General features: G+C 40.0%; 6 protein-coding genes across 11 annotated transcripts; 3 read left to right on the top strand and 3 right to left on the bottom strand.

Annotated features, from left to right (window-relative positions):
• Positions 1 to 3,321: 3,321 nt before the first annotated feature.
• On the top strand, positions 3,322 to 13,494 carry caprin1b (cell cycle associated protein 1b). 2 transcript variants are annotated; one of them, XM_031755652.2, is made up of 18 exons: positions 3,322 to 3,476; positions 4,846 to 5,010; positions 5,133 to 5,195; positions 5,271 to 5,357; positions 5,458 to 5,696; positions 5,801 to 5,883; positions 8,431 to 8,604; positions 8,708 to 8,760; positions 8,848 to 8,931; positions 10,066 to 10,257; positions 10,332 to 10,440; positions 10,524 to 10,585; positions 10,663 to 10,755; positions 10,914 to 11,057; positions 11,990 to 12,143; positions 12,347 to 12,523; positions 12,707 to 12,813; positions 12,910 to 13,494. In XM_031755652.2, the coding sequence occupies exons 2-18, from the start codon at positions 4,846 to 4,848 to the stop codon at positions 12,994 to 12,996; spliced, it is 2,073 nt and encodes a 690-aa protein (XP_031611512.1). In that variant the 5' UTR covers positions 3,322 to 3,476; the 3' UTR covers positions 12,997 to 13,494. The 2 variants fall into 2 exon arrangements, with proteins under 2 accessions (XP_031611512.1, XP_031611511.1); XM_031755651.2 differs by having other exon boundaries at positions 12,344 to 12,523.
• A 2,242-nt stretch (positions 13,495 to 15,736) lies between these two features.
• nat10 (N-acetyltransferase 10) lies at positions 15,737 to 27,338 on the top strand. 2 transcript variants are annotated; one of them, XM_031755694.2, is made up of 29 exons: positions 15,737 to 15,852; positions 16,069 to 16,195; positions 16,333 to 16,424; positions 16,539 to 16,710; positions 17,382 to 17,504; positions 17,604 to 17,665; positions 17,772 to 17,886; positions 18,368 to 18,475; positions 18,615 to 18,748; positions 18,848 to 18,941; positions 19,027 to 19,125; positions 19,221 to 19,357; positions 20,287 to 20,411; positions 20,499 to 20,649; positions 20,986 to 21,082; positions 21,217 to 21,333; positions 22,762 to 22,863; positions 22,947 to 23,021; positions 24,148 to 24,264; positions 24,355 to 24,488; positions 24,573 to 24,621; positions 24,716 to 24,812; positions 24,899 to 25,006; positions 25,092 to 25,264; positions 25,362 to 25,481; positions 25,605 to 25,703; positions 26,614 to 26,687; positions 26,765 to 26,845; positions 26,933 to 27,338. In XM_031755694.2, the coding sequence occupies exons 2-29, from the start codon at positions 16,082 to 16,084 to the stop codon at positions 27,069 to 27,071; spliced, it is 3,108 nt and encodes a 1,035-aa protein (XP_031611554.1). In that variant the 5' UTR covers positions 15,737 to 15,852; positions 16,069 to 16,081; the 3' UTR covers positions 27,072 to 27,338. The 2 variants fall into 2 exon arrangements, with proteins under 2 accessions (XP_031611554.1, XP_031611553.1); XM_031755693.2 differs by having other exon boundaries at positions 16,053 to 16,195.
• Positions 27,310 to 33,322, bottom strand: adal (adenosine deaminase-like). The gene is made up of 10 exons (XM_031755696.2): positions 33,161 to 33,322; positions 32,891 to 33,021; positions 32,633 to 32,693; positions 32,456 to 32,543; positions 30,427 to 30,508; positions 30,196 to 30,322; positions 29,393 to 29,473; positions 29,133 to 29,271; positions 28,380 to 28,480; positions 27,310 to 27,659 (listed from the first exon to the last, which is right to left on the bottom strand). Exons 1-10 carry the CDS (start codon positions 33,200 to 33,202, stop codon positions 27,468 to 27,470), a joined length of 1,044 nt encoding a protein of 347 aa, XP_031611556.1. The 5' UTR covers positions 33,203 to 33,322; the 3' UTR covers positions 27,310 to 27,467.
• A 613-nt stretch (positions 33,323 to 33,935) lies between these two features.
• On the bottom strand, positions 33,936 to 48,882 carry LOC116332659 (tyrosine-protein kinase CSK-like). Of its 2 annotated transcripts, none has more exons than XM_031755695.2 (13): positions 48,395 to 48,882; positions 40,588 to 40,689; positions 40,382 to 40,495; positions 40,175 to 40,287; positions 37,873 to 38,092; positions 36,988 to 37,081; positions 36,774 to 36,839; positions 36,249 to 36,348; positions 36,074 to 36,164; positions 35,919 to 35,992; positions 35,264 to 35,459; positions 35,065 to 35,151; positions 33,936 to 34,947 (listed from the first exon to the last, which is right to left on the bottom strand). In XM_031755695.2, exons 2-13 carry the CDS (start codon positions 40,600 to 40,602, stop codon positions 34,762 to 34,764), a joined length of 1,356 nt encoding a protein of 451 aa, XP_031611555.1. In that variant the 5' UTR covers positions 40,603 to 40,689; positions 48,395 to 48,882; the 3' UTR covers positions 33,936 to 34,761. The 2 variants fall into 2 exon arrangements, with proteins under 2 accessions (XP_031611555.1, XP_039470520.1); XM_039614586.1 differs by lacking the exon at positions 48,395 to 48,882 and adding an exon at positions 44,860 to 44,918.
• A 586-nt stretch (positions 48,883 to 49,468) lies between these two features.
• Positions 49,469 to 54,972, bottom strand: edc3 (enhancer of mRNA decapping 3 homolog (S. cerevisiae)). Its single transcript, XM_031755730.2, has 7 exons — positions 54,744 to 54,972; positions 54,348 to 54,513; positions 54,029 to 54,255; positions 53,601 to 53,939; positions 53,362 to 53,515; positions 52,642 to 52,859; positions 49,469 to 52,509 (listed from the first exon to the last, which is right to left on the bottom strand). The coding sequence occupies exons 2-7, from the start codon at positions 54,509 to 54,511 to the stop codon at positions 52,175 to 52,177; spliced, it is 1,437 nt and encodes a 478-aa protein (XP_031611590.1). The 5' UTR covers positions 54,512 to 54,513; positions 54,744 to 54,972; the 3' UTR covers positions 49,469 to 52,174.
• Positions 54,973 to 55,471: 499 nt separating this feature from the next.
• Positions 55,472 to 64,562, top strand: LOC120441004 (myosin-6-like). 3 transcript variants are annotated; one of them, XM_039614589.1, is made up of 25 exons: positions 55,472 to 56,104; positions 56,179 to 56,314; positions 56,657 to 56,767; positions 56,856 to 56,920; positions 57,003 to 57,252; positions 57,425 to 57,519; positions 57,600 to 57,708; positions 57,842 to 57,967; positions 58,720 to 58,845; positions 59,161 to 59,265; positions 59,359 to 59,466; positions 59,560 to 59,777; positions 59,890 to 60,139; positions 60,705 to 60,804; positions 60,907 to 60,946; positions 61,051 to 61,108; positions 61,222 to 61,295; positions 61,389 to 61,473; positions 61,562 to 61,637; positions 61,714 to 61,781; positions 61,859 to 61,957; positions 62,456 to 62,560; positions 62,635 to 62,793; positions 63,407 to 63,467; positions 63,773 to 64,562. In XM_039614589.1, the coding sequence occupies exons 3-25, from the start codon at positions 56,693 to 56,695 to the stop codon at positions 63,958 to 63,960; spliced, it is 2,640 nt and encodes an 879-aa protein (XP_039470523.1). In that variant the 5' UTR covers positions 55,472 to 56,104; positions 56,179 to 56,314; positions 56,657 to 56,692; the 3' UTR covers positions 63,961 to 64,562. The 3 variants fall into 3 exon arrangements, with proteins under 3 accessions (XP_039470523.1, XP_039470521.1, XP_039470522.1); XM_039614587.1 differs by having other exon boundaries at positions 56,628 to 56,767; XM_039614588.1 differs by having other exon boundaries at positions 56,571 to 56,767.
• Positions 64,563 to 68,216: the final 3,654 nt, after the last annotated feature.

The raw sequence follows: 68,216 nt of genomic DNA, 5'->3' as shown, positions 1-68,216 counted from the left end.
TCACACTTCATGCTTTGAACTTTATAGCATTTAAAATAAGGGCAATAGTGACCTTTTATGTGAAATGTGGTTTGCTATTTTCAGCTTTTATTCCTCTCTGGGGTACAAGTTGGGGAGCAAACAGTTAAGAGTGTAGACAACCTTTAGGGAAGTGCATGTCCAACTTCCTGTTTTGCCTGTTTTGTACTGAGAGCATTATGGAGTTGAAAGCAGTGTGGAATGTCGGGGGGGAAAAAAACATTGCTGCTAAGCAAACAGTAAAATCATACAGAAGCTAATCATTTCAGCAAAGAATGGGAATTTATTTCCCAAGAAACAAAATATTGAAAGTTCTTGCAGGCAAATTTCCCAAAGTAAAAGACTATGGACATGGTGTTGACTCTACGATTGTGCAAACTCTGGAACAGCATCAGTAAAAACAACTACTTCCTGTCCAATCTAAAGTGAAATGATAGCTAGCTCCGGTTTAGCACACCCCTCCTAAACAGCAAAAGGTCTAGAAATGTTTTATTGTTTACCGGCACCACAAAGGTCCAAACTGAGTTGTGCTTTTAACCTAAAAAGCTTTGTTGTAAAGGTCAGAGGTCAGATGAGGACCCACCCTAGAATTCTACTAGAAAACGGCTGGTCAGTCGTTGTTCAATTGAAATATAGCAGGCTGCGGAAATGAGTCACTGAAAGGGAGCTTCATTTACCCTTGGGATCCTCCCATAATCACTATTATCCTAAAAGAAAACACTTTTAGTGGAACATTGCAATCAAAAAGCTGTGCAGACATGTTAACTGCTTCCTGTATTTGGCAAAACAACAGAAAGCTGGCTACACATTCTTTTCAATAGTCTCCTGGTAAGTTTGACTGTCAAGCTGGTAAGTAACTTACATGGAAACTGTGTTTTAATGTAAAAATAAAATCCAGAAGCAGTTTTTTTTTTTTTAAATTCTGCTAATCAAGTCAATTTGTTTGTTAGCGTGAGTCCTTTATCCTCATTTATAAATAAAAACTACATTTTTAAAGATTTGAAGTCTGAGTAATTACATTTATTAAAAACTGGTCAACATATTTCCATGTAAGGGAAGAGTGAAATTTTCACTTCAGTCCCGCATCAATATTTGTTGATCATATACTGACCTTTACTGCCACCTGGTGATAAGTAACTAAAATTATCTTTGATTGAACATGTCAGCACTATAAGATCATTGTTGCCGTTGTTAGAATCTATTTGTTTAGGTGCTTGTAGAACTAGACACTATTATTCTAAAATGGATAAAAGTAAAATAGAGATATTAACTTAAATTCTTTTTTTTCATATAAAAAATGCATTGCAGGTTTTAGACCTTGGAATCATGACAAAAGAGGTGCAGGATATTCCATCTGTCCATTTTCATCCACTTATCCAATCTAGGGTCACAGAGGACAGAAGCCTATCCCAGCTTTGGCAGGGTACACCCTGGACAGGTCACCATTCCATCACAATGAGACTGTAAATGTTCTCAAATAATTCCTCAGGATTGTTTTTTAAGATGATTTCTAATTTTAAGTTCTTGAAAATATAACACAAACATATCATTCCTGTTGTTATAGCCATCATAGCTCTCTAGCTAGCTGCCAGCTTTTAAGTTTAAGTCTCCAAAGCATGCTGCTGGGCAACACTTTTATTTGGACATTGGCTAGTTTTTCACTTATGTTCAGTCCAGTCCTTGTACCGCACCATTTTCAGAGGATTTTTTTTATGTTTTGTTTTGGGCTTTTTTTGTTAGTTTTTTGTTAAGCCATTTGTTACTGAACCATGAATCATCCAAGCATAAAAAGGCACCTAACTCAAGGGATGAACCATTGTTGTGTATACATATAACAAACACCTAGCACATTAATTTTTTCCCCATTTGTTTGGTTAAATCTATAAAAAATACCAAAAATAACACACAGGTGTAAGGTAGTATTTTTGCACTAACCCAAAGAGACCTGGTATATCTTGGTGTGACCTTAAAAAAAATCTGACGAAAACTGAACAAGTGGAGGATAAATAAGTGGCAGGCCAAAAGAATTGTTCACAGCATATGAAAACTATTGAAAACTTATGTGCTTGGAAATGAAAGGGTAGCTGTCAAGAAGCTATTCCCAAGGAAGGGGAACAAGAAGAAAAGGTATGCCAAATTACACAAGAATTGGACTGAAAATCAGTGGTAACAGGTCGTATGGAGTCATGAATCTAAATTTTAAATTTCTGGTTCAAATCGTTATTGGTTTGTACAAATGAAGTCAGGATAGAGGTACAACAGTGAGTGTCTACAGTCATCTGTAAAACACAGTGTAGATGACATGGCTCTTCAGCCAGTGAAGTTGAAGATACTGTCAAAATTGATGAAATTTGCAAAGCAGAAAAGTGCAGACAAATTTTAAGACACCATGTAATACCATCTGGCAAGTGTCTGATTGTCAGTGGCTTCAGTTTTAAGCATGGCAATAATTCCATACACATGCCAATACAGTAAAAGCATACCTGGATAAAAAAAACACACAAGTAAAGAGTATCAGTTATGGATTGGCCTCCAAGGGACCAGTCAGTATAAAGTCACCCAGTCAGTTTAAAGTCAGTATATACAAATGTTGATTTTCAGGGTTGTTGAAGCTTTCCTAGGGATGGTCCAAGACTTTTGTATACTACTGACCTTAAAACATGCAATTAAGGAAAGTAGTATGTTACTTTTTTAATTTGCATATTTTGTCCTTTATTGTTTGTTTGTTTTTTGGCAAAATTAATTATATGCAAAGCTTGAGTATAGAGAGAAAGTATAAACACACACACACACACACACACACACACACACACACACACACACACACAAATATATACATATATATATGAACTCAAGTGAAACTTCTGAACTCTTAGGAGTCTTACAGGCCTCATCGCCATCTTACATATTTTAAATGTACACTTACATCATCGATATAACTTTAACCTGCTGCTATAAAGGATTGTACAGCAGGTGTGAGGTAGTGCTCAGAGTAGCAGTGGATAAACTGTACGAGGCACAGGGAAAGATACGATAGCCTAATCAAAGCTAATGATTGTGCAGATTTTCTGTCTGGAGGTTGGAGACAATTATGCCTGATCACAAATAGAAACTTCAAAAGTTTAATTGGCTCATAACTTTCCATTTATTTAAGTGATCAATTACTAATTTCTTAATGGCAAAGTCTGACATTTTTAATTGTTTGCGTTAATTAAAACATATTTTTTTCGTGATTTTTCCGCGTATATATATTCAGGCATATCTTAGATAGCTAAAAACGGACCTTCGCCTTTATAAAGAGTTTCTTCTTCTTTCGAACCGTCTCAGTTGTCGGTGAGGCCGGCGGGGCGGATCCCACACAAGAGTGCAAGAGAAAATAAAGCAACACAACAATAATAACAACTTGGCCTTTTCGTACTTTTCGCTGCCGAGCTCCCCTGTGGATATAAAACAGCAAGGTGGGTCATTCGGGAGCCGCTGTATCGAGGCAACGGGTCTCCCGGCGGCCGGCTGGTGGCTAGCACGCGCTGCTGTAGCTATCAGATGCTAAGTCGGTGGTGTGTGCTAACGGTAGTGCGGCCAAGGCCATTTTACCAAATCGAAGAGATGAGACCTGCAAGCTGGCCGTACTGCCGAGGAGGCTCAGACTTGCTAGCGAGTGGTATAGATTTACAGCCCGAGGTCTGAGGAAGCTATATTGACGGGGAGAAAGTGCGGGGTTAGAAAAATGATATCTCTCAAGGCTGCGCAGTTTGGATTAAAGTTAGCCAGTTGCTATTAGAGAATAGTTTTAGGGCCTAGGGTTTTTGTCTTGAACACTTACTGTGTTACGAAACTATAGCTAACTTCACTCTCACTTAAATTACAGCTATAATACATCATCATTTTTTAAATGTATTAGATCTGCCGTGTTATTTGGGCCAGTTGCTCTAGTTATGTTATTCACCAGTGACCATATTTATTTTCGTGTATAGTATAGTTGACTGTTTTATGTATGCAACTTAAGTGTCAAGAATATACATCAGAAGCTTTACATTCTAAGCAGAATAGTTCGCTGTCTCTCCAGAGTACGTACAAGGAAAACTTAAAGCTTTCAGTTAACCTCTCATATATACCCATCCAGCAGTTAGTACATCCAGACCCACCTTAGCATGCACCTGACGGTATCTCATGTAGTATAGGGACTGACAGCAACAGTCTTCTCAAAGAATTCAGTCGAAATTGTGAAGCACACTGCAAAAAGAAATCGAAATCTGCAGCTTCTCTACTCGTCATATTCTGATACTTTGTTGCCAGTTTTTTTTTTTTATCAGTTATTAATATATTAACCCTGGATATCTACTTATACAACTTCCAGTCAAGTCATCATGTTTATATTGTAAAAAAAAAAAAAACAATCTACCACTTAAAATCTGTGCATTTTGCTGCTTGAAATTCATTGGAATAATTTATATGTTGTTATTTTTAAGGTAACATGAAGCCTAGATCTGCTGTGGCACTAAATGCTGAGTCAGGGGCCTGCTGTGGCTGAATCTATGTAATTCTTATTGGTGTAGGAAATTATCTGCAGTGATCCTGCTTAAGAGGATCTATTTGATGTGTCTTTTCAAAGGTTTTGAGCCAAATTAATAATTTAACCTAAGATGATTGTCAGGTTAATCATTAATAAAAGTGATCTTTAGCTGAAGCAAAACAATGACATGGTTCCCTGTGGTCCACAGATAGTTTTGAGTATTTTCCACTAGACCCTTTTTTCTTTTCTGTTTTTTGAGTACATGAAAACATTTTTGTCACCAAAAGCTGAACTGTAATACTTTCAATTCCTAGATGCCCTCAGCAATGAATGCAAACAGGACGGTGCAGTCTGCCAGCCCAGATGTGGGATCCGCTCCAGGGTCAATGGGCAATCTTGCACTTGGTGGACAGTCTGAAGTTTTGAAGCAAGTTCTTGTTGTTATTGAAAAGAAGGTGCGCAACATGGAGAAGAAAAAGGTGAGGACTATTGACCGGTTTGTTCCAGGTCTGCTTGACTAAACTGCATTTCTGACAATAACCAGTTCTCTACATTGTGGTCAAATTTTAAACTGTTTGTTGCATTTTGCATCTTGTTACAGAGCAAATTGGATGATTATGAAGTCAGGAAGAATAAAGGGGAGGGTCTCAATCAGGACCAGCTGGTGGGTACTTGGAAACAAAATCATTTTTAAAAGGAATGTAAAACTTGTGAAACATCTGTTCCTTCATCTTTTTAGGAAGCCCTCTCCAAGTACCAGGAAGTCATGAATAACTTGGAATTTGCCCGAGAGTTGCAAAAGACATTTGTCACATTGGGACAAGATGTAAGGTTGAGTTTTAGTTTTCTAGAAATGTTCATCAAAGATGTGTACAGCCTGGATTGTAATAACTTGATCTTTTGTGGGTCATACGCATTATCCTCAGATCCAGAAAGTAGTGAAGAAGTCTGCAAGGAGGGAGCAGCTGCAGCGGGAGGAAGCTGAGCAAAGGAGGCTGAAGACGGTTCTGGAGCTGCAGTTCATCCTCGATCGGCTGGGTGATGAAACTGTGCGGCAGGACTTGAAGCAGGGAGTTGGTGGCTCACCACTGCTGACAGATGCAGACCTCGCAGCTTTTGATGAGTTCTACAAGCTAGTGGGGCCAGAACGTGACCAAAACATCAGGTTTGTCTAAGGCGATGATACAGAAAACTTGTGCCTAGTTTTGGGTTTTGTTTTCTTTTTCCCCATAACAAGCTGATTTTAAGCACTTATTTTTATCTGTGCAGGCTCGCTGATCAGTATGAAGATGCATCTGTTCACCTCTGGGACCTGCTGGAAGGGAAGGAGAAGGCTGTGGTTGGAACAACATGTAAGTCAAATTTTAACTCTGATTCATTTCCGTAGTAATCAACCATGGTGTATTATTTGGTCCCTTGGTTTCTGTATTGCTTTAGCCAATTAGCTGAAGCTTTTTATTTCTTCTTTTAGCCCTTTATAGAAAAGCAGTTCAGCTGATCACAGATGATATCCAGTAAATTAATACTTGAAATAATATAATTGCCTCCTTGCTAAAATTTATTGCAGAATTAAGGGGCGTCATTATTCAAGACAAACTGACTTTATTTAGATGCCCAGCTGGCACTGAAAATTGTTGGCAGGACATTTTATCAGATGGATGGTGACACAACAGTCATCTGTAAGCTTTTTGTCACACTGAAGCTGGTCATAAGTAATCTGTCGCATACTTTGGGGGTAGTTGTCCGAATCTGGAGATCGCAAATCAATGCCGCCTGGTCAGAAGTTACTTAATACATTAATGACACGTGTGTGTAGTGTTTTTGTTAATGCAGCAATGTGAATAATCAAGGCTTGGGGCTATTGGCATTACTGCATTCTCAGCGGTCTGACCTGAGGCTTCGCACTACTGCATTCAGCTTGGGGGGCTGAGAGCTGTGGGCTTATCCTGACTCAGCAGTAGGGCAGGGTGCCAGCAGCCCTGTCGCCTGTGGTTCCACTAGTCAGATTTTTGGAGCCACATTAGGATACTGGTGACCCAGTTCATGGTGACACCTTTCAACCCTTTCCTGTCAGTCAGAGGTCTCCTTCAGAGAGTTGGGGTGAGATTGACCAAAGTGACAGCAGACTTTTTCACCTAAAGCATAAGGCAGAGAAAGAAGAGATACTGGACTGCTTTGGCTGAAGATCCAAAAGCATAAATGCATGAGTCATCTTGAAGTATGTTTTCTACCATTTTCAAGAAAATTATAGATCATGATTGGATTTATAATCTGATCAGTAAGCTCTTACCAAAATTGTTTCCAATGTATGGGCTTAGATTATTTTTAAACTTACATCAGTCTTCACATTGCCTTATTTTTCAGTTCATAGATTTAAAGTAACTTAAGACTGTAAGTTCCCTCATATGTGTGTATATATGTATGTATATGTGCAAAAAAAAAAAAAAAAAAATTCCATTTGGAGGCTGTTTTACAACAGTACCAGGGATACTTATATTGGCCTTTCTGTGCAGCATTTGTTTGTTCTCTGTGAGCTTATCTAGGTTCTCAGAGTCCTCTGGCATTCTTCCAGAGTCCAAAGACATGTCTGTTAAATAAATTAGTATATTATAAATTGGCCAGAGGTGTGAATGTGAGTATGAATGGTTGTCTTTCTGTGTTAGCCCTGCAGTGGGCTGGTGACCATGCCACAGTGTACCCTGCTTCTCATCTGACATCTGGGAGAGACTCCAGCCCACCACATGACCCAGAATTGGATAACTGGTTAAACATGTAAATGAATAGATACATATTTATAGGAATATTATGCTATTTTTGTTACTGTTGTACCTGAAGAATATGACTGTATATGTATACAGCCAATGGGGTTGCATTTTTTTTTTTTTTTTTTTTTTTTTTTTCATAGTGAAGTAGGGTAGGGGGAGGCTAAAACCTACTACTTTCATAAAAACCTGTTTACAACATGGCTCAGCAAAGTGTGGTTTATGGTGGTGTTAATTAATGTGGTTCTGGTACTAAAACCTTAGCTGCAGGGAATCATCTTTGTTTGGGGGTTTTTTGTGAAATTCTTTTTATTGCAAATGTTTGTAGGCTTAGTCTGTATATGGTGTTGTAGAGACTAAAGGTGGAGTAGCACTGAATTCAACAGTTTTGAAAGTTGGACTTGGAAAATTACCAGAGCCCTACTGTGTCCAACTGAGGAAAGCTGGAGTACTAATGCCATTTTCTACCACATGGATCAACCTTTTTAAAGGGATTCACATTTAGAAATGATTAGATTGTGTTCTAGTCTTTGTAGAAAAGTTTGAATTTTGTACAGAATCTGAATTGTTTTTAAAATATAGCTTCTTATACACCTAGGGTACAAAGCAGATGTATCAGTTGCATCTACATCGTGATTAAAAACATTGTTTATTTTGTAAAGCCATTTTAACCTTTAGATAGACAACAATGTCTCATACAGGAGCAGTTCTGAAAGTAATAATAAAAACACTGATCTTTGGCTTTGATTCCTGTGGAAGATGCAGGACGAAAAACATTTTGAGGCTGCAGTCACTAAATTTGTGGCCTCTTTTTACTGATGAAATTCTTCAAATTTGCACATTTATTTGAAGAAAAAAAAAAAAGCACAAGTTTAGTGTAGGATGTAAAGCTAACATCACTGCTTAGTTTTTATTTATTGAAACTCAGTATTGTTACATCTGTTGGGAGTTTAGCTTGTTAAGCTTTCCTCAGTGTTTCAGAAACGCTTCTTCACAGTAAGTCGTCTATTGGTCCAAAGGTTCTAATACTGACACTTTGTTATTCGCGTGACTGCTCAATGTATGCTTTGATGGTTTGAGTTTCTGTTGAAATGCTGAATTTTATTTTATTTTATTTTTTGTCTCCCCCTCTGCTAGACAAGGCACTGAAGGAGACTTTGGACCAGGTTCTGCTGAGTGGGTACTTTGACCGGATTCCATCTCACCAAAATGGAGTGTGTGAGGAGGAAGAAGAAGAAGAGCCAGCTGCCGCCGCAGCACCTGCAGCAGTAGCTGAATCGTCAGAAGCAGAAGAGCAGACTGCCGATCCAGGTCTTAACCACTTTGTGATGTCTTGCCACTTAAAACGTCCTAACATAATTCAGCAATGAAGAAGTCATCACAGCATTCACTGAATAGTTTTTCCTTTTTACAGACACTGAAATAATTGAGGAATTCACAGAGCCCATTGCAGTTGAAACAACAGAGGTGAGAGCAAGTTTTTCTTCTCCATTAAAATCTGGGGAGTTTATTATATTTTCATCTTTGTGCTGATGTTTGCTTTATTACTTCCAGTTTGTAAACAGACAGTTCATTCCAGACGGCACATACAGCAGCAGTGAGAAGGAACAGGGAGATGAGTGGACCCGAGAAACAGAGGTATGATGTAATTATGAAGTGATTTGAAAATTAATGAGCTGACTCAAAGCTAGTGATAGTAATTGAATGTTTGGAAAGAAAATGCATCTTCTGCTTGTACTTAAATCCCCACGAGTTAGATTTTTATAGTGTCTTCATTAAGTGTGTATGCGTGGGGGGGGGTTGTTTTTGTAAATTCTGGCTTCTGAAGCTGTTTCAAAACATCAGCAACATGACCATGAAACAGAATTTTTTTTTTTTTTTTTTTTTTTTTTTTTTTTTAGAGAAGAAAAACAAAACTAGCTGCTGCTATCGCAGAAACTAACATTTTCATTCTCTCATAAGAGAGGAATCTTTCTGTACTTTATTTCAAAAACCTGGAAATTTGGGGATACATATTGAAGAAGATTTAGGCAACCCTTGAAGTTTTATTTTATTTTTTTTAAATCCAGTCTATCGCATGTTTTGCTAAACTCCAAGAGTGGTGGTTGTGATGACAGCAGCCACACTTTTCTTCCAGTGCAGCTGAAGAAATGTTGTGCAACCTGTTTTGTAAATGGTTCAGTATACAGTTACCTATACAGCTGTGTGGCGCTTTTGATTCCAATATAGGCAGTACATGATTAACAGTTTAACTCCTTTTTTTTTACTCATTTGAGTTTGTGTGCTAATCCTGAAGCCAGTTATATTTTTTTTTTCTCCCCCCCCCCCCATTAAAGACTTGATTAACCATCTATGATTCAGAATGGTGCAACTAGAAGTCGTTATCATTTCCAGGCTTTTTTCCCTTTTTTCCCTGCTCAGTGTATTGGCATTCATTGGCACCTGCTGACAAAACTTTCTAAGAACTGGTTCTCAAGTGGGACAGTTTCTCTGTACTCATCTGAAAACGAAACTAACAGATTAGTAAGGTGGTGGGGGGGGGGGGATGAGGATATCCCATGACCCGGCTGCTTGATAAGAAAGTAGTTGTCGAGTCAGTGAAGTAATTGCAATGCTGGAAAGCTCAGATTACATTTTTGGTCTTAATCTTGGTTTACAAATCCTGTTGTGAATACAAATGCATACAACTTTTAATGAGCATTAAACCACTTTTCAGTTGTTCTCCTTCAGTGCATTTCTCACTCACTTGTCCTGTCCTCCTTCCACTATCAGGCAGTTGCTGCCTTACAACAGCAGCAGCAGCAACCGCAGCAGCAGCCTGTGCAGCCTGCAGCGCCCCCTGTTGCCCTGGAGACCCACCCAATGAACTTGACGTCTCCTGCGCCTCCTACTGACCCCATGGCCAGGAAGCAGGTGGTGCAAGACTTAATGGCGCAGATGCAGGGAACGTACAACTTCATGCAGGTGTGGATTTAGTTGAAGGCACTGCTGTTTGTGTTTGGATGTTGTAACTTGGTACTAATTACCTCTATTCTCAGGACTCCATGTTGGAGTTCGATGGACAGCCCATCGACCCAGCCATTGTATCGGCGCAGCCCATGAAACCTGCCCAAAACATGGAGGTGCCACAGATGGGGTGTCCTCCAGGTATATTGTACCAAAGAGAAACACGGTCTTTATTTTATTTGTTTTAAGTTATGACGGGTCTGACAATGTTTTAATTGTCTTAGTTCATCCTGAGACCCGGCTATCACAACCCAACTCTGTTCCTGTTCAACCTGAGCCCACACAAGTAAGTATTTGAATACAAGCAAACATCCTGTAAGAAATTGTATGGAGAATGGGCTTAATTTCTACTCCTGTTTACAGGTTCCAATCGTATCTCCAACACCACCACCTATGTATCAGACCTCACACACACCAGATCCTCGACCCTCAGCAGAATCCATTGACCCCATCCAGGTAAATCGTGGTGGGACTTCAGTAAAACTTTAATTTTTAAACTCTTGATATATGGAGTAGTTTTCCCATTGAAAGGTGGGGAAGTGCTCATTGCAGTCAGGTGAAATTTTTCTGACCGTTTTTAATGTGATGTGTATTATGCCTCCCTTCCTCAACAGCCCTCCATGTCCTTGTCGGAGCAGCCTCCACCCTCCACAGTTCTCCCTCAGGCCTCACAGACGCCGGTGTTCCAGCCTGTTTCCAAAGCTCCTCACAGCAGTGGCATCAATGTCAACGCAGCACCATTCCAGTCCATGCAGACAGTAAGGCTTTGCTTCCTTTTGATTGTTTTTTGTTTGTTTTTGGAGGTATAAATATGAACTGCTCCTCATGTCATAAAATAGCCTGTGTTAAAACAATGTTGTTCTTTATGGCAATTTCATGGTTTACTCCATGTGGGGTTCTGCTTTGTTTCATGTATTCTACACATGTGCTATTTTCCATATCTTTGGTCCACTAGTTTTGTTAAACATTCACACATTTGTCAACTTTTCATGCTGTTCAGCCAAATACAACAAACAAGCTGCTTTTTAGCATGCATGTGTGGAACGTGGTTGGATACCCTCAGTTGTGGTGTTGTAGCATTCGCAGTTGTTGTGCATCATGCAGCTGTTCCCCTTCCATGCTTGGAGTGTGATTAAAGCTAAATTTGACTGAAATCTGGAGCATCAAGCCCATCATGTGGAAAAACCAGCTGTTTGGAGCACAAAGGGCTCTTCACCACTGGAGTCACAACAGAAGTTCAGTAATGACTTACTGTTGAGAGAGAGAGAGAGAGAGAGAGAGAGATAGAGATATAGATATATCTATATAAATAGAGAGATATAGAGAGATATATAGAGAGATATAGATAGATATAGATATATAGAGATATAGATAGATATAGATATCTATATAATATCTATATATAGAGATATCTATATAGAGAGAGAGATATCTATATAGAGAGAGAGAGAGAGATATCTATGTATGTATCTCTATGTATGTGTATGTATATGTGTATATGGTTTTTTTTTTTTTTTTTTTTTTTTTGGTTGAGTCCTGAAGTGACCTTATCACATTGCGTTTAAAATAAGTTTATAGCAGAACAGTTGGAATCAGCAAATGGGTAGGAGTGGACTTTACTCCTAATAACCATGTGACCTTTCCTCTGATTTTGGCTTCATAACAATGTGGGCTTTTGTTCGTCCCTCAGGTGTTCAACCTTAATGCCCCAGTCCCACCAGCTAATGAGGCTGAGGCTTTGAACCAGGCCAGCCAGTATCAAAACTACAATAACCAGGCCTTCAGCAGCCAGCCACAGCATCCAGTGGAGCAGACAGAGATGCAGCCAGAACAACTGCAATCTGGTGGGCAGACTTTAAATTTTGAGTTTTCCAGTCTTTGGGGGTTTTTTGTTGTGGTGTTGGTTTTTTTTTTTTTTTTTGCCTCCTAGAGGCTTCATTGCAGTTAAACTTTATTTAAATGGATGTTCTTGTTCAACTACAGACTGGCTTATTATGTTTTTGACCCCTTGCTATCTTGATTTATTTTTATTTATTTTTTTTAGTAGTTGGTGCCTTCCATTCCCAGGACCAACCTGGAGGCCATCAACAGCCTTCCCAGCAGGGTCCAGGCTTTGGCAGGCAGGCTCAGTCCTTCTATAACAGCAGAGGCATGTCTCGTGGTGGACCTCGCAACGCCCGGGGCATGATCAATGGATACAGAGGCTCATCAAATGGTTTCCGAGGTATGATAACACTCTCAGCTGTAAGTTAGTTGTTTCACTTTGAAACAAGACTAAATATTTAATTATTTATTTTTTTTAAGTTTAACAATACAGGTCTTTTATTACACATCTGTCTATAGAATTTGTGTATTTGGTAGCATGAGTTTCTCATGCATGAATTCTAATTTGTCTTTGTGTTTCCAGGTGGCTACGATGGTTATCGTGCTCCTTTCACCAACACTCCAAACTCGGGATATGGACAAACTCAGTACAGCACACCTCGGGATTACTCAAATGGGAATTATCAGAGGGTATGAAAGAGATGTTCAAACTGTATGTGATCTTTGTTGCTGTTTTGTTGTTACATTTCTAAAACATCCCTCTCCTTTTTGTTTTTTCTTTGTTAGGACGGTTACCAGCAGAACTACAAACGTGGAGCTGGCCAGGGACCCAGAGGAGTGTCAAGAGGCAGCACTCAAGCAATGCGATCCTGAAAAGGCCTTTTCATAATGACTGTGACTGATTAACTTGCACCACACTGAAAATCCAGAATTCGAGAATGCATTTGCCCCATCTCACTCATGCCCATTGTTTTTGTTTTTTTTCTTCTTCCCCTCTCGTCCATCTCTTAAATCAAAGTAATGCCTGCTTTGATATTTGGAAGTCATTTAAAGTTTCAAACGCAAGCTAAACTGTAAATCAATGATTTACATATGCCCTTATGCCCTGTGTCTCAATCTTCCTGTAAACTTGAACGATTTCATAAGTTATGGTTTTTTTAATTATATTAATTTTTTTTGTATTTAAAAATACACCTGCCACTGGTCCAATCCCTGGGAGTTTTTTTTTTTTTTTTTTTTTTTTTTCTTTCCCTGTTCTTTTCTGTAATTTTGGCTCCAAAAAAAGGCACTTACGTTCAACAAGCTCCCATTTCCTTGTTTGTAAATGGATGTTGCTTCAAGAGTTTCAATAAAGTTGTGTTGCATACCTGTGCTTCAGCCTTGAGTTTCTTGCTGTAGGGTAAATCTCATTTTACTTATGTTATTACTCCAAAGAGGTTGTTTCCAAAGGTAACACTAATGTAGTTGCAGGCATCTTTCTCAGTAATTGTTTTAACCCAAAAAACACTGCACCAAAAATTGGTCCACCCCAAGGATCATGTCCCCCGACACGGAGTAATATAGTGTACGGTGTTAAGTGCAAGTCCTGCTCAGTGTATTGGCATTCCTTGGCACCTGCTGAAAAAACTTTCTAAGAACTGGTTCTGAACTGGGACAGTTTCTCTATGCTCATCTGAAAACGAAACGATAACCGATTAGTAAGGGGGAAAAAATCCCTCAGGGAGCAGAAAATCTTTTCACATCCGAGCTATTTCTATATAGATACTCTGGCTTTGTCTACTTAAAGGTGGTCTCATCCATGTTTGAGCACCACCCTGAGATGGTATGAATGCTTGTGACAAGTGTGCAACACACAGGGTTTTGTTTTTAACTGAGGATATCCCATGACTCGGTCTGCCTGACAAGAAAGAAGTTGTCAAGTCAGTGAAGTAATTGCAATGCTGGAAAGTTCAGATTACATTTTTGGTCTTAATCTGCGGTGTAGGATTGCAATGAAGAAGAAAAAGTAAAGTGAAAATATGTCACAACTTTAACAAAAGTGCTTCTGTATACAGTGAAAATGTTGTCATTCAGATCGGGGAAACCAAAAAACCTCTGGCGAAGTGGATGGGACAACACAACAGAAGAGCTAACTTGTCAGGGCAAGACTCCGCAGTCTATTTACACCTAGAGGCCAATGGACACTCTTTCAATGATGAGGATGTGCACATCCTGGATGGGGAGTCAAGGAGGCCAGTTAGGTGAAAAGGGAAAGACCATCTCTGAATCGAGGAGGGAGCCTATGGTTGCATCTTTTGCCATCTTACAATGCTGTGATTGCAGTCATTCCCCAACTCTCTGTGAATGGTACTTATGGGCCTTGATCAGTGGTTGTTGATCAATGGTCATGACAATTTGCATATTAATGATCAAGGAAATGACCTCACAGCCCATTGTTCATTCAGTGGCCTGGTTTCAGTTATTCTGCAAATATGTAGTGTTTATAAGATTGGGGAAACCTGCAGTCAGCTGAAACTGAAGAAGTCACTTGGATGAGTGATGAAACGTTTCTCCCATTGAAAACGCTACGTCCAGTTGAACAGAATCAATCTTTTGGGATTTACTTACCTGGTTGATTGAGCATGCGTCAAGACATCTTTTTCTCAGTACAGACTTCTTATTTTAAAGATGACTGTAGTGAAAATTCAGTTTCATTGGCTCCCGTGACTCTTAACTTCACTTTTTATTGCTACCAAAATATCTTGTCTGTACTGTTATCAGTCTAAGCATCTCTCCTAAAAAGGAAAAACTGAAAACATCTAGCTGGTTGCTCAGTGTGGGATGCAGCATCACCCTGTGGCCAGAGAGTAGACGCACTGTAGTGCCGTCCTGACATGGGGCAAAGCAAAACGAATTTTACACTATAAATTGCTGCTCTGTCTCACCAAGCTATTTTAAAACCCGTTTTGTCCATACTGAGTTCAATTGGTGACTTTGTAATAGACTTGGAAAAAAGGCGCTGTGTGATAGCCATCAGTCAAATATTTTCTCAAACTATTGAAAGGAAAAACTCCCCAAACTAAACACTTTACTTTAACGTGTTATAACAGTAGCTGTAGGTAATTTTTTAATCTTAATTTTTAAATTTATTTTTAATTTCATTGATTCTCTCCCCGTATGATATGCTTTTGTTTGTGTATTCAATAAATATGTCAAAAAAACAAAAACAAAGCCTCACTTGCAAGTACATGTAGAGATTTAACCAAAATTATTACTAGAAGGCGAAGCTATTCAATAGAAAATATAAGAGGCCATCTTTTCGTTTTTATTTAATTTACATTTATTTGTCTTTTTAAATATAATACAAAGCATTTTGCTAAAAAAAAAAAGTTGACAGGGATTTAAAGGTAACGGAAATTAGCAAAAATAAAAAATAATAATGAACAAATAAGTATTAAATATCCAATATCCTTGTCTTTACCATTGCTTTCAGAATAGACTAAAATGTGTGAGGCTTTTTATGAATGCTGACACACACACACTTTGTTGAACTTTGCTCCAGTTGTAAATGTTGTACGCTCAAACTTTTCAAACAAAGTCGCACAATTTTGACGTCACACAGGGGTCCTCCATGAAGCGCAGTCTCCACGTGAGTGTATCAACAGCGTGATGGCTGGCGTGTAAACTTAGCCTGCAACTTGCTGTGTTTTTACAAAAGCTAAAGGCCTGACAGTTCATCTGTAACATCAGGTAACCGGAAACGGGTCCATCCTACAGTGTTTCGTGTGTTTTGCTAGTTTGATCCTTAAATATTTTTGTTTTAGCTGTAAGTTAGCTCCACTGAGTTCTTCCTCCTGTTTCAGTTGCCAGCTCTTTGCGGCTCTGGCTCCACCGCTTTTGTCACACTGTTTAACTAGTATCTGCTTCTGTGTGATTTTGCTATCGGACAGTTATTCTCTCTCTCAGGAACAATTAGACGATGGCAACCGTCCGTAAGAAGGTAGACAACCGGATCCGGGTCCAGATAGAGAATGGGGTCGCTTTGCAGCACAGGACCTTGTTTGTTGTGGTGGGGGATCGTGGCAGAGATCAGGTAATCCCATCACTCCCCGCGCATTCAAGACACATTAGCCTGCATCAGAAGCAGTGGGCTTATTTTACCTGCAGGATTGTGAATTTACATGTGTGTAACTGAGCATTAAAACACAGTTGCCCCTCTCTGTTGTCCAGGTTGTCATCCTACATCACATGCTGTCTAAAGCTGCTGTGAGAGCCCGACCCTCAGTGCTCTGGTGCTATAAAAAAGACTTGGGATTCAGCAGGTGTGTGTGAGCTCACAGGAGAGAGTGTGTAATCTGTCAAATATTTAAAGAGTTTCCCAAATCTGGGATTAAAAAAAGTGTTTCTCATCATGCATCATCTCATTTGCGAAACAGCAATAGGAAGAAGCGCATGAAACAGCTGCAGAAGAAGATTAAAACTGGCACGTTGAACCTGAATCAGGACGACCCATTTGAACTCTTTGTTGCCGCAACCAACATCCGCTACTGTTACTACAACGAGACGCACAAGATCCTGGGAAACACCTACGGCATGTGTGTCTTACAGGTGAGTCTCTGCTTTGGTTTAAAAAATGATTTTAGAGTAAAATAAACCACTAGGCTTCTGGTACAATAGTGGGACATCTGCCTGCAAATGAATAGTTACAGGTTTTGAAATGAGTCAATCTTTATTTGCTTTTACCTGTTACTTGTCATATTGCTCATACTAAGCTTGGCCAAAGCTTCAAATAATGAAGTTAGCTGAGCCAAAAGCTGCACACTGCTCTAAACACAGTTTTGTGTGCTCATGGATCAATACAATGAACGTCAGTGAGACTAAATATGCTTAATATGGTCGTTTCTGACAATGAAGCTCCACCCACCTGCTGTTCGAACCTTCTGTTTGGAAAGTACAGGAAATTAAAAAAAGGCTGGTTTAAAGAGAAGGGCTTCTAGATGCCTTCTTTCTCACACTGGATGAACTGAGAGGTTACCAGAGGCCCAGCATGACATTAAGCATCATTTTGAGCATCTTCTAAACATCCCTGTTCATTTTTCTAAATGCTCTTTAAATTTGACCTTGTTTTTGTTTTGTTTGTTTTTTTCCTGTTGATGAACTTATGTTCTTGTTCCCTACAAACAAGAACATAAGTGCATTTGATCAGATCACATTTGAGGACGGGTGGGGTGGGGAGGTGCATCAGGTGTTTGATTTCTATTGTTTCTCTTGTCACACAGGACTTTGAAGCTCTCACTCCTAACCTCTTAGCAAGAACTGTCGAGACTGTAGAAGGTGGCGGTATAGTGGTCATACTGCTCAGGACCATGAAGTCTCTGAAACAGCTGTATACAATGACTATGGTAAGGATTTCATTTATTATCAGATTCAGTTTGCTCTTCTGATGACGTGGAACCCACTGTGACCGACTCCCACCCACCCACCCCTTCTTCTTCCTCCAGGACGTGCACTCTCGATACAGGACCGAGGCTCATCAGGATGTGGTTGGAAGGTTTAATGAGAGGTAGGCGCTTTGCCAAGAGTTCATGGAGTTTGAAGTGTATTTGCTCAGAGGAATGAAAATTGAACCGTCATATTAAAAATGTGGTTTTATTTTTGTGTTTTTTAAGGTTCATTCTATCTTTGGCGTCCTGCAAAAACTGTGTCGTCATTGATGACCAACTTAACATCCTGCCAGTCTCCACCCACATGGCAAACATTAAGCCAGTCCCGCCAAAGACTCAGGTACCTTTTTTAATTATATAGTATAAAAGGTTTTTTAATCGGTTAGTTATTCAGCAGACAGTTTGCTGACAGCAAGCTTTACAGTGGTTATCCTGCACATGGGAGGATTATTTAATGGTTTAGACGTTGTTCTGCTTTTGTGTGTTTATGATTTCAGACTATTAACTTGCATAAAACAGGCACCCAGGATTTATTGTCTGTACAATATGTAGGTTGCACTGCGTTCTTTCCCTTTTTAAATAAGTTTAAAAATGTTTCATACATTATAAAAACCAGTCGGGCCTCTTTAAGAAAGAGTTGGAGGGTTTTAAGGACAGGCATTTCTGGCTGCTCTGAGAAGAAGCAATGATAATGTTTTTCCTGCTGTTGCTCAGGATACTGTGCTGAAAGTCTTTGAAAAACCAATAAGTGCACATTTAGGGAGAAAAAAAGACTCCATACAGTATGCTCCCCTCTGACTGGCTTTCTCATTCCCCTTCAGGAGGACGGGTTGCCTCCTCGAGAACAGGAGCTGAAGGATCTGAAGGAGTCCCTTCAGGACACTCAGCCAGTCGGTGTATTGGTGGATGCATGCAGGACTATGGACCAGGTCAGGGCCTTTTAAATGCTACAGACACATTCAACTTCTATAACTGATTTCAAGTTGACTGCAGTGTTATAGTTTAACAGTAAGTGGCAGATGTGCAGGTGTCCCAGTTGTTATTTTGAAGGTTTGTGCTCTTCTATAGGCAAAGGCGGTGTTGAAGTTTATTGAAGCAATATCAGAGAAGACGCTGAGGAGCACTGTGGCTCTGACTGCTGCCCGTGGTCGAGGCAAGTCTGCAGCTTTGGGGCTGGCTGTTGCTGGAGCTGTGGCTTTTGGGTATAAATGACTTTTATCAATGCCATTTTAAAATATCAGTTTTGTCTGTTTTTATTCTTCTCGCTCGTCACCTGTTATTGTAACTTTTTTTTTTTAAAGCTACTCTAATATCTTTGTAACGTCGCCGAGCCCGGACAACCTTCACACCATGTTTGAATTCATCTTCAAAGGCTTCGATGCACTGCAGTATCAGGTAGGCTCTGACTCTTCTCTGCACCACTGATGTAATGTCCACATGGTGAGCGCGTACTGCTTCTTACTCCCATTTTAATTTGCAGGAGCATCTCGACTATGAAATCATCCAGTCTTTGAATCCAGAGTTCAATAAAGCAGTGGTCCGGGTGAACATCTTCAAAGAGCATCGGCAGACAATTCAGGTAAACAAGACTAATTAAAAAAAAAAGTGTCTTCTTTTACAATAAAAAGTGAAATTTACACCTGACCTGATCGCACCATTACTGTGGCCCAACAGTATATCCACCCAGGTGATGCGGTGAAGCTGGGCCAGGCTGAACTGCTCGTCATCGACGAGGCCGCAGCAATCCCTCTTCCTCTTGTTAAGAAGCTGCTCGGGCCTTATCTGGTTTTCATGGCCTCCACCATCAACGGGTCAGTTTAAAACCTGAGTCATATTTATACACCACAAGATGTTGGTTAGTTTTGCCTGAATATATTACCGTGAAGACTTTTTGAGTAAAATGATCAATGAGAGAAATGAGGTACTTAAATATGGAACTCCTGAACAGAAGTCAGGGCTTTAACACACAAAAATGTGCATTAACATGCTTATTTAGTCCCAGTTTAGTCACACTTATCCACTGTCAGCACATTAGACAGGCGACTTTCCTGGCTAACGTTAGGTTCAAGTGTGCCACCATAGCTATGTGCAGTCTACTGACATCTAGTGATGCGATGTTGCACACTGCACCTTAAGTCTTAAGGCACTGCCTTTCAAATCATCACACAGATCAAGTTTTGTGGCTGGGATGCTCAGAGCAGTTGCACAGTCTGCTGCCCAGCACTGACACAAGGAAATGCAAACTGGCTGTTGAGCTAAGCCTTTTCAACATGACTGAATCCAAAACCAAGCAACTTATGCAGCACACAGTGTGTTTTTGTGCAGTCAGTGTTTAAAACTGATCATATTTGGAATTAAGGGAGTGAAATCCATCATAATGTTCACAGTTCCAGCAGCACAGGCATGAGATCCTGGGACTTAATGTCCTTCTGTCTTTATCTTCAGTACTTGTTATTAAGTTTGTTTAAAATTTAATTTTGATTGCTGTAAATAAGTTTATGCAATTGTACATTTCAGCTTTAAGCTGTAGGAATATTGAATGAAGGGCTAAAATAAGCAGACAAGTCACTGTTTTCAGTTGTTTGTTTGTTTTCTTTTTTAAAAATCAGAACAAAAATTTTGCTGAATTAGTTGAAGACCAGTTGAGAAGTGCACACACCTGAGCTACTCGGGCATGAGAAGCTGCAACCAGTGAATTTTCAAATCTCCATTTCCGTGCTAATTATTTGTATTTCTGCAGCTATGAAGGCACCGGGCGCTCTCTTTCCCTCAAGCTGATTCAGCAGCTGAGGCAGCAGAGCGCAGACAGCCAGCAGAGCATGTCTGCAGAGAACAGAACCACCAACACAGCCAGACTAGCAGCAGGTGAGGATCTCCGTCGCTCACCGTGTTTATATGTTCAGTGCATCTGTACCGTGTGACTCACTGCTGTTTACCCATTTCCGTCCACAGCTCGTTCTCTCCACGAGGTTTCTCTGCACGAGTCCATTCGGTACTCTCCGGGAGATCCTGTAGAGAAGTGGCTGAATGAGCTGCTCTGTCTAGACTGCCTCAACATTCCCAGGCTCATTTCCGGCTGCCCGCTTCCACAAACATGTGAACTGTATCCTTTATGTTTCCCTAATAATTCCACCTGAGGCAAATTTACATGTGGTTTTTTTTTTTTTTTTTTTTGCTGGGTGAGCATTAAGTAGGCACAGTGTGGCATTTTGTGCATAGATCAAACATTTAAAGTCAGGCTGCAGAAAATGCCCTTGACAGTTATTGATGGGATTGATGTATTATTTAAAATACTGAATTTGATCTCAGTATTGAACTCTGTGCAATAGAAACGGAAAAAAAATTTCGCCAGATTTATAATCTGTGGTGTACATCTGTCTGACATCTCGCCTACATTCACTATGCAAGTTTGCATTTGTCCTTATCTAATGCTGTGCAGATACTATGTGAACAGAGACACACTGTTCTGTTACCACAAAGCATCTGAAGCTTTCCTGCAGAGGTTGATGGCTCTCTATGTGGCATCGCACTACAAGGTGATTGTAGATTGCAGTCCCTTGACTATTATTTATTTTTTTATTTCATTTTTTTTTTTCATTAAATCTACCAGCAGTGCAGTGCCTTGCACAGTGTTGTCATTTTTGTGACTCATATTTTTCTTTGTCTCCAGAATTCCCCAAACGACCTGCAGATGTTGTCTGACGCTCCGGCTCATCACCTCTTCTGCCTCCTGCCACCTGTTCCTCCCACGCAAAACTCACTACCCGAGGTCCTCGCTGTGGTGCAGGTACTGTAAAACACTCACAGACCCACTGTTTTAAATCATAGGGTGGGAAATGAGTAGTCAATGAAATTCTACTTATTAGTTATTTATTACAAACCAACAAAATTATGATATTTGCAAAAAGATTCATAACTGCTTATATGGGCATCTCAAATCTTTGTAAGTGGTAAAGAGTGTGTAACACCTCTATAAACATTATGTAGGTGTTGTAATTGATTTGTGTAGACTCTATTTTAAAGAGTGTATAGCTGGTCAGGTCGGGTGGCACAGGTATAAAGTAAGACTGTGAACCTTTAGTCCATATTTTGGATCTTGCTTCACTCTGTTTAGTTTTCTTTGTAACTCACTTTTTTGTTGTCACTTTCTTTCGTGGTTTGGTTTTGGTTTTTATGAACCATAACTTCTTGTGTAGGTTAGGAAATAGATTGTGGTTTAGGTTAAGCTATTTTGAGCTGGGACTGAGACTGCCCACACTATTGCTGCTGCACATGGCCTCAGAGGACTACTACAGCCATAGGGCAGGGGTGTCAGACACTGAGGGCTGGCGGTCCAGAATCGGCCTGGCAAAGATTCCAGTCCGGCCCACTGGATGGCTTTGGAAAATGTGAAGAACAGAAATTTGGACTTTTAATTGTATTTTCATACATTTTTTACAGCTTTTCCTAATGATAAAGAGCCTTTCTCCAGTCATTCAATCTGCACCAAAGTTATTAATATACAGGGGTGCACATAAGTGGTCCGCAGGTGCGCATTCGCTGTCAAAATAAAAGACGCGCACCAGATAAGAAGTTGCAACGTGCGTTTGTGTACATAAGATTTTCTGGAGGAGGACAGACATTTGTTTAGAACTCTTAAAGCTGTCGAAGAAGCAAGCTCCTTTAAGCAATTACTTTGGTGTTCCTCCACCTCCAAAGAAATGTCAGAAGGAGTCCGAACCGCAAAAGAAGGGCGTATTCTCGGAAAAGTGGTTGCAGGAGGTGAGCTGGCTTCAAACAAGTGAGGAACGCACAGAGATGTGGTGCAGAATATGCCGTGAAACTCCCACTCTAGCGGACAAAAACAGTGCCTTTTATATGTACACAAACGCGCGTTGCAACTTCTTATCTGGTGCGCGTCTTTTATTTTGACAGCGAATGCACACCTGCGGACCACTTATGTGCACCCCTGTTAATATATATATGTATAATTTAATATTTATTTTACACGTTTAACAAAGAGTTGTTGCGGCACATTTCTTTCATTTCTGGCCCAAATAAGGTCAACAGTGAACTCTGTGTGGCCCGTGATGTAAAATGATTTTGACATCCCTGGCTTAGGGTTTTTTTTAATAGTGATTTATTGTCGCTAGTATGCATGAGTTCTATGAACATCACTGATAGGCGACCTTTTTGATTCCACTCACACATGCATTTGCACCCTTGTGTTCCCCAGGTATGTCTGGAGGGGGAAATATCAAGACAGTCCATCCTCAACGGCCTGTCCAGAGGGAAAAAGGCCTCAGGCGACCTCATTCCCTGGACTGTCTCAGAGCAGGTACAAAACCACTACAGATCATTCTTCTACAGTCCAGTGAAGGCATTTTTAAACTAATACTGAATCCTCTACTGTTGTCACAGTTTCAAGACCCAGAGTTTGGCACCCTCTCAGGAGGTAGAGTGGTGCGCATTGCTGTTAATCCAGACTACCAAGGGGTAAGAATCTGTCATGCTTTTCTTGATATACACTGTACTGAAATACTGCAGTTGCTTTCCTCAGGGAGTAATAGTAGTGAGGAATTTTCTAAAGGGCATTTTTCTCTGCAGGAACTATCATGCATTTATTTTTTTTTCGTTTTGTTTTGGGTGGCCCAAAGCTTCATGTGCATTCCCACTAAAGCATGAAGCAAACTCCCCATGATGAAATTCTTTCAGGGCTGTTTTTGGAAAGAAAGAAGCGCCTATTCTGGGGTACGTCAGAGCGGCCCTGAATTACTCCTAGGTTACTCAGAGAAAACAATAACAGCCAAAAATGCAATTTTTAAAAACCGTGAAACCCATCAGCAGTTATGTGAAGAACAGTAGAATAAATAAAAAGAGATGATGTGATGAAGAATACATGTTAGAAATTGATCTGTGGGGTGGTGCCTGTTACATCACTGACATGTCCAGAGAGATTTCTGAGAGATAAGTGCAACGCTATAAAATAACGAATGGCAGCGGCATTAATTTATTCAAAACAGAACTGGAACTGCTTGGACAGGTTGACGGATGAGGTGATGCAGGAGTGCCTGGGGACTATGATAGAAGAGAGACTGAGAAAGATGTAACCTGGTCCCTATGTTTTGGGGTTTTTTTTTGGTTTTTGTCTCAAATGTAGATGCAGCTGACCAATTAGCTTAATCTCAGAGGGTCTTCTCTGCATGTGAAACTCAGACAAACAATGTCCTGAAAGAATCTTTTAGCTCCCTGAAAAGGTTTTAGTAGTTAAAAACAAACAAAAATAAAGAAACGTCTGTCCACTAGACCATGCATCTAATTAAGTTTAGGGGAGATAATATTACACCCCTCAGGTGAGTACAGACTTCAGTGCTTGGTTGCAGCATTTTTTTTTTTTTTAACCTATCAGTGCATGAATGACATGATTCAGAGGGAAAAGCCGTTTATTGTTTTCTTTAGTATTTTTTTAAGGCTTCGGCCTTACTGTGTAAACCAAAGAAATCTCAACATGACAGAGGAATGCTTGCCCTCGGGAGGTTTGTGAACTTTGGGAAATTAAAGTTCCCGGAGCTTTTGTTGGCATAGTAACACAATTAATTTGAATAATCGACCTGTCCACCAGATGGGCTACGGCTCCAGAGCTCTCCAGCTGCTGCAGATGTACTACGAGGGCAAGTTTCCCACGATGGATGAGAGCACACAATCAAACCACAATGAAATCACCTCCGTCAGCAGTGAGGTAAGACGGTGTTTTCAGCAACATCTGATAGACATTATTTGCGCACTTGAAGTGTAACCGGAGTGAACCTTGCTACGGTTTGTTGTGCAGGCTGTGAGTTTGCTGGAGGAGGTGATCACTCCACGCAAGGAGCTCCCTCCTCTTCTGCTGAAGTTGAGTGAGAGGAGGGCAGAGAAACTGGACTACTTAGGAGTTTCCTATGGCCTTACTGCACAACTGCTTAAGTGAGTTGGCTTAACATGAAGTAAAGGGGTAGGGTTGAATCTTTTGGAAGTATTTAAAAATAAATCTGTTTTCAACCACAACAGGTTCTGGAAGAAGGCAGGATATATTCCAGTTTACTTGAGACAAACCCCAGTAAGTACCACTCAGTCACTTTTTCATGTTTTTGTTGTTGTTGCTTTCTGTCTGTTGCACTGCTGTAATTATTGGCCTGTGCGGTTGTGTCTAGAATGACCTTACAGGAGAGCACTCCTGCGTGATGCTGAAGGAGCTAAATACAGATGAAAACCCGGAGCAGAGCCAGTGGCTTTCTGCCTTCTCGAAAGGTGAACATGCTTACACTGCCTCAGGAGAACTGGTGTGCTCAAGCTTGTCAGGCTCCTTAAGAACAATTCTTCTTCCCCTTTCTCAGATTTTCGTCGGCGCTTCCTGTCTCTGCTCTCCTACCAGTTCAGCAACTTTCATCCGAGTCTAGCACTGAGCATTTTGCAGAATAAGAAGTCCAAGGAGAATACCAGCAGTAAGAGTCCTCTGTTTAAAACACCCTGATCTGATTTCTCCAGCGTAGACCTCACCCCGATCTGACTTGTCTCTCATCATAACAGTTCTCAGCAGCTCAGAGTTGGCGGCTCACTTCAGCCCTTACGACCTCAAACGTCTGGAGCTGTATTCGAGGAGCATGGTGGATTACCACCTCATTATGGACCTGGTCCCAACGGTGGCACGCGTGTTCTTCCTCAAGCAGCTCGGTGATATGTCTCTCTCAGCAGCGCAGTGTGTACGTTTCCATCAACATTTTGTATGACAGGTATCCTTCCAATGCAGCCGATTCTTCTGTTTAAGACGTTAACTGGCTGATGTCCGCTGTGCTCTAGGCGTTGCTGCTGGGAATCGGACTGCAGCATAAGTCTGTGGATCAGCTGGAAAAGGAAATTGAGCTTCCAAGCTCACAGCTCATGGGCCTCTTCAACCGCCTCATCCGTAAATTTGTGCAAGTGAGTTGCCAATTATTAAGTCATACAGAAAAACCTCACTTATGGATGATGTACAACTCGCTGTTAATTGAAGCAGCTGCAGTAAGGCTGTCACATCATATTGTTTCATTATTACTGCACTAGATCTTCACCGGCATCCAAGAAAAAGCAGTTGAAGCACAGATGGCAGCCACTAAAGACGTTGCAATGGAGCCAACTGTCAGAAGCCTCAGTGAAGATCTGGTATGTGTGCTAAATTATTTCTGATGATTAGCTAATGCTGGAATAATTTACAGGTGATTACCATTAAAATAAAGATTTAAATTCTTATTAAAATGAAAAAAGGTTTATATTAATATTTTGGTTATTACATAAACATGTAATATGATGCTGTCATGGCTATTTTATAGCATTATTTGTGGGTGTAGTGGTTAACACATTTGCATTACATGCAAAATATCATTGGTTTGACAGCAGGAGAGACTAATCCAGCTTCAGGGGTCATAAATTGGTGCTAATCCATCACAAGGGAGCAGCAGAAAGTTCCTCCTTCATTTTATGCTTTTGTTTAAGGGTTTAATGACTCGCCACATCCACGGTCATGTCATGTTTCAAATTTCGGGCAACAGTTTTTGCCACAATATTTTATTTTTTCATTTACTCGAGGAGAAACGAAAAAGAAAAGTAAAAGTTTGGGGTTTTTTTCCTAAACCACAGCCATAAACATGACCTGATCATGAACTGAGAGTAAACTCATTATTCTCATGCATTTCTAATTAGCTTTCAGTTCTCGTTGGCCTTTTATGCTCATTTATGGCTTCACGTTTTTATTCATGAACTCTTCTAGAAGCAGCTTTGCATGCTCTGCAGCTTTAGCGCCCTTCCTCCGCTGTATGGCAGCTCACTTCTGATTGGCTGAGAGTTTGAAGAGCAGGTGGATGGGGCTGCTGTGCCTGTAAAGCGGTTTCTCTGTATTACAAAACACAAAGATGGAACCACAAAAAACCCCACAGTGTTTATATGTCAACTTTGGTCTCGGTTTCAGAAGTGTTACACCCCTACATTTTATAGATACAAGAAGGAATTATGTTGGAGCTTTACACCTAATACTGTATCAGATTCAAACACATTTTTTTTCCCTCTCTGTTCATAGAATGAAGCAGCAAAGGAGTTTGAGGAAAGACACAAACAAGATGTGGAAAAAGTCAAGGAAATGGACCTGGAACAGTGAGTATCGGGTTTGAAGGGCAGCCTTGGCCATTAAATTTTTTAGACCAATATTTACTGTCTTTTTGTATTTTTAGGTACAAGATTCGTGGGGACGATGAGGAGTGGGACCAGGTGCTGAAGAAAGCAGGGAGCACAGCTATCGTCAGCATAAAAAGGTAGAGTGTTAGTTACAATGTTAGGTGAGAAATCTAGTCTTCAGTTGTCGGGAAAGCTTGTTTGTAATGAAGACCTTCTTCCAACAGTGACAAGAAGAGGAAATGGGAAGGAGGAACCCCCATAGCGAGCAATGGAGCTCCCCAACACGGAAAATTAAAAAAGAAGGAAACGCAACACGGAAAATTCAAGAAGAACAAGCATGGAAAATTTGGAAAGAAGGCGTGACAGTGAAGTGGACACAGTATTGACAAGACTATATGTGTGATCTAGAGAATTTGGGATATCTTGGGCTGAATTGTAAGCCTATGAGTGTAACTGTAAGACTGGATAGTCTCTTTTTATTGTTTTGTTTTGAATTCTGCTCTTTGAATGCTGTCACTCGCTGTAAGAACAATTTTGCTCCTCGACTGTGTAACACTGCACAGATACTGTCAACAGAACAAAGCATCACACTTCAGCCTGATTAAATAAAAAGTTATGATTTACTTTCCACTTACATTAACCATTTTACAGTATTTTTCGATTTGATGTAAGGGTTTCTGTAAATCCTTGTTAAATAGTCACTTTTTAAAAAAATTAAAACTTGAGGTATGTAGTTGGCTTTTGGCTCCGATGAACCGATCACTTGAAAAGCTGAAGATGTAAGTCATTCCACTTCTCTTTAAGCTGCTGCTTCACAGTCTCTGGTCCAAAGATACAGTCTATGGCCTGCTGAGAGAGCTTCCACACGGCTTCATGACTGAGACCGAATGTGGAAGCTGCCAGCTGATATTCCTGAGACAAGTCCGTACAGAAGACTCCTTTATCGTCGGTCTGCAATGTAAAAAAGGAACACCACCCATTCATCGTTTAGTTGTGATTTTTTTTTTTTCCTTTCCTCTCACAGGTCTCTGATCTTTTTTTGTTCAAGTAGAAAGTTCTTTCTACTGTGTTAGTCTAAAAAAACAAACAAAACTACATCTACCCACACCTGTGACAAGATATTAATGCTGTGCCCCACCATTTTGCGGTTGTGGCAACAGACAGTAGAAAAGAAATGGTAATAACTTCAGCATCAGTATGTTACTTGCTTTAAAATGCCAATATTTTAAAGCCTACACAGCCCCAATTCAAATAGGACCTATGTGTTTCCTTCTTCTCTGTTATGTGTATACACACTGCTATAAAAGGTGGCTGGTTATTTTAAACATGGCAAAAATAATATGTGCAGGCAACGCCTCTAAGCTCAGACTTCAGGCTGCTCTGAAAAGTACGGTTCACAGTTTTTTTTCCCCTAGTTGGCTACCACAGAAGCTCCACCCACCTGCTGTCTAAACCCTGTCTTTGAGAGGAGCAGCCAATCAGAATAAAAGATGGCTTAAAAAGGAGACGAGCTAAAACTGCTTGTTTCAGTCGATTAATTCAGCTGTTGCTGAAGGCTCAGTGTAAGATAAAGACTATTTTGTATATCACCGTATGCAAGAATTTAGCCTAATGAGGTTAAAAACCCCCCCACACACACACATTAAAAAGAAGTATAGAGTGGAAACTTACGCAAAGTACAGTTGGGTGTCCCAGCTCGTACCAGTACTTGAAATGATGTTTGGCGTAACACGGCACAGTGTTGCCTTTCACATTTGATGTCAGGCACAGCTCTACAGAGAAAAAAAAAAATCAACATGAAAAGTTCTGATCGTACGTCAAACAAGACGCACTGCAAGCTCAAACCTCCACCACAACGCAGCTCACGATCAGGGGACAATTTACTTTTAAATACTGAGTATTATATGTTGTTAACATTCACTTTGTTTTCTTTAATTTGGAAGTGCAGTAAAGATCGCAAAGCATGACAGATGTTCACTTTGATTACACAAACACGCAGGAGCAGGTAATGAATAATATATATTGATTTGTAAATAACTGAACATGAATAACTTGAAAGGGTGAAACATAAACATGAGGTCAGAGGTCAAATGTGACATGATATTTGGATTCAGACTATAATGTAATATTTAGAATCCTCGTAGTATTACCTATAGGCCTATATGTTGTCAATACAACATACTTGCTATATTTTTATTTTGTCAGTATCACTGATAAGATGTGGACAGATGTGGATGTGTCTGCATCACTTTTTTCACCCTCAAACTTTAAATTTTGGCTTTTCAGACTGAAACTGCATCGGTAGCGAAAAGCCTCAGTCACTGTGATCCTGCAGCACAGGAGCAGTGTGCATGTGAGGCATAAATGCGATTAAAAGTTCACACATTTTAAAATGAAAACATCTTAGCGTGGATGCTGTGTCACCTATTGGTATCTTTTTCTGAACCACTTTGTCAACGAGGCTTTGAGATCCACCCACTTCAGGATGCAAGAAGGTGCCGTGACCGATTCTGTCAGGAGGAAGACTCAACAGCAAATCTGATTCATCCAGCTGTGATGGAATCTGCAACAATATTTGATGACATCACTCTTATACAAAATATCACTAAAGTCAAATTATACCTCAATATATATATATATATACATTTTTTTTTTATTTTTTTTTTTAAGCGTGCTATTCATACTTCTGAGAGGTGCAGTGACAACTTCAGTCCAGAGTTTTTGGCCTTCTGTAGGGCAGGAAGCAGATCTTTGCCATGGCCCACCTTAAAATGAAAGCTACATTAGCATGTGAAATGATGAGACGTGGTCCTATAAATAACATTACAATACAGTTTCCCAACATAGTTTAAAGTCAATTTAACAAGCTACCTCTTATTTTCTTTCATATAAATACTGTTACAGCGTGGATTCTGGTATTTAACAGGTTTTAAAAGTTTTTAATAATGAGATCAGCATATGTGCAATTAATCCCTGTGAGCCAAAAGCTCAGTATTAACATCTTCAGTTTGCAAGAAGATGCCAACTGGAAGAAAGTCTGGTAAAAGCAATACTGGCCTTGAAGGAAGATTATTTAGAATGGTTTGTTTCAGATAAAGGATGAATTGAAGAGCTTCATCAAGGCCCAGTTTAAGATAAATAAGGATTACTTTAAAACTGTGAATCATGCAAAGCTGCTCTAGTTGAGTCCAAGAATAAAAATAGGGAATTAAGGATGAGATTTAATGACATACAGTTTACATAATTTTCAAAAATTAAACTCTTGTGCTCAACAGAAGTTATTTGAGATGACCAGTTTAACAACTTTTCTTTGTCACCCTGGAAAAGTCCACTCCCACCAGAACAGACATATTTCATCACAAAACTAGATGGTGACCATTCCTATTGTGGGTCAAATAGACCCAAACAATGCCAGTAAAACACAGAGAGTAACTGGATCTGTAGCTATTAGTACAAAGCCACCATAGTACCAAACTGTCTGACAAACCGTTGGATCTCCACTGAGGTCAATTCCCACCACTAAACCATCAGATGACAGCATGAACTCCTCAGCCAAATTCACCGTCTCCAAGGCAACTTCAGTCCCATTCCTGCGGTCAATGGCTACCAGAAACCTTCAAGATGAATAATATTGAGAATCATGCACCGCTGTGGTCAGTGACACAGCCACAACTCATAAGACAAATGTGTGGACTTGCACACAGCTGGGTAAACCTACCTGACATCAATGTCCACCCCCTCCTCCTTACACTTCTGGATGGCTTTGATGACCGTTTCAATGTAACTCCTCTTTGTCAGCCCTACCAACACAAACATACCAAATCAGTGCATGGTGAAAAAAATCCCAAGTAATTTCATGTTCAGTTTGTTCCCTCGCTCTTCCACTGCAAAAAACCCCAATACAAAAAAGCAAATAAAAGATCTGGAGGTGAAGTGCTGAACTCACACTTGGTAGCAGTTCACTGAATCGCCCATTATGAGAAGGTGGTGGTGTACAGAAGCACATTTACAGAATTTGTGTTATTTTCCAAAAACCTATGGACTTAATTGCATTATTTTTCTGTATTACTATTTTTTCAGTTATATATTAGTTGAGTAAAATATATTTTAAGTAACACTTTTTAATCCAGAACACTCACTATATATTTTTTCATAGATTGCTGGATTCAGCACAGTCAGGCCTTAACAGCAAACCCAGGTTAGTGTTTCTGGAATGGTCCCAATCAGAACTGTCTGAACTCAGTACTTTAGATTAGTTTTCTGCCTATTATACCTTTGTGTTTACAGCACTGCACTGTTTTTTGTTTTGTTTTTTTCAGTTTTTGTATTGTTTTTTGTTTTCCTAAACTATTCATCTGATTTGTTTCAGTTTCAGTGAATTCAACTTCTCAGAATTTGATGTTGAACTTTTAGAAATTCTATATTCCTGAACTCACAATGCTCAATTTTTATTAAAAAAAATAAAAATGGAGCAATTCTTAAGCGATTCTCTACATGTAGCTATCTGAAAATGTCCCAGAGAGAAACGCCGCTCAGAGAAGGTTTGAAAATGCGCTCAACTTCATCATAAAAAGTAATATTATTAGAAAACTAATAACAGTAAATAGATTATCGGTTTTCCTATTCACCTGGAATTTTCAAGCACTACATTATAAAAAGTACACATGATTTTAGAAGTCTAGGGTTCATACACATTTTTCAGGGTCAAAATCAAGCACTTTCAAGGTCCATTTTCAAGCTTTTCCAGCACATTACCAAAAAAAAAAAAAAAAAGAATGCATGTTTCACTTTGCATCACCTAACCCTTAAATGTCCTTTGTTCCCCTTTTGTTAAAACATAGAAAACCACAGACAAATATTGAAAAAGGAAATGGTGCAATATGCATATGGTGTACAAACTCAAAAAACACATTTCTCTTAAAAATTAAGATTTGCAAATGTGAACAAATCAACTTGTTAGAGATATTCATCTCCACTTGGAAAAAAAAACAACAACCCCACAAAACAAGAAACTGCACCAAACACCACAATAATACAAAGCAAGGCCAAATTAATAAGTCTTCTCATCAGATATTGATGCTTCTTCCTGTGTGACACAAAACAATAGGGGACAGATGTTTGTTTTTTTAACTAGTTAAGCACCCACGCCCCCAAAAATGAGGGCAAAAGGGAGGAGATCACGTTTAATCGGTTATAACACGAGGTCAGAAATACAAGTGCCGACATGAGTAGTGTCCATAGAAACCTCTGAATTTCAGCTAAAATCTCATATAAACCATTTCTACAAACACCAAACAAAGCAAAGACACCAAACAGTTAAAAGAGCAGTTACGTCACCATGAATCTGTGGACAGATAATATCCATTACCCGTACGAACCCTGGAAGTCACTCCCAAACAGTCTGGCTAATTTTTCACATAAGAAGTCAAAATGTTCTTCCCATTTAAAGAATTTCTCCATACAGATGCCCAAACACTTATATGTATTAACCTGTTGTATTGTGCATCCATCAACTACAACTGGTTCCTATGCACATATACCCCTAGGATTGAATATAATTTCTTTAGTTTTATCAGTACTGAAAATAAGACAATGACTGTTATATTACAGTTTGAATAATTAAAATGAATTTATTATTGAATTTAATAACCAAATCATTAGTCTTCTTGCCTCTATAATCATAGAGGCTGAAAAGAACAGGAGAACTCACTGTCCCCTGTACTGTGTGTCATTCACCTTCGCCTTACCTGTATCTCTCTCTTCACGTGGTGTGCTTCTTAACTCTAAATATTTGACACCATCAGCTGCAAACTCTTTGATAACATCTGTAGCCACCTGGCAGGAAAACAAAAACATCAGTTACTTATAAATATCCTCAGAAACACTTTGACTAAAAGAAGCTCGACACTGTTTTGAGTCCTTACCATCAGGATATCCTCCTCAGTGTCCACCAACTTGTGGATGACCCTAAAGACTTCAAAGCACCTGCAGAAACCCAAGGACATGGTGTTTTAATCCTAACCCGTTTATCAACGTCTCCCAGACAGCTCATTCTGTCCACTTAAATTTAGCTCAACACATGTTTTTTTTTTGTCTTTTCTTTTTTTTTTTAAATCAAATAAAAAGTAGGGTTTAAACCCTGCTGGGTTTCATATGAAATTGTCAATGAATTACAGACGCACTCATCCAGAGTCCTCCGCTGTCCTTTGCCGATGGCAGTCATGCTGTGTTCAATGTTGAGATGTGGCTTTCGGCTGATGAGCTTCTCGATGGTTTGCGCGCTGACAGAACCATTGAGGTGAGCGTGAAGCTCCTGGTAACAGTCAAAACGCTGACGTTAGCATTTAGTTAGCTAACACGTTTCTCCATACATTAACCGTACTTACTCTCTATAAACACCTTCAAATTGCTCACTTTATACGCCTGTTATTCACATTAGGCGGTTGACTTACCACTTTTGGCAGCTCCCGATAAAAGACAGCATCATTGTCCATCACAAAGTAAAGACAATCCGCGAGCAAGTCTCTGAGCACCGAACTGTTTGCCGCTTTTACAAACCTTTGTTTTCAGTCTACATTTGCCCGGAACACCATCAGTGCAACCAAGAAATAATTCCCCGGCTGCTGCTGCAGCGGTCAGGGTTCCGCTAAAGACTTACTTTCTACATCAGATAAATGACTTGTATTTCCTCCTTTCTTTATTTCCTTTTATGGTAAGAATTTAGAGCCGCAAACGTCAATCTGACAGCAAAACATTGTTTTCTAATTTAAGAGGATTTTCAAATGATTTTAACCATTATCTTGCCCTCCTTAAGTGTATCAGTTGTCAGTACATTGTTATAGCTAATTGTATTCTCTTTCATCACTTGATGGCAATGTTTCATTATTCAAGAAAGTGGCAATATCAAACAAATTTATGGTCATTAAAATATACTCAGAGGATCACGTGCCCATTTCTGAATGAGAAATTGAAGACATAACCGGTGCTGTATATATGCATTTAAAACATGTAGCTTCTGTGGAGCAAATTTCTTTTTTGTATGGGATGTAGATTTTTTTTTCAAAAGTAATGGATAGTAGTTTATTATTGCTGCATAGATAATGAGTATCTTCAAAAAGTCTTCAAATACATCCAGTGAAATAGAAAATGGCAATTTACAATTTAAAAACTGTTAAACTTTTAATATAATTTCAAAAGAATGTTTCAAAAAAAATTCTTCAGAAAATATTTTCAAAAAGGTTTTTGTTTTTTTATTGTTGAAAACGACAGTACAGTACAAGTATTAACATTCTCTGTTTCTCTTTCTCACAAAATCCTGATAGTTTGCTCAAATCCAAAAAATTTGTCTGATAAAACATTTTAGGATGTCAGATGAAAAACCTTTTCCTTTTCGACTCACGGGAGGATGAAAACGTAGTCATAAAACATTTAATATCATACAAGAGAAAAAAGATAAAGTTGGATAATTATTATTCTTTCTTTGAAATTTTGTCCTTTAAGCAAAAGAATCCAACATTCATGCAAAAATGGTGTACCTGATATCATTAGGAGAAACCCCCCCCCAAAAAGACAACGACGTATCAAAATTGCAATTCTACTATTGAAGCATCTTTCAGTTTTAAACAGATTCAGTCGGCTGAGTCAAATTAAGTTAGTTTTTTACAGGTTCGTGAAATTAAAAGGACACTACCGTTACGTTAAGGATATTGATGTAAAGGACAAAAAAAGACGTGGAGGCACGTCAAGGCACTGGTTCTGAGGCAGCACTGTGTTCTAAGGACAGACTTGTTGATGACAGTTAATTATTCACTCTGGATAACAAAGTGCAAGAAGGCGAGACGAGACAAACCTGATGGCGCCACTCGAATGGGAAAGTCACTGCAGTCTGAACAACCTGATGTTTGCTAAAAAAGCACAATGAAAACAGTATTTGTTGTGAATTTTGCCAAATTGTACAGTCCTTGTGAGATTTTTTTTTTTTTTTCATAATTCCAGAGTTATGGTCTCAGTGGTCAAAAAGAGGATCTATGTTGTGTCTGTTTTGTCAGATCCCTCATTGTCTTTTTCCCATCCCTTGGGTGATATGCTGAAGCCACTCTTTCAACATCTGAAAACTTGGTCGGGCGGCGGGATCCAGGTTCCAGCACTGTTTCATGATGTTATACACGACTTCAGGACAGCCGTCAGGACAGTCCATTTTGTAGCCTTTCTCCACTCGAGGCACTACATCCTTTAATGGCTACGGAAAAGACCAGATTTGTTTGTTGAACATTTTGGTCCTTTAAACCTAAGGCTATACTCATAACACATATATGGATGTTCGAGAGCGATCACAAAGTACTATCAGTATACTTACAATTCTCGGATAAGGAACTCGGCCAAAAGAGTAAATCTCCCACAGCAAAATACCGTAGCTCCAAACATCTGATTTGGTGGAAAATTTCTAATGACAAATAGGAAAAAAAAGGATATTAAGAGTTTATTTCACTGTGTTTTGGATACACAAACTATGCACAGCAAAGCACACAGCTCAGAACAGCTCTAAAGCAGCGCACCTTTTCTCTCAGTGCTTCAGGTGACGTCCACTTCACGGGGAGCTTAGCGGTATCCTGAGTGGAAGAGGCCTCCTTGGTCAAGCCAAAATCACTGACTTTAGCCATGTTGTCCTCTGACACGAGAACGTTTCGTGCGGCTAAGTCTCGGTGAACAAAGTTATTGGTCTCCAGATACGCCATGGCTTCACAGACGTCTCTGTGAAAGTAAAAGAAAAAGTAACAAACGCCGGGCTCAGGCGTGTGCCGAATCAAACTTTTGTCACGGCACAAAAATAAAAAAGTTTAAAAAAATTAAATAAATGAAACTACTATAACAGATTTCTACCATTCAGTGGGAAGATAAAAGGGCCTTTTAAGATAATAAAATAACCCTTTTATCTGCTAACTGTGTTGTCTTTAAATATATGGGTGGTCCTTTAAAGAATACCTGATAAAGATTTAAATTCGAATAAACATCAACCACAACTTTAACCTCTTATCTATAGATTCATGAGATACAATCTGCTCTTTGTGCTGCAAAATATGCCCCTCTTCACAGCTAAATTTCCTCCCTCTCTTATCACTAGCTATTGCAACACCGCTCTTCTAATAATAATATAGCATAAAACACAACAGAATAACTGCCGAAATTGTGGTTCGCTGCAGAAATACTCACAATGCAAAATGTAGGAGAGCTTCTCCACCAAGTACTGTCCGGCCTCTGGAACGTAAATAGTCAACCAAACAGCCCTAACAACAACAAAAGCATGTTATATGTTTTATACAGAGTATTCACCAGGTCGGGAGATTATCAGACAGTCAGCCACCTACCTTTGCCATATACTCAGTAACTATAAAAAGACTTCCATTCTCCTCCACAATCACTCCAAGCAGCTGTACCAGGTTATCGTGCCGTAGTTGCCTGATGAAGGGGACAAGCAGAGCAGTCAGTACGTGTCCATTTATGTTTCTAAAACGCGCCAGAACAAATGTTTAATTTCCTTACGTCATGACAGAAGCCTCTGCAATAAAGGCCTGAGCTGTGGCGTCGTTTTTGATGCACTTCACAGCTACTTTGGTCCCTCTGTAGTCTCCCACCATCACATCTGAATAATCACAAGCAATGAACTGATCAGTGAAGCCGCCCTTATACGACCCCAAACCAACAGTAAGACGGCAATGCGGCACATGAGATGTTCACAGCAGTTAAAATGGAACAGTTTTCTAACTTTTATGTCGATTACAAGGAGAAGAACAGTCCATATATGAACCTCATGGCACCATCTGATGGTTTTTACAGTAATGAAATGAAATTTAGTGGTTCTGTGATGAGGAAGATTCAATATTTGGGGCTTAAATGTCTTTTTAGGCAAAATCCTTTACACCCAAATGCAGCATATAATGCGTGCAATGATGCATCACAGCTTTATGTTGCTCTGATTTCTCTTTCATGCAAGAAATTAAGACTGGGCTTAAACCCACCATGGAGTTTAAGCTCATCTTAAGTAAACATGAACCCTAATCTACTTACCTCCAAATTCTCCTTTTCCAATAACCTGCTGCAGCTTGAGGTCTTTTCTGCTCAATGACCAGCCGCCTGTTCATCATTGAAAGTAGAAACAGAATTCAGCTGAGACGCAAACAAGCTTTTGATCATCAATAACAATAAATAAAAGAAAATGAAAATAATAATAAAAATCCACAATGTCCCTGCTGCACGAGTTACAAAGAACTGGCAAGCTTACTCCTGGAAAATTCATCCTGCGCAGCCACCGTCCCTTCCTCCAGCTTTGGCTTGATTAGTTTGGTGCAGAGGCCATCAGCATCTTTGGTGTAGTGCTACATAGAATAAGAGATAAAATACAGTGCACGTGGCCTCGTAAGAGCAAAGGAACTTTTACCATGACAGAAACTATCAGAACCACATTCCGAGCTTCAAAGCAGCTTTAGTATTTTGGAAAAAAAATTCCCCCTTCATTTATTTGCAGAAAAAAGCTCAAACCAATTTGAATAACAACTTTCACTCTGCATCATCTTTTAGAGGATTGGTTTAGAGCATCTAATGAGTACAGCTATGGGTTTCGCTACTTATCTTTGTCCTTCTTATATTGCTTGTGGGTGCTGTAGCTGTATTTTAAAAGAAACTGAAGCTTGAAGTTCAAACCTTTGTGAACTTCTGTAAAAAAAACATGAGTAAAACTCAATGAGTAGTGTATCCCTGTGACCAATAGAGGGCTGCCTGGTCAAATAAGGTCAAAACCACATGCAATAGGGGACTGAAATACTTCAGTTGGCCAGAACTTATACATACACATCTACTTTACTGTGCAGAATAAATAGTATGTTGCTGTTCAAAATAAGCATTTCACACAGGAAAAGCAGTCATTTTGAGAGTAAAGGCCTAGTATCTGTTTGAGGTTAGAACTCTGAACCTCAGCATACTGTTCACTTCCTCTTTGATACTTCCTGTTCATTATATGTTCCAGGAACTGCACAGACTCTCTGAAGTAGCACGGTAACATGGGGAGGCTAAAACATGCTTACAGTAGACTGATGCTCAATATAGCCCCCTAGAAAATATCAGAAACACTTTGTTTTATTTATGAATCAAAGCCCAATTTCCGCCTTACCTCTACAAGCTGCATGAGGTTTTCAAAATAGACCTCTTCATCGATGGTGAGCTTGCCGTTGTGGTAGATGATGCGATAGTGCTCCACCTTACCGTCGCAGCTCACACACAGAGTGTAGTCGCCAGGGAAGTTAGTGCTCTCCCGCACCAAGAACAGGCCTGTCTCAGGGGGGTTCAGCAACCGCTCCGCCTGATCCCGAGTTATCTTGCCATGAAACCATCTGGTGGAAGAGGTAGCCAGAAATCAGTACACCAACAAAACCAACAGATCAGCCCAGCAACTTTAAATTCACATCAGCTGTATGTACACGTGACATATCCGATAACAACATATAGACTGTGCCTGCATCCATTCTACTGTCTGCATCAATCATTAAAAAACATTATTATTTAAATAACTTCCTCCTATTTTACCCACTTGGATCCAGTCATTCTTAAACTGGGTCTTTTAAAGCCTTACATGGTTCAATTGTGCATTTCATTTTACACTTGTCTTTTTTTTAAGTTGTTACACTGTCACTTTCCTTCTTTTTACAAACATATATATTGTAAGTAAATATATATATTTTGTGCATTTGGGAGAAAACAACCGTAACCTTGATGTTCCACGTTCTATTACTGTTCATATGCTCTGTTTTCCATTTAAAGCCACGGCACCAGTGTCTGCTGAACAGATTACACTTATTATTTAAACATTTTTTTTGAATTTGGGTATCGTGGTTTTCAGTGTAGCCTCTATATTAAGAGTCGGGATTATAAATAACCACATTCAGTAATTTAACTGGTTCTCTCAGCGCGTTCTTACACGCTAAAAACTGCCTCAAAGTTTGGCTGGTTCATCAAAGGGAAGTTATACTAGCAGGCCTTAATATCAAAGTTTCTTTCTCTCATGCTGACAGGTGTGTTTTGCTCATAGGTTTGTAGCTTCCTGGTACTGGCTGAGTGTTCTGTGGTCTGTGTACGCATGTATGCATTTGCCAGATGAAGGTCAAAACAAAAGTATTCATTCTAAGAGTGCTGAAGCGAATTTTTTATTTCAACAACTGAAGTTGAAAGTAATTTTTTTTATAGCTACTGTACATATTTATCCATTTTCCCACGTTCCTCACTATTAGAAATAATACTTAGAGCTGTTAATCAGACAACATGTGCAAAGGCAGGAAAAGCTAAATCGGCCTTCCTAACACAAAATAAGGGGATATTTGTGGCTGATTATTTCTTTAGTCTTTGAAAAATTTTCATCTTTCCGTGTTTAATCAACCTCACAATGTTATCACAAACCTTAAATAGGGCTTTAATGCAAATTAAACAACTACTGCCTTCATCATCCAGATATATAGATAGGGATTTGCATATCCACTGCAACCAGTTATACAACAGAGGCTGTCACATATTTAAATGTGGTTTTTGGAATGTACAGCGTATGCATTTGCACTTGGCTCCATACGAAAGTTACATTTAAATATCACACAATAAAGCTTGTTGGAAAGCTTTTCTTTACAGACACAGAAGCAGTTTCCCTACGAGCTGAAAGGAAAGTATCGTTATAAACAGTTTTCCTTTCAGTTCTGTATTACGGGATCTCATCTTAGCTCATAATACAGAACTTTTTGAGGTCAAGATCCCCTTTTATCAGTTTAAGCTCATATTCATTACTGGTTATATTTACTGAGAACTGCAGATTACGTGAGAGTTGGTTTTCTTTTACTCATTTCCATTTCCATTCATTTCGAAGCAAGAGAAAGCATTTTTTTAAAGCATCTATGAATGAGATATCACATGTCTGAAAGCATACATATATACATAGCAACTGATGATTTATGCTCAATCCTAGGCACCTTATGCTAAAGAAACATTTCCATTATCTTGTTTGGTTTCTGGTACAGTTCAATTTGCCTTGAAGTTTATCAGCAAGTGCGCTCTAAATAAAGCTGGCATTCATACATATGCACATGCCTGCAGCAGCAAATCCATGACGTGGACAAGTGGGGAGATTTTTTAGATTACTTTAGTCTGAAATAGAAAAGAAACAACAGGAAACTGTGCAGAGTTCATGCAAACCTGAGGTGGAAGCAGACAGACGTGCACTGCAATTACAACACAGCCCGACCAAACTGTGGTCTCCATTCACACAACTACTGTGCAATTGCCACGACAAATAGGCCATCAGCCTTCTGCAACCACACAGCCATAGGAAGAGGGCGAAGTCAAGCTATTTTAAACACTGCTGAAAACACCGCACAAAGATGGTGCGGTGGCAAGAGATACAGACAACTGATGTTCATGAGAATCTATATACTTACGGCATTAGACTCAGCTTCCCGCCACTTTTCACACCTTCCCTTTTCTGGACATAGTTGGCTGGGATCGTTCCCTCGCGGCCCGCAGAATTTTTAGCCTTGTACCAGTTTGGATCCTGAAATGCAAAAAGCTTACTGAGCGGCGCTGTATGGCATCAAACACAGAGCTGTGTCTTCATAGAAACACAGACAACAAAAAACAAATATTACCTTTGTGACAACAATGATAGTCAACACGTCTCCTTTGTTAAAGGGCAGGTCCTGCTCTGTTGTGCCTTTAAAGTTGTACCTGGCCACACACTCTGTGCCCTGCGGCCATGGGTTCTATAAAAGTGAGGGATGGTCACTGTTTCAGTAAAAATCCTTATTTTTTAATTTGTGCTTGCAATTTTTGTCATACACCGCTTGGACCTTACCTGGACCTCTGTCATGGTGAGGCGGTTCGATCCTCTCACAGGTGAGGTTTGCTAGCTCCTACCATTAGAGCTGGTAAACACACACGCGCGCGCACGCAGTACCTGTGAAAGCGAGCAGAAGAGTGAGTAGAATGTCCCCCTGTTTACTGATACTGACCCGACCGCAAGCAAATTCTCAGGAAGATAATGAATTTGTGGTTTCGCTGTACGGGGGCACATGGTAATTCAAAGCAAGCAGATGGGCCATTATCACAGCACACTGGAGTAACATCAGATCAGACAGTGTCGGTAAAAATAACTTGCTCAGACAGAAAGCAGAACTAACAGGTCTTCTTTTTTTAAACACACTTTCACAACTAGTGCATAATGTTTCCATGACGCAGGAAAACAGTGCTAACATAAAGAAGCTCTTTCACTGTAGAATATTTCATACAAAGTAAGAAATCCACTCTGACATGCTAAAGTAAGAGATAAAGAGACCAAAATGCAACCTACTCCCTACTTTGTATTTCATGTCAAAACCTAGCTCGGTCTGACCTAAAATAAGGCACACACTTCTCCATCTTAAACTCAATGACTGGGCCTTGTAGGAATCAAGATAGCTCGCTTCCAACCCTGGAATGCAAACTTGTGGTGAGATCTGACCAGGCCCCAGGGACTCATCCAGCCCGGCATTACTTTATGTCAATAAAGCAGCCACTATGACAGTAACCTTAGGCCTGAGTAACCCTGGGGCCTGTGTTTCCATGATACACACACACATACACACACAACCAATCAGAGCAAAGACATCATAGTTAAATGATGACCTACAGATTAAGTTATGCTCCACATCCTCCCTCTCTCTTTCCCCCCAAACCCCACTTCCTCTCTTGCTCTATCAGTTCCCAGGAAGAGGTGGCAGGGCTCAAATGGTCAGAGCTCAGGGAAAATCCTGGCTCTGATAAACTGTCACTTTACATGAGGTCACATCCTTTGACATGTCCACTGCAGTGCAGTCAACTTCCTGTACAACATCCCAAATTCTGAATACACCAACTTTAGGGTGGGGTGCTTAGAAACGCGATAAATAAAACAGATCCTCTTCTCCTATAATGCTTCTTCCATCTGGTGTGTTTTTCTGTTTAAATAAATAGCCCACCATTTCTCCGACAAGCGTGTGTCTAAAAACTATCATGAGACTGTCATCACACCGCACCATGGGGATGTGATGGATGTGGTCCCTTATGGAGTAGTGCAGCTGTCTCCTGTATCAAGGGACAAAACTATCTGGACACATTTCCCACACCCTTAAGAACACCCCCACTCTGCTCACCCCAGCCCATCTCTACAATGTGCAGACAGTCAAAGAAAGGCAAAGATAACCGAGCTGCTGTGGGCCAGTTATTCTTGTGTAGATGTGTTTGTGTGCAGCTGTGGTGTGTGTGTGTGTGTGTTTCTTTTTTATCTTTACAAAGACTGTAAAGACAAACAAATTATTGACACACAACAAAATGCTAAACTGTGGTGAGAAAAAAATGCTGTCTGTTCATATGGAAAAAAAAAAGAGAAGTCAGAAAAACGTGTGATATTTTTAGCTGTGCTGTTGGTGTGGCTATAAAGATCTCACTTTTGGTCTGTGGGTCAGCACATCACAGATCTTAAGTTGAATGCTTGAACTAACTATTACAAGTGTTGCTGTGAAAATTTGTGTGTGCATTCACAGGGGCTTCGAGATGACTTTATACTTTTTGGGCATTTCATCAATTTCCCATGAGCGCAACCTTCTGGTAAACAAATTCATCAACCTGTTAATGACAAAAGCACCACATAAACCATTGACAGTACCATCACCCACAGCTTCATGTGGTTTATTAATCATTATTAAATTATTAATTATTAAATAAAATCGATACTGTAGCAACGACACAACTTTAACCCAACTAGAGCAATCTGGTAGTGGCCCATGCTTTTACCTTATGTTGCATGATCCTATGCTCCCCAAACAAATCTCATGCCAAATAAGGACAAACCTCAGAGTCCCTGCTTTATTAAATAAAAGGCAACAGGCTTTTTTAGCACCTAAAACTACATTTAGTAAGCTATTGTTTCTGCATCGCTTTTTTGGAAAAGGTTTTAATTTGTCTTATACTATAATAAGTCTTCAGTATCTTTTAATCTAACCATACACCTATTTTACATTACTATTATTACATTTTAACTGTGATAACAAAGGAAATCCCCATCTCTAGGATAAATAAAGTAAACGTTATCTCATCTTAGGACCAAGTGTGAACATCAGGCATTTCCCAAATTTTAGACCACCAACACTGGCCAAGAGACATCACAGAGAGTCCAAAAGACAGCATGTGTTAGCTGCTGATTATAAATGAAACAATGTAACCCAATCCAATTTTAACAAAGAAAAAAAAAAAGAGAGAGAGAGAGAGAGAGAGAGAGAGAAAGAGAGAATGTAAAGTTGTGTGTTTGTTGTGTCAGGATGTTCAGTTTGATCCATATGGGGATCCCAAAAGTGAGGGAGTTGCATGCACTCTGTTCACAGCCAACAGTACATTCACTATGATTCAGTTATTATGAAATGTACTTTCTATGCATTTTATTTTTAGATAAGCTGTAAAACAATCATAATTTTAGAGTCACATGGTTTTTTATAGAGCAACTGTCTGCACATTGAGGCCACTGGGACATTTTTACTTATGTTAGTAAAAGTCAGAGCTGTCGTTTAATATTAAATAGGGTTTTTTTGTGAATAAATTCAAAGCCACTTGCAGAAGGGAATAATATATTAATATTGTACATATCATAACTATCATGACCTCTCTAACTAAAGGATAAGCTTCCCTAGATTAATAAAGCTATTTTTTCAGAAACGTCTGGTGGTAGAACATCTGTCCATACAGCTGCACCCCATTTCACTACGACCCAAAAATGAAAAGCCGCTGATTGTAATACAGGGAACGTCGGGTGTTCGCCAAAGTCGACAGTGTTGGTGTACTGTAGGCTGTGAATGTTGGAATAAACTTTTATGACAATGCATCAAACACTTGATGACACACAGTCCAAACCAAGTGTATGTGGACAGTTACAGACTTTTCATATTTTGGCTCTGTGCTTCAGCACATTTGATTTTAAATCCAATATTGGACCTGCTAATTCGGAGCAACATAAAAATAACTTTATCTCTTCCAAATCAGGATGCAAATTGCATGGGTTCAGAAAGAGGTGGACATTTTTTCCACTTTTCATCATCAAGCAAGGTAACGATCCTAAATATAAAACCAGATTATCTAAAGGATTGATTGGCCAGGATGATCACTTGATCTCAGGCTGACTGTACTGCATTTTAAGTGTTGAAGACCAGATTAAAGGCAGATAGACACCATACAAGAGAAGACAGTAGCTGGAATGTTATCGCTAAGGGCAGGGTTCGTACGCTTTTTTCAGGGTCAAATTCAAGCACTTTTTAAGCACTTTCAAGGTCCCTTTTTAAGCTTTTCCAGCACACAGTTGCAGCAACTGTGACGTTCACTAGTAGAACTGACACACAAAACAAAACAAAACGACTACACTACATACTAACTACACAAGAAAACACACTAACTTGAGACTCCAAACATGATAAACATCACAAATCTCTCACGTATCAAAACTCTCTCTCTCTTTTTCGCTCACTCGCTCTCTCTCTCTTCCCAACAACCAAATACCACATGTTGCCGTATCATTTTTTGATTGGTCGACATGGTACATTTTTCCACCAATAGGGAAGGAGTGTTTTTTCTTTTTTCACTCACAAGAAAAGGGCGCTCTCCATAAAAAACGCCGTTTTTACCGTTTCTTCCCGGAGTAAACGCCACTGTTTTATTCAGAACCCCCCCCCCCCCCCCCACCCAAAAAAAACCATCGGTTTTACGTGACCTATCAACACAATTTAAAAACTGGTATATAGCTTGAAGTCCGCACGTTCGACCCAAGTTGAAATGGAGACTCTGGGTCCGTCGACCCCAGAGGGTTAATCAGAAACCCTTAAGTTAGCTAGTTATGTATCGGGCTAATGTTTAAAGCTTTCACTTGAGTAAATTAACTCATATTACTGCTAAGTAATGTTAGCTAAGTTCACAGCATATTCCGTAATAGCGCTGCCATACTGCATCACACTCAGTGCATTTCAATCATTTCTCCAGCGAGTTTGATAGCTAGCAAAATAATAACCATAATTTAAAAAAATAGCATGTGTAACTTACGCGTACTGGAAAATTATTTACTAGCACTCACATATCATGCGACTGGAGAACGCAAACTCCGCCATTGTTGTTTTCTATCAAACACTCATTAAAACAGCAACCTACAGGTATGTTAGCGCACTCATCCCAGACTGTCCGAGGGAGGGGCGGGGTCACATATTGAAACAGACGCAAGGCAGCCCAGGCGGGGAAATTTTGCTTTTGCGTCTCATTTTATTTCTCTATCTGATAAGAAAACAATTCGATCAGATAGCTATTTATTGTGAATGAAATACAGTTACATTTTCAAGCACTTTTAAGCACCACATCTGAAATTCAAGCACTTTTCAAACCTTGAAAAGACGACATTAGAATTCAAGCATTTTCAAGGATTTCAAGCACCCGTACGAACCCTTAAAGGGTCAAAGTATTTTCCCTCCAAATTTTTAATGCATCGTCTTCATATGTATCAGTTATTTTTAAACACTGAATATTTGGGCGCTGTTAAAAGTAGTTTTTTTCACTACAGACTTAAATGGTGGACTCCAAATCAGCATTTCCAGAACCACAAGGTTCTTTTGTGATTGAAACATATCAAAAGTACAATCATCTCAATCTGAGTTTTACCTCGAAGCAGGACATTATGCTGACGATGCTCTGAAAACCATCAGAAGTTGTGGACCGCAACAGAATATGTGTGAGGGAAACCCTTTGTAAAGAGTCTCATCAAAAGAAGAATCTATCAACGGGGTCAGCAGCTTTTTTTTCCTTTTTTTATATTAATCTCTTCTGGGACACTGAATGCTTCCCAGCAGCAGGCCACCAGCAGCTGAGTGAATGGGACAGAGCTCATTCTGCCACAGACTCCCACTGCCATTTCCACAGAGCTCTGCATGAAGCCACAGCTTGCTTTTTTTCAGGAAGCAGCAAAGGATCTCATTGTGAGTGAGTCAAGTTTCTGCTGACCCCAGTCTCATTAGGTCCAACATCATCATCATCAATGCGTCCACTGAGCAGCTTTAAGGGCAGCGATGTGACTTGATCTTTAAATTTTGTTCACTGTTCTGTTTTGTGTTTACTGCTCGACATTAATTATAGACATAAATCTCATAATTGTGCACATACACAAATATGAGTTGAATGAAGGGAGGCGATGGACAACATTAATTCCTAAAAGTAAAAGGAAACCACAATCGATTAGTTTAATCATAAAGAGTGACTAATAAATAGTGTTGGACTGTATAACTGCAAAATAAGCTCATATAGCTCTTACATGGTATAATATCACATGTTCTTGCAGTTTAAAACAATCCTGTTGTCCAAATCAAACCATTGATCTGCACTTGTCTTTGTGCCTTCTTGTGCAAGTCAGTTGCAGTCTTTACTGAACTAATCAGCGGTAGCCTGACTGCACAGAGCAAGACAGGACAAGAATGTAAAAACATCTTCTTTGACCTAAAATCTGCCACTCCCTCATTTACTCACAGACAATAACCGAGGTGAAAATGTCGATTGTGCACGGTGGGAGGCTGGATTAGCTAATTGTTCATTCCCCAAAGCTATCAGAAATGACTCCCTCTTCTTTTAGTCACACATCGAAGACCATGAGATCATAAAATGAGACTGTGGCTCAGGTAGAGTGGGTCTTCATGTATAAATGGGATGGATCCTGAACCCCCTGTAATAATAGAAAATGCACTGTAGGAAAAAGTATTAAAAACACATGAACATGGCTTATATGTAAAGTGTAGAAAAGCACTGCTCAAATTGAAATTATTTAAAGTATTAACAGCCTGTTGATGCCACAATGATACATCATACAGCGTTTAATTCTTAAGATTTTGCAGGATTGTAAAAATGTGTTGTTAACATTAACCTAGTGGTTCATCTCAGTAAATCATCTGATTGATTCTTTTACTGCTGGGAACTGTGTCAGTGTCACTAAAGGCTCCCATCCTTTCTCTAAGTGCAGCAGAGGGCCAGCCCTCCAGCCTCATGATGCTCTTCAGTTGCTTTGATACTACTGTCCTGTTAGCAACACTGTAACAGCAGCAGGGCAGCAGAGAGAGAAATAAACACTTGACTTTTGTCAACATCCACTGAGCTCCCACCTGGCTGGCACACAGACAGACACATCAAGTGAACAGTAATGTGCACGAAGAGAAGGCTGGTGGGGGTCTATAACAACAGCCAGCAGATGTTCCTGAGAAGGAAGTCACCTCTGCCTTCAGGGGCAGCAGCTGGCCTGTGGTGCTTTGGCACAGCTGACTGAAACAAACGTCTGTAGGATCTGAGAGAGGAAGTGTTAGTCCAGTGGTTGGACCTGAAACACAGACTGTCATTGTATCACTTTTAATAGCTCACAGTTTTTCCTGTGACGCTTTAGGAGGGGGATTAAAAACTAGGTATGAACTTAAAATAGTACCCAGTTTATCATAAACAAACACAAAAGCTAAACTGAGAAACAAGGTTGTTTTCAGCGCAGCAGGAAGAAGGATAAGCGATTGTTAATCAGGGGCAATCCCCTGCATTTTGGCCGGCCAGCCATTCTAGTGAACTTTGCATTTTATTGCCATCCAAAGTTCGCATGACGTACCAAACCTCTTCACGCTGGAAAACGTTTGGTCATGTTGACTTCACCAAGGAAACACAGCATCAAAAACACCATATAAGTCGAAACTGCCGTGCCTGAACAGCGGATGGACCTTTCCTCGCTGTGGCGCGATCACATGCAGGCTGTTTTATGGGTGCTGTGTGCACAGCGCAGAGTGAAGTGCAGTGCAAGGCTGCTGCTGCTCATGCAGCCAGGCGTGACACATTATAGTGCAGCAGCAAAGCTTTGCTGCGGTTTTACGAACTTCTCTCCATCCTGTTTCAACAGCTTAATCTTTCTTTACAGTTTATCGTACTCTAAAAGAAGAATCTTTGCTGGTCAGGAGATCCGTTGCTGCACCAGCGCACACTTCACACTTTGTCCGAAAAACGAGGGAAGTCCCGTTTCAGCGAAAAGGGCATCACCCAGAAAAAAACAGCCGAGAGATGCTCTGCTCAGCTAGATCTCTGATAGCGGAAATGTTGTTTTCTGACGTGCATTAATCGCTTTTTGACATTTCTGAGGGGTGCAGCCTACCCGACGAACATTTAACAACGCCGCTCTGCAACTTGTAGCATGCACGTGCACGTGAGAGTGCGCCCAGAGTTAACAAAGCTTCAAAAAGCTGTCAAAGATCCCAAAGTCCGTGACAGTGGGAATGAATGCTGCTCTCCAGCTCGAGAAAGCAGATTATTACTAGTCACCCAACATGTTATAACACAGCAATGTGGACAGCTGCGTGCTGCAGCTTCTTCTTCACCCCAGGAAGTCAGAGGAAGTGGTAGAAGTTTGAAGGAGGATGTTAGTAGGGCCACGTCTATAATCAACTCACTTAAAAAAGACTTCTTCACTGTGATGTTTGAATAAACTATCCATGCCCACTCGACATCCTAACATTTATCTCCGTCAGAGCTGTCAGTCACTGCATCTACTTTAAAACAAACAGCACATTTTAAAATTTAAAGGCAGCTCTGTCTCAAACTTGAAATCTTACCTGTTTGCAGGTAAAAGCAGTCGATTCGAAGCGCTTACAGGTGATTCCGCTCGTTTGTTTTTCCTCCTACGGGAGAGCACAGTTTGCCATTCACGCAATAAATAACCGACAGTCGATGCTGAAGCGCAAAACACATCCAGTCCTGATGAGGAAGAAGTGAAAACTGTCTCAGGTGATCAGAAAACTTGAACGGCACCAAACGAAACTCGACTAAAAAAAAACAATAGACAGCGGTTCTGATGAGTCTCCAGTCAAGACCATTTACAAAACAGACCTATAAATGAAAAAAGGCAGCAAAACAAAGTAAACTTCCACGGATGTATCGCCTTTTTTGTGGCGCCCTTCCGTTTAGAGGGAGAAATAAAAACTCCCGCCACGGCGATAAATATTACTCAGTAAAATCGCGGTGAGTAATTAAAAAGGATTAAACTTAATTTGAGTCAAGTTCGCTCTGCGCTACTCCTTTTTCCCGTCACATTCAAGTTTTCTTTTTGGCCCCACCTTGATTTTGCGCATGCGCATTGCTGACAGCTAAAAATAAGCTCGTACAGGATATGTTTCAGTCAATTCGGTAAAGGAATTTGATCATCGATGAGGCAATAATAACAAGAAACAAAGATACAGGGACAGCGTGGGTGCAGTTGTGTTCATTTAATTGGTTCAACCTGCAGATGTGACATATTAAGACTGAGCAGCATTTTGCACATGAGGCTTCACAGGGCACTCACCAAAAAAAACAAATCCTGTGTTGCAAAGTTACGTGTCTATATATTTCTCGAGTTAATATGCTTGTCTGCTCTTAACATTTAAGACATATAAATGATTAAAAACAAAAGAAAAATGGGGGTGCGGGGGGGATCCCCATCTGCTGCAATAAGAAAACAAACAAAAAAAAAAACTTGCACAAACATATTTCCTGTAAAAAGTCAGACTGATCCAAGTTCTTCGACTGTTCACATTTTATTGATAAACAATACTTTGTTGCCGATGATGAGAAAATAGTGTTAAGTACACAAAGTTGTTATTACAGCAGAACAAAAGGGAACCACCATAAAATTTTGATTTACTGCCCCCTGGTGGCCAAAGACGAACTAAACTCATTTTATTCACATTCAGCAAAGCTGGCTGATGACGTTTCCAAGCCAGACTTGTCTCAACAGATGTGACATAACACATGGAGCTAGAGGAATGTTGGCGAAAGGACAAAATCCTTAAGTATGAAAGTAACTTTCGGCAAATCGGTACATGAAGTCTGTGCAGATTCATTTACACAAAAGAAACAATTTCAATGACTTTGAAAAAAAAATCCTCAGATGGTGTGGACTGCTTACATTTAGCCTTTCTTACACCAACGTCAAAGAATACACAATCCAACTCCAAATAAGGGCATGTTAGAGAACAGCTATGCAGATTCGACACAGATTGGTAACCTCAACGTAACACACTTCTGGACACATTTCAAATCAATGTGGTATTTCACAAGCAGCAAATGGTTACATTCATTGCTTGAAAGATCTGAGGAGACATGCCTCCATCAAGGCATCAAAGAAAAAAACACAAAACAAAAAAGCAGCTGCACTTGAACTTCACAGTTTGTGATTTAGTGTATTGTTAATTATCAGGTTAATGTCCTGAAATAAAAGCGTGAACAGAAGAATCAAGAATATTTTGTGATTTCCACAATTGCTCAATCCTGGAGTTCTTTGTTTTTTTTAAGCCAATTTTATTGGTTCCTAGAAAGTATTCAAGTGCAGGACGCTGCATCAGCACAAATGAATTGAAATGCATTTGAATCCCACCACACAGAAAGTAATATTTGTTAAAAAAAACATATCACTCCCAACTTGTATGGTTTGACTTATTTTTAGCCAAAGTGTCACTTATAATTGTGTCACTTTGGGCCCCGCTTTGACAGACTTCTATTAACTTCTGCATATGAAACATGCAATACTGCAAAAACTTGCCCAAGTTGTGCAATCGCTTTGACATAATCAAGTCTGCACCATTTTTGATTGTGTAAAGCAAAGTTGGCTTTTGAATCGAATCTGTGCTACTAAGCTAAACAGGCAACAGCAACCCAACATCGCCAAGAATTAGCAGACTTGATTGTTCACTGTGAGAGAATATGGTATCAGTACTTAGTCTGCAGTCTACAGAATATTTTTACCATAATACAGTAATGGCTGAAAGACAACAGACACTCTATGAAAAATATATTTAACAAATCTAAACTCTAGTTGGCATTTGATGAGGCAATAAAGATTTTGCATGAGTTGTACAAATAGAACTTTGGGCCTTTCAAAGAACAGTAAAGCCCTTCACCCGATAACTGTACCAAAGTTTAATAAACATATTTCCCCTTAAATTATCATGAAAAGGTAAGACTGCATCTATTTTACATCCCATGTCTTGTTTCCAGAGCCCTTATCATTACAATATAATTTGCCGCAGACAAAAAAAAAATGTTGTAATCTGCTGCCCTTGTATTTGAACACATTGTTATATTTAGGACAAATATTACAAGCTTAATTCCCACCAAAGCATTACATAACAGCGACAGAATGTGGCAAAGTACTGCAGACAGCAATGGAAAGACCAGCGTAAGCTCAACTGTAAACCGTCAGATCCCAATACGTGTGAAAACTGTTCATGCGTGTACACAGAGATGGATCTGCGTCTAATCACTGGAGTGTTTTGAAAGAAAGTTGGATTGCCATGACTTTCAGAACTTTCCTGTTTTAAGTCAGTGATTGTCCTACTCACTTTAAATCTGAATATTAAAGTCCTTTACAGGCATTAAGCTGTCAGCATCTTAATGTGTCAACTTCATGTCTGAACAAGCACACCAGTCACATACTGATAAAAGTCCCTGCAGCAATCTAAAACAGACTAACATTTACATATCATACTTTCAACATGGCACAAGTCTGAATGCATGCAGTCATTATAACAGACAAGTGTGAAGAGGATTATGACTGCACGTCTCATGCCTTTTGAGAGCTCAAAAAAAGATAGCCCTAAACAGCAAAAACATGATGTAACATTTTATGCCACTGACACTGCATGTATTGTACAATACGATGAAGCCATTTTCTTCCCTATAGTACACGTTTAGATTTTCACAATCCAGAACCAGGAGCTCTGAGTATGTGTGAGGGCTAGAGGAGACGCTCTTCTCTGCAGCACATACACAAAGACAACCAGAGGCCGTGTTCTTCATGACTACAGCACGGAGAACTAAATGTGGTTAGACTTTGTTTGAGACAACGCTGACAATGATCTTTGCCACAAGTGCTGTGTGCATATTGCAGATATGGTGTGCATGACACCATATTTATGTTTGAACTAACAGCATGAGAAACTTTAACATAAAAAGTTGAAGAAAACAGCACTGTTCTTCTGTATTACCTCTTTGAAACGGCTCTAATGTTGCATTCTTTGACACTTTGGTTATCATTATGAATTAACATGACTTATTAGCAATCTTACTAAATTGCTTGCTATACCCTCCAAAAGTCTGTTTTTTTCAGAAATGCTTACATTTTTTCCCCTATCTCTATCTATATGCACTTAATCCTACTACGCTACTGTAAGATGCATCACCACTGGTCCTTCAGTATGAGGAAAAAGATCTGTTTGCACACGCCAAGTTAGAAATTTCACAGATAAACTGGAAAAACAGATCTAACTCTGGAATATAAGGCGCCAAAACCCAAATGGTCATGGAAGGTAAAAGATTTAATCTGTCAACATGACGTGAGATGTTGACCATCTGACCCGTTACGCCGAGTGCAAGGGGATGACAAATTTGCAGCCAAAGGGAGAATGGTATTTGATCCCCACTTCCTGGAACACCTGGCGAGGAATTCCTATGTCACACAGGTAAACCCTGCCAGCCCCTTCAGCTAAGGGGAGTGGGAGGCAAAGTGAGAGGGACCATTTGGCTTCAACTGCCTGCCCCTGGCCACTAGCAGGGGGATCTAAGCTTAGCACTGGTGCTCTGTTCTGATTTGCCCAGTCTGCAGCCGCCCAGTACCAAGGTTGATCCATCAGGAATGTGTTCTCATGACAGTCCAGACAGTTAATGATTAGATCCACAGGGGTGTCAGGGAGGTCTGTGGAGTCACAGAGAAAAAAGAAACATGTCAAGGTATTCAGCAACCAACTGTACGCTTTTTTTTTTTTTTTAAATGAAGCTAACAGTATTTGGAGGGAAAGAGATCAATAAAGCCACAAAACAAACCTACCTTTGATACTGGACACCTGTTTGCCACCAGTTTTGTTGAAGAGGGTGACCTCGCTAGTCACAGCGTCATGCATTTTGACAAAGTTTGGCAGAAACAGGATGACCTCCACTTCATGATTGGCCAGGTGGCGACCGCAGCTGATGCCCTGAGCTCCCTGAACATGAGGGCCACACAGCAGTGCCACTGTGGGATGCTGGTGCAAATTTTTCGGGGTGAATCTGGAAGAAGCAGGCATAGCAAAGGTTTTATTTTGTACTTTAGAAAAACAAAATGACTAGGTTAATTAGTGTTGATGCGACAAACATGAAATAAATAGAAACGAGAGAAACTTAGAAAAAAAGAAGTACTCTGAGAACACAAACCTCCACCAAAGCAGCTCACAGGAGTATTTGCTTTGGAGGGAATAGTATTGAATTTTGTATATATTCATTTTGGGGTTTTTACAGCTGTTTTCACTGCACTATAAACTGCACAAAATGCACTATAAAGTATATTTAAGAAGAACAAAGTGAAACTGAAACTTTTAATATACTTGATATAACTGATGATTTTTAGCAATACTTTCTTTAAAACAACACACATTTTGAAAAGTGACCTCAGAGGTCAAATGTGACATATGTGGATGCAAACTATAATGTGATATTTAGAATCCCCATATATTAGTATGATTTCCTAAATGTTGCCAGTACCAACAAAGGTACATTTTAGATAATTGCTTACCTGTTTGGCCCCCCTAGTAATGTAAGTGCCATCTGACTGGCACACACTCCAGTCATTTCCAGTCTCCTCTCCAGTGACAGACCATGGCGCTCAGCAACAGACAACAGACGCTTGTGCAGTTCGTAGGTTATACTCGGTACAACAAGTCCAGAGTCTGTGGAAAGTAAAGCAAACATCAATAAGGCTTAAATTTATTTACCTGCATTGCCACTTCATTCATTTCAATATAAAACACTTGCCGGTGCAGTATTCTTTGGCCCCAGGCTGCGGTACAGTAATCTGTCTGTACACAACAGGTTTGGCCTCCAGGATGTTCTCATCATGCCGGTACCGAGTAGGAGTCTGCTCCTGAGGTGTACCGCGTGACCTCGCACCATTACGACGCTCTGATATGTCAATCTCCGAGAAAACTGCTGCTTTGTCAAAAAGAGCCAGGTTTCCTTCAAAATCAAAGTCTGTGTCCAGGAAATCATCTACGCCATCGCCAAAACACTCATCATCTCTCTGCTTCATCTGGCCATTCTTCACCCCATTCTTCTTCGGCGTCACTTGATTTACCCCTCGATTACTGGCTGACCCTGAGGGGATGATAAATATATAGTTAACCACTTTGCCACAGATGTACATTTTAACTCATTTTTAGTGAATTTAACAGCATTGCACTTACAGGAGTTATGTCTTCGACGAAATCCTTTAGGCTGGCCAGGTATGTCCAGATGACGCTCTCCATAACTTTTAGAGCAGTGCTGTGGAGAGTTCAGTTTCTCCACAGATCTAGGGTCAGCCTTTGGGACTGCAACCGGTGCGCTGGTTACCTTTGCAGGTGCAGCAGAGGTAGTCCGACTATTGTCATTTCTAAAATCTAAAATCTTTAGGTCTTTTATGTCAATGGCACTGGAAAAAAATAGGAGTCAGAATGACGTTAAATAACAAAACGATGAGCTAAAAAGTTGACAATGAGCTAACATTTAGTAGCATAGACTTACCTGAATGTGACCTCTGGCACGGGACACTTGACTCCATTGTGGAAAGGCTGTCTTAAGGAGATGGTTTGGCTGGACTGGTCCACAGATGATACTTCTCCCTGGTAGACTCCCAGCGTTGGTCCACAGTTAATTGACACCAAACTACCCAACCAATCCGCGGCCATTTCTGCAGCACGTGTTATCAAAAAAGAAAATATTATTTATATCGCATTTCTTGTCAGAGAAGATTTCTAGAGACAGGAATCATTCTGTTAGCTAACTTTGTGACCAGGACATCAGAAATACTAGTCGTTCGGTTTTACTAGAGAGTCGTGACTAGCTTAGCCACGGCCTGCTATCAACCTTAGCTAAGTTTATATAAAGGGAATATCGCCTTGAAAAAAAAAAATTGTTTACCTTTTTGGAGTTACGGTGATGAAGAGCCCCCTGAACAATACAACTCAATAAACTGCAATATTAAGTGCTCATAAGAAAAATGTTTCTTCTTCAACTATTAGCTTCTTAGCTTTTTGAATGGAGCAAGCTTTCACGGTTTATACCACTTCCTGTTTCCGGAAGAGGTACCTTTTCGAAATAAGAGCCTTTTACCAGACAGCTGGAAATCTGTGGTGAAGCTTATTTTCGCCAAAAAAAAAAAAGAGTCAAGCAGAGCTAAGTCGAAATTTCAACTCATTATCTCAAAATCTCTGGTTATTATCTCGAATTGTTGACATACTTAGTATCTCGAAATTTCCAGTTTTTTCATGTAACTATAGCGATACGTAACAGCGTAGTTTTGACTTACAGATGGCAAAAACAAATTTCCTTTAGTGGCTACATCTTATGGATATTATGGGAACTTGTTTCAGGCACTGAAAAAAATAGAAACATGTCTTCTATACGTCCAAATTTCAGTTTAGTATCATTAACTAAGATACTAAACTTGAAATTTCGACTATAGTATCTAAAAATTCAGACTTTCTCAGAAATGACTTCAACATAAGTCAAAATTTTGAGATACACAATTTTAACAAATAAGTCGACATTTGACATTTTTATTTATTTTTTTTCTTAGTGGCAGAAACAAAGCTTCCACATAAACCTCAGTATAACCTCACCTCTAGATTTTCAGTTGAAACAAATATTTTAAAACAAGCAAACAAAGACGTATATACATTTTTATCATTTTGTGTATTTTGTTCCCATAACTGTCGTAGTATTGATGGAAGAACTGCAATTTAAAAAATGTGTAGCTGAGAAAATGAAGGTCATAATTTTAAACAAACCTGTACCGAGTACTTCTTTGTACAAAATGCAGATGTCATGACGTCTGACTTCTCATGAGTCAGAAACGGTGTGATTAGTATCTCAGCTGGTGTGATCCCATCTCAGCATGGGTTCTAGTACCTACTTGCAAATGGCAAATCGCTAATTCAAATAGATTTGGTTAGTAGAATATTGAGTCATTAAATATTTGTTGCTGGTGGAAAAATTTTCATTAACAGAGCAGTGCTTCTGAATAATGGTCTGACTTGCTAACGCAGAGAAACAAATTTGGATTTTGCCACTCGTGTGCAATATTTCACACTGATTTATAGAACTGCCCAAAGATTATCCATCATGTTGCTCCCTGAAGAAAAAAACCCCAATCATATCAAGCATTGTTTTCTCTTTTGTGCTTAGAGCAATCACAGTCAATCATTTACTGTTACGCATAATTAATCAAGGAAAAGCTGGTCGTTTGGGAGATGCTCCTGACAACTCGTGTCAACAAACAAGTAAGTCAGCAGGCAAAGTGAGCTCATGCAGAGGCTATCCCAGGAGTGTTAACCGTGATACACTCACCCAACAGAGTCCTGTGTACAGAGGCTGTCATGGATACACGCGCTAAAAGGCTGTATGCTGAAAAAGGTGTTATCAAAGCTGCGTGATACTACATGAAATGAGATGGGCATCCTCAGTGCACAGGAGAGGGTTTCTGCATCAAGGTAAGAGAAAGTGTCATTTAGTGCATCTGCAGAAGTCAGTTTAAATTTCAGCATGCACATCTGTTCTTATCTCTCATGATACAGTTGATGAAATGGCATACATGCATTTAGATATGGAGACTGGTGTGAAAAACACATGAAGACCACTGAGTTATCTAAATTTCATAGACACACTGTAACAACCCTGAAGTGTTAAAACCAGATGATGATCATGAAGTAAGCAATGCAAATATCAAGACACATGATCTATGAATAGCCACAACAGGTTGAGCTGCCATCTTTGTGTGAAAATCTATCTTCGACACGTGGGCAGACGTGTGGAGTGTAACATCTCCCAAACAGAGAGGAGCATTAACTTGGATAGGAAGACGCTACAGGATGTTTAGGAGTTCAAGTCCCTTTTCTCCCGCAGACCTGAATATGTGGGACACCAAATCTCGCTTTACAGGCCAGGTAAGATCAAGATATCATTTATATTTCTGAACTTGAATAATCAAACGGTAATTATTTAAAAGAAAATGCTTTCCCCCCCTCTTTTTAGACATCAGCATGGTGTGGTATGGCATCTGTATCAGGATCAGGCTTTCTGTCCAAAGTCAGCACAAGGTTGGGGGAATATTATATAGAGACATGAGTTTTCAGTGAGGTTGGTATATGGCTAATTTATGTGTTTCTGAACATCGAGCAGTGCTGGTGGCTCCAGGCAAAATGACCCAGGTCTAAGGAGGTGGCAATCATTGTCCCATCTGGGGCCTGAGAGTCCTACACGATCATTAGGGGCTGAGTTAAGGGCTGCCCGGGATGGAAGTAGCTTCAGACAAACAGAAGTAGTGCACTGGCTGCAGGAGGCTCACGAGCGACTTGAGTCTCAACTGGACTGGCTGAAGACCAGAGACACGTTGAGCTACAACGCAGCTATTGCACAGCTGCCTGGCAGGGCAAGTTGATTGAAATGTCTAAGACTAAATACATAATATGCCTTATTTGTTTTGAGTGTGTTGAATTTTTCATTCTCCTTAGCTATTTTGGATTGATTGCTACTCTGGGTAAGTATTTGGTTTGTCTTGCACACAGCATCCTCTCACCATGTAATAATGTGTCCCATAGCAGCTACCACAAATGATGAAGGGCCTCGAGGGCGAGAAGAAGGCTGCTGTATCACCTGAAAATGAAAAAAGCAGACAATGCAGAGAACTCTGTGAAAAGTAAGTCCAGGAAAAGATTGTCCTAGAAAAAGTATTTAAGAATTTAAGAAAAAATTTCTCACATGATATTTGCTTACAAGGGTCTTAAATCTGGAGAAGGATTTGTTACAAATGAGGTCTGCTCTGGACAGAGGAAGCATCGATCAATCAACTGAGAGAGCTCCAGGCTCGTTCAACAGAACATTACCAGTGAGTCAAGAAGGCTTTAACAGACTGATGTTTAAGCCATTGGATTATTATAAAAGATTCACACTAAACAAGGTGCTACTCCTTGTTCCCTTTTGCTAAATGTCACTTTTTCTAACAAATGATTTTAATCCAGGAGAAGCAGAAAGTTGGCACAGAGATGCTGGAGTTGAGAGAGGCTCTGAAAGAGGCTGAGACTAAGGCAAAGACACTAGAAGAAGAGCGTAACAAGGCACTCCAACAGCTTCAAGCGTCTATTGAGGTGAATTTAAAAATATTACAATTTAACACAATGCGGCAATCAAATGTCATATATTGTTACGCTCCCTTCTGTTTCACCAAATCATATCTGACTGTGTGGAACTTTTGTGGGTTTTTCTTGGGGTTTGATTCCAAGAAACTGGCAAGGGATCCTTTGGGTCTTGTGGATTGTGCGGTCCATCCTCTGTTGGATGGGCTTCTTTCAATGGGTATTGGGGAAGATTGGAAGCCAGGCGTGGCAGGGTGTGGTCTGTGGCTCAGCTGCAGGGGATGGTTGGAGCAATGGGTTCAGGGTGGAGGAATGGGTTGGAGCAATGAGTTCAGGGTGTGGTATCAGGGGAGGCCTCTGCTAATTGAGTAGGATGCCGGAACAGAGTGAGCTGTGCTGCACTGCAACAAGGTATCTGGAAAGCTGCACAATCAGAAAAAGTTCGCTTGTCTGGCCACGCTGTGTGCATCGGGCCCTTTTCTGTTACATTAAGTGAACATGAACTTGTTCTGACTTGTTTTTGTGGTGTGGCACTAACACTGTCCTGTCAGGGGAGTTCGCTGCTGTAAAGGAGGTTCTTTGTTTGCACCGTCATATTTAGATGAGTGTGCTGTGTGAAAATACCTTCCATAAGAATCATCAGCGGTTGATGGTTTTGTGTTATCGCAGATAGTTTTGTATAAGTGACATCAAAGTGTGTCATGCATCAGTGGTGTTGCTATTTTCATCTCTTCAGTGTGCGCTCTGTTTCTGTGCACACCCAGATGCAGAGGACGCTGTTGAGTCAAATAGAGGAGACGGACAAGAAGCTCAGCCACACTGCACAGGATCATTCTGACCTGCAGAAAGAGCTGAGCGAAGCCAACAACAAGATCAGCCAAGCATGCCTGGTTGTTGCCAGAATTCAGTATTTCATTGCACATCCACACTGATAAGCCAGAAGCTGGCCTTTATTCACCTATTAAGTTATTATTAACTGAACAAAACTGACAATAAACAAAAACATTTTTGAACAGTTAACAATGTATAGTTTGTCCTCCGGAGAAAAGAGATGTGATCCATTTTAAATGACAAATGTTTTATGATGTTACCAAATTGTTGTTTTTTAACTTCTGTCAATGCTCAATCAAAGTCCCATAAGTCCAGTTTTTACAACACAGATGATCAAAATTAATTTAAAACACTATCTTCCTAATTTTGTTCAGGAAAAGGCCACCTTATCAACTCAAGTGTTAAAGTTGGAGGACAATATAAAAGAAATAAAGGCCAAACTGACTGAGGCTCTGTGTGACAAAGATCACCTGATACAGGTATTGTTTTTAACTGTGATGTGAGTGTAATCCACAGCATAGATCAAAGCACTGTGATTTATAACTACAACTTGGTTTTCGGGTGCGTTATAGGAGAAGACAAATCTTCTCCAGAGGGTTCAAGTCCTGGAGATGCAGACTCACAACAAACAGGAGCAGAAAGATGTTGTGGTGAAGGAAGAATCAAAGGCTCTCAGAGAGGTTGGAAAAGCCTTTAAGGAGCTACTCTTTTAATGCATTTTAGTTGGGAGGAGGGTTCTTAATTGAAGTATTGCCTTCCTGTAATTGCATCAGGAAAATGAAAAAATAAGAGGAGAGCTTGAAATGATCAAGAAGAGGCTGGAGATATCACACCATGAGCTACAGGAGCTAACAGATGAGAAAATCGTAAACACCAAACAGGTCACAGATCTGGAGGCGTGGTGCTCTCAGCTGATCAGAGAAAAAGAGGAACTGCAGAGTGAAATTAAAGGCAGATTAGAAGAAATGCAGAATAAGTGCTGTGAGCACAGGTAAGATGGAGATCAGACACATTATTCAATATGAGAAGATGCTTCTTTATTTGTTATTGACTATGCAGTGCAGTACAATTCTCTTTACATAAACTTCAAACTATTTCTTCAGGGAATCTGTGGAAGTCTTGGAATCAGAAAACCAGAAACTGAGGAATCAGTGTCTGCGTTTGGAGGGTGAGGTGTTTGAGAGGGAGAAGCGGGAGGAAGAGTATCGCAAACAAGATGTGGTAAAGGTCCAGACCATCGAGGAACTAAAGGCTGTGGCCTCACATTGGACAGAGAAATGGCAAAAGGTGGCTTTGACCCTGCAGTCTACACAAGAGGAGTTAGAGGAGTTAAAGAAGAACTCAAGAAATAAAGTAAGAACATCCTTTTACCATGCTCTTAAAGACATCAAGTATATCTCATATACTGCTTCTCCCAAATAATCATTTTCAGACACTCCTAGTGTACTAAAAGTCTTTTCCCAGTGTATGAGACCTGGAGACTTGGATAAGTTCCTGGACCATGACTAACTTCCAGGCTAATATGTCATGTCTCACAATCACACATGTCTAGAATAAGTGCAAAGAAAGTTTTCCTCTTGGGAAGATGAGTGTAAACACCGCCTTCTGATGTCAGAACACACTTAATTCTGTGCAGTGGAACATCCAAGTGAAGTATAAGTAAAGAAATGCACTATTTTTGTGAAGGGAGATCATTTTCAATCAGTGCATTTATCCAAGTGTTTAAAATAAAATACTGGATTTTAGCTGCTGAGGCTAAAAAAGGAATTGCCATGTATAACAAACATCAAACATTTTGATAATATTTTTCCAGTTAGAGAAAAAAGATCCAAAACTGAAGCAACAGAAAGAGGGCAGCGTGCCTCTGAATAGAAACCTGTAGCTGTAGATGATATAACTGAACACCTGTAACATTCAGGGAGGATGTGACTCGCTGCTCAGGGATGAGCTTGAAAAGCTGGAGCTGGAAAGGAGCAAGAGCCAGGCATGTCTTCACAAAGATAAGGACAAAGGTAAAGGTGAGCTCACTTCTGAGTAATCTGTGCCAAGTGAAAATATTCCAGACAAGAATGCAGAAAAGTCATTGAATTCTCTGACACAAGGGGGCGTTGTATTTGCAGGTGAAGGGGGCCAGACTCCAGACAAAGGGACAGAGACATGGTAAGTAGATTTTGATGAGATTTCCATTTTCAAAACACAATGTCAGGAAAGTGCTTGGAATGAAATTTTGTGAGCTTCATCATAATTGTTTTTTTTTTTATCAGCTTATCAGAATCCTCTTTGTTATGGGACTCCGAGAGCCACCCAAACAAATCCCTTCAGGTAACAAAATATTCCTGCCTCACTTATGTGCATTTTCGACACCTTAATGGAAGGTGAGGGGATCTGTGACGAGAAGATGATGTTGTCTTTTGTCTTTTGTGGTTTACGTACAGGTCAGCATCCAAAGCAGCGAGGTTCAAAGACTGAAGCAAAAACTTGCAGACAGAGAGAAAGAACTGAGTGAAAAGTAGGCTTTCTTCCTTCTTAAACTGATGTGTGACATATTGTTGTAGACTCTAAAAAATGACTGTGTAACAGATGACCATGTGCACTATCTTAGAGAACATGCTTTAAAGACTCTAGAAAGGCTGAGAGAGATGGAAAAAAATGAGGCTAAAATCAAGATTTCTGCCCTGGAGCTCAAGGTAGTGTCACTACAACCTGATCATACTATAAATCAACACATTTAACCACTCATAACCCAAAGGGTATGTTCTTATCTCCTCCCCTTAGCTCATGAAAAAGGTTCCCAAAGATGGCCAAGATCAGGGAAGCCTTCTAACAGACATCTTCATTCGTGACTCAGAGGGTATGAGCCAGCCTGCCAGGATTCAATGCACTGATTTTCCTTGCTGAGTTCTGAAACGACTTCCTGATGTTTTTAGAGATTCCAGGGAAGGTGAACCAAGTCCTCCCAAGCTCGAAGCTTCAAACCCGGAGGCAGTTTTCTGAGGTCAAGTCCATAAATGGAATGTATTAAAAGCCACCTCTCTTTGTAAATGTAACAAATGAGGCTAATCTTGCCTGCAGGTTGAAGATGGGAAACCTTCTGTCCAAGGCCAAAGGGGCAAAACGATCTGTACGCTTAATGTAGACACAGAGCAGCAAAGGAGACTGGTCACTGAGCAGGTAGTGTATGATCCTGGTCCTGATCCAGGTTAGCACTATGGATCCAGAGTGGCATTGTTAATCAGTCTACTTATTAACTTTTTACTGAAATACAATCTAATTGATATGAATTGGTAGGGGAGCCTCAGGATTTTCCACAGAACTTCAGGATAAAGCCTGCAACAAGTTTGGACTTGTGGTTGTCAGTGAAACATCCCAATAAATTTTGAATCAGATGCTAATATGCTTAATATGTCAAGTACTTAATTTATTAAACAACAACAGTATTCCCTGCAGCTTCAGCTACATAATGATGGCCGGCAGGTTAAAACATTAAACAAAGCTTTACAAAGTTTGTACAAGTTTGTAGTTTGTAGTGTTAGCATGTTAGCATGTTGATAGCACTGGTCTGTTGTGAGTCCCAGCATTCAGGGAGTTCATAGTGTGGCCAGTTTTGTTTTACACCCGCGGTAGGTTACAACAAGCCTGTGTAACTGCTATTTTCTATTACATCTGTAGTTAAAGAGTTTATTTAAAGAACGAGAGGGAAAGGAGGCCCAGGAGGGTAACAGCAATGGAGCTTCTTCACCTCAAGACTGGACACCCACAGTTAAACTTATTAGGGTAAGAAGCCTCAGCCATTTAAAGCTGAAAAACACAATGATCCTGGCCAAAAAGTGTTTGTGATTTTCTCTCAGGCTGCAGTGGACAGGAGAAACTGGCAACAAGCGTCGGGTTTGATGCCAGTGTTTGAGGAGGATGAGGAGGAGATTAACAGCTCTCCTGCAGAGGAGGAGGAGGAGGGAGAGGCAGGAGAGGAGACCCATGATGAAAACCTCCTTGATCAGAAACAGCAGGTTATTAAACTTAATGTTCAACTGCAGAAAGCATTACAAAGTTCAAAAATTTATAAAATCAAACTAAAAGAATAAAAAGAACATATCTATATATATATATATTACTGGGATATATATCATCTGCAACTGATTCGACTTAATATAATTAGTGGCATTATCGTGGCACGCAGATTATACTGTGAAATTCTGAACCGCCCTCACTTTCATTACATATACACACGCATATGTGCAGAGAGCACTAATCCCAGCTTCTACTTTAATCAAAGAGCATCCAGCACACGAGAAGGGCTGTCATTCTGACTGCATAGCTGCTTAAATGGTACGTGGAAAAAAACATTTCCGCCATAATCTCAAATATGACTCCTTGTACTTGGTAAATAATTGGATATGAAGCAAAGGAGTTAACCATTCAGTAGAAAGACAGTGAAGTCAACCATGAAAGGATAGGAATGAGTTACAGTGTGTTTCCATGTGAAGATCTTTGACCTACTTTTCTGAACATTTTTTTTAGAAAAATGATTAAAATAATAAAATAGTGCATTAATATGGCCAGTGCACCCCTGCAAGAGGAAACATGAAGTCAGAGGTCTGAAACTGTTTCTCTCTTCATCAGATCTCAGCTATGACCGCAGAAATCAACAGTTTGAAGGCAAAAAATGACAGCCTGCTGCAAGGTGAAGCTGTGCTAGGATCAGTGTAATGAGTAGTGTAGAAATGTGTCTGCATGGCTGTGTTGTGTTTCAAGTCTTCCTTCAGATGTATTTATCCCAAACAGGGACATGTCCACAAATTTCCATGAATAATTACACAGTTTTTTTTTTTAAACAGACACTAAAAATAGTCATTGGTGGAGAAGTCTCTAGTTTAAATGAATTCACCTTCTGATTCTATGTTTGCGTTCTTTATTCTGTATTTCTAGTCTGTTTGTTGGATTTCAAGTTTGGAAATTTGATTTTCTCCTTCTTTTCGTTTTATCAAGCCTTAAAGTCGAAGAGGTCAATCTGGGACCGTAGCCCCCCCCAAAAGCTCTCAGATAAGTCTTCTCAGTGTTCAGATGAATATGGCCCAGAGTGGAAGAGGACACTTCCCCTCTATCCTGATGGAGTATTCCTGGCTGAGCTTGTACACATCTGTAGCCCTGATGAAGAGGAGGGAGAGGTTAAATGACGTATTTGTGAAGACTCCAGCCAGCTTTATTCCTGTCACTTCACAGAAAATGATTGTTCCATTCAAACTGTAATATTTTATTGCATCGTTGTTACAGAAAATCATTAAGCGGAACCACAACAGCAATAATTTTAGCATTTTTAGCTGATAAAATCCCTCCAGGATTCTTTAGGCAAATCTGTGTGTGTTTTTATTTATATGACATGAGATGATTCATCATCATCATTAATATTATTTTTACATCCAGAAAGATACTTAAAAGAAATATTTAAAGAACTGTGAAGTGACGGTGAATATGTACTCACACATCATGCCAGATGGCAGAAAGATTTTTAGTGACATGGACCAAATACAGCTGTATTGTAAAGACCATAGTGTTCAGTTAAAATGTTTTGGGTATAGAAACCAAATGGATACAAGACTGCACAATTAAAAAGTTTATTCTGGGCTTTGCTTTGCAGAAACTTACACTAAAAGCAACTTTGTACACTTGCATAGAAGAATGTAGTGACTGATATGCTGAAATAAGGCCATGTTTAAAGAACTGATTTCTCAGAGTTTTACTGAACACAGGCATTTCATATACCTAAACAACAATTCAGTCAGACAACTCCAGGACACAGAGTGTGGCCCCAAGCTCATCATTCCTTTCAAACATCTGTCAGAACTGATGAGTTAATAACACCTCCTAAAGTCTCCATTTGACAGTCGGGTGGTGTAGGACCTGAAACAGCAGCAGTGTGCTCCACTGGTATGCCATAGATGGAAATCTTTGAAGTCCAAGTAAGCTGCCAGATTCGGAGGGTGTGTATCATCTTGAATATAGACAGCAGTGAACCCTGTGGTGAACGAGATCACAGGTTGACTCTATCCATATGCACTTCCATTTTTGTTGCCCAAAGAGCTCAACAGTAAATCCGCTCCATTGCTCGTCAAACAGCCTTATTCTATTGCAGTTTCGGGTTGACTAGTGTGCCATCGTGCCTGCTCCACATGCCGGCTGCACATGTCTCTCCAATGAGCACGTCCTGCATCTGCAGCCTCTGCTCCAACGAAGACTCGGCCAACAACTCTGGCTTCTGAAAGGACTGCATTCTGCCACATTAGACAAGAGAGGGGACGCTGAATTATGTTGCATTTATTATGCAGGAAAAACAGAACTATTAATACTGTGGTATATGATGATTAATGATGAAATGAAAATTCTCTCTGTGGAAGTCTTTACCTGGGTTATTATGAATTCAAGCATGAGGGGCAGGTGACTGATGTCTCCTGGAGGCAGGTCAAACAGGAAAGAAGTGTTCCACACAGTACAGGACCCTGCTTTAGTCTCTCTGCTGCTCATCAAAACTCCCTCATGGTGCAGATTGATCACCACCTGGTAGTCTATATGCATATACACAAACACAATGTGTATAGCTTTCATTAAGTACTAACAGATTTTTAGAGGATTTAGATCTTAAATAAAGCATAGGGTAAAATTGTTCAAAAAGAGTGAAATACATTTTTTAATATAGATTTTTAGCTGGAATTTACACTGCACTTGCACCACATTTAACTTTGCATATACAGTATATACGTTCATTCCCTATAGTGCCTCTAATTATTCACGAACAAGTACTTTCAGGTTCTGAGATAAAATAAAGAGATTATCTGAGTCAGGCTTATGTGACATATTGTGCAGGAAACTGATATCATGAAATCACTTGGATCTATATACAGGATGAGCTTGCATGCTATGGAAAAATAAATAAATAATGCCTTGACAGACTAATGCATACAAAGATTAGACCTGACAGATAAGAGTACCAGTGGAGATTGGAACGTTTCCTGAGGATTGTGAATAGTGAAGGATTAAACCACAATGTCATTAAAAAAGGGATGATCTCCTGATGCATTCTGGTCCTGTAAGACATCATTTAATCCCTTAAACATTAAAAGCAAACATAGGGAATTACTTTACCTCTGCCCCTGAAAGAAAAAAGTTAGTTCTACCCACGCATGCTTATATAATACATCTGTCTATTATGCCCTTATAGCATTCTGAAATCACATACGCATTTTGTTGAGTTTAAGTGACACCAAACTCTGGTTTTACCTGCTGCCATTGAAGTAGAAACAAGGCTGTCTAGATTATCAGCTCTGAGGACCGTGGCTTTAACACAGTGCGACAGAGTCTGATAATGAAGCAAAATGCAGATCTGTGGAGGACAGCTAAGCCCCTTCCACATCAGTGCATCCTGAGAGGTCAGACTCTGCAGTCAAAGGGCAAAAGTTCAAAGAGCAAAGAGGGCATTTTTAATCGGCAGGAATTGCAGCTTGAACATTTAGCTCTGTCATACAAAGCAATGAATAAATAAAACTACAGAAAAAATCTGGAAACTATTACATTTTCTTCCATCTTGTTATTGTTCCAGGATTTAAGTTCAGAGGTCTAAAATTGTGGCCAAAGTGGGTGTAGTGATAAATTTGTACCCAAAAGGTTCCTAATCAATCATTCAAGTTGCTTTACCTCCAAGTACGGACATTTAAACTACTCACAGATGTATAATCTTCACTACCTTTTTATTTTCTACTTGCTTCGATTGAGTTCTTTTGTTAAGTGAAGTGGCGTCTGTGGTGTCCAGTCTCTTCCTGCACACTTGGCTTCCAGTTCACCCAGAGAACTGCGTCTGGGGCTCGGTGGTTCTCGTGCATTCACAGCTACCTTCAGTACACACCTTTGGAGCTCCTCCACAGAGCTCACCTTAAAAATTAGCACCAGGCTGTGGGCTTCAGAGCTGGAGCTGCTCTGCACAGCAGCTTGCATAGGAAAGGGGCAGAGAGGCGGCAGGCTGCCCTGCACAGACACATCTTCCAGCCTGTGAGGCATGCCACTGAAGTTGAGGACAGTGACTGTCAGGGTTTGCTGCTCTGGAGAGAAGGCCATAGTGAAGTGGAGGCAGGGTTTTGGTGATATTGGATGTTGGCAGCTTGCACTGGAGCCATAGCTTAGTGGGGCCAATGGGATAGGTTTTTCTTTTGTAGAAGGAGAGTCAGCACTGGGTCTGGTGAGTCTAGTGTGCTCATTATAAGATATGTGTTCCCCGGTCACAGTGCAGCGTCGCTGCAGGGCCTTACGTGTTTTGGCCAGTAGTCCCAGTTTGGGAAAGGAAGGCAGCGAGCTATGACTCTGGTCTAATGGTTTATAAAGGGGTGATGAGAGCAGAGGCGTGCTGAGGCGGCGCAGGGAAAAATAAGACTTTGGAGGCTCCTTTTGTTCACAGGAAGTTTGATTTGAAAATGCCAGACAGCTAAATTCGCCCTCTGAAGTAGCAGCGCTGCTGAAAGTGGAAGGGTACTCCAGCACTTCTTCATCCAGCTCCTCAAACTGCTGCTTGGATGCTGATGCTGTTGCTGCTGCTGAGGGAGGAGGTGTGGTCTGAGCAAAGGACACAGGTTCAGCAGGAGCCGGTGCTGATGTCGCAGGAGCTTTCTCTTTCACTCGACAAATTTTACTTTTCCACAAGCACAGAAGGCATCCCAGGACCAAACACAGACAAAAGGTGATCAGCCCGACCAGAAGAAGAATCTGGAGATGAACTGTAGAAGCAACAAAGGATAATAAGGTCAGGTGGCAGAGGTAATTCATCTCAGTCAACTCTGGGATTACATAATGCAGTTAGTAGTATTTGGGCCCATGTGCTGGAAAATATTAGCATATTACTAAATGACTGGTTCTCATTTTGTCAGAGCTTTCTTAAAATATACACTTAAAAACTGAACAATATATTAATAAATATGCCATTCCTAATATGATTGGAACAAATGGGTAGCCAAGTTTACAGCCCTTAATTTGTGGAGATATGCATCACTAAAGTAGGTTTCTAAATGAGTAAAAATGATGTAATTATCAAAGAGATTTCGCAACACAAAATGTATCAAAAACACAAACAGTGGAAAGAAACATTTGATGTTATTCTAGGTTTGCTCCCTGGTCCATCTTTCATCAGCATGTATATGGTAATAGCATGTGGCGATGTGGTTATTGTTTTGGGCTTGGATACCGTACCTTCTAACTGTTTGGTGAACAGGACCTGAACCAGAAGCCAGAAGAACAGAATGACCATGATTCCCTCGATCATGCCCTTGCAGCAGAAAAGCAGCACAGACTGCCACAGAGGCTGACCGGGGTACTCCTCATCATGATAAGGCATGGTGCCAGCAGTAGAGCCTACTTTAAGAAATCCACAAGCAGAAGCCCAAATGTCCAAGTA

Source organism: Oreochromis aureus, linkage group 7 (assembly GCF_013358895.1).
Source record: "Oreochromis aureus strain Israel breed Guangdong linkage group 7, ZZ_aureus, whole genome shotgun sequence".
Classification (NCBI taxonomy): Eukaryota; Metazoa; Chordata; class Actinopteri; order Cichliformes; family Cichlidae; genus Oreochromis; species Oreochromis aureus.
Note: the sequence above shows the minus strand (reverse complement) of the source record. Positions and strands in the feature narration are given on the sequence as shown.

What these genes read in the sequence shown, in the direction of transcription:
- LOC120441004 (XM_039614587.1), top strand. Translation starts at nt 56,269, where the DNA reads ATGAGATGGGCATCCTCAGTGCACAGGAGAGGGTTTCTGCATCAAG. An exon ending in GAGAAAGAACTGAGTGAAAA is followed by an intron (nt 61,296 to 61,388) that starts GTAGGCTTTCTT and finishes GCACTATCTTAG; the next exon opens with AGAACATGCTTTAAAGACTC. An exon ending in TCCTTGATCAGAAACAGCAG is followed by an intron (nt 62,794 to 63,406) that starts GTTATTAAACTT and finishes TCTCTTCATCAG; the next exon opens with ATCTCAGCTATGACCGCAGA.
- edc3 (XM_031755730.2), bottom strand. Translation starts at nt 54,511, where the DNA reads ATGGCCGCGGATTGGTTGGGTAGTTTGGTGTCAATTAACTGTGGACCA. An exon ending in GTGCCAGAGGTCACATTCAG is followed by an intron (nt 54,256 to 54,347) that starts GTAAGTCTATGC and finishes ATTTTTTTCCAG; the next exon opens with TGCCATTGACATAAAAGACC. An exon ending in TTACTAGGGGGGCCAAACAG is followed by an intron (nt 52,860 to 53,361) that starts GTAAGCAATTAT and finishes TGCTTCTTCCAG; the next exon opens with ATTCACCCCGAAAAATTTGC.
- LOC116332659 (XM_031755695.2), bottom strand. An exon ending in GGGAAGCTGAGTCTAATGCC is followed by an intron (nt 38,093 to 40,174) that starts GTAAGTATATAG and finishes CTCTTCCACCAG; the next exon opens with ATGGTTTCATGGCAAGATAA. An exon ending in ACCTCATGCAGCTTGTAGAG is followed by an intron (nt 37,082 to 37,872) that starts GTAAGGCGGAAA and finishes TATTCTATGTAG; the next exon opens with CACTACACCAAAGATGCTGA.
- adal (XM_031755696.2), bottom strand. Translation starts at nt 33,202, where the DNA reads ATGGACAATGATGCTGTCTTTTATCGGGAGCTGCCAAAAGTG. An exon ending in ACGTGAAGAGAGAGATACAG is followed by an intron (nt 30,509 to 32,455) that starts GTAAGGCGAAGG and finishes TTGTGTTGGTAG; the next exon opens with GGCTGACAAAGAGGAGTTAC. An exon ending in GGGGTGGACATTGATGTCAG is followed by an intron (nt 30,323 to 30,426) that starts GTAGGTTTACCC and finishes TTCATCTTGAAG; the next exon opens with GTTTCTGGTAGCCATTGACC.
- caprin1b (XM_031755651.2), top strand. Translation starts at nt 4,846, where the DNA reads ATGCCCTCAGCAATGAATGCAAACAGGACGGTGCAGTCTGCCAGCCCA. An exon ending in GTCTCAATCAGGACCAGCTG is followed by an intron (nt 5,196 to 5,270) that starts GTGGGTACTTGG and finishes TCATCTTTTTAG; the next exon opens with GAAGCCCTCTCCAAGTACCA. An exon ending in TTGTCACATTGGGACAAGAT is followed by an intron (nt 5,358 to 5,457) that starts GTAAGGTTGAGT and finishes CATTATCCTCAG; the next exon opens with ATCCAGAAAGTAGTGAAGAA.
- nat10 (XM_031755694.2), top strand. Translation starts at nt 16,082, where the DNA reads ATGGCAACCGTCCGTAAGAAGGTAGACAACCGGATCCGGGTCCAGATA. An exon ending in GCTGGAGCTGTGGCTTTTGG is followed by an intron (nt 18,749 to 18,847) that starts GTATAAATGACT and finishes TTTTTTTTAAAG; the next exon opens with CTACTCTAATATCTTTGTAA. An exon ending in AGGTCCTCGCTGTGGTGCAG is followed by an intron (nt 21,334 to 22,761) that starts GTACTGTAAAAC and finishes TGTGTTCCCCAG; the next exon opens with GTATGTCTGGAGGGGGAAAT.